The following is a 60,948-nucleotide window of genomic DNA, read 5'->3' on the forward strand; positions in this document are numbered from 1 at the left end:
AAAGAACTCCTCTAGGTTTCCATCTCGGGTCTGGCAAGCAATGAATAACCTTGAAAAGAGCTCCATGTCCTGTGATGGCTGCAATCTTGAAGATGTCAGCCATCTTGAATATTTAATGACACATTTAGATTATCCAAAAGACATTTACCAAGTACTATGTATGGTAAATAAGTCTGAAACATCATATTATATCCATCATTCATAAGCGAACAGTTGTTACTGACAGCCATTTTGAAAGATGGCTGCCATGGGCGCCATTTTGAAAATTCATGGTGGCTCCATATCCAAATCTTTTGAGAATGCCTTTGGCTATAAGTGTACCAAATTTCATGCTTTTATCACAAAATGCACGATTGTTCTGGTTACCAGCTGCACTAAAGGGCTCTAGATACTTATGGTTTAGATAGGCATAATGTAGCAAAAACAAAACGTTCTAACCATCCGTACAATATACAGGGTTAATACACAGTATGACATTGAATTTCTGTTATATAAATAAATATTTTTCCATACTTGTAAGTATGGAAAAATATTTATTTACAGACCATTGCCCTTACACTCTGCAATATACTGTATATATTATATATATATAAAATAAATAAAAATCAAGCTGATCTTTTGTTGAGATAATGTATTAGTAATGTGACTTCAAGTTTTGAGTTATACATACTAAGAATTCCAAAAAGTAATATTTGTGCCAACTTATTTTATGTTCAGACAGTTTTAACACCGTTTGATATTTTAATCGTTTTCATGGCATAACTCTTTACAATTTTTTTAGTATGTAGAACTCAAAATATGAAGGTTTCATACACAAGCCATGAATAAGTTATTTCAAGAGATAATAAGTTGGCTCAAATGTAGACAGTTCTTCCAACTTAAACCTGCAGTGTGTAGAATTGTGGGTTTTATTTCCTAGCAGATTTTGTAGAAAGTAATTATAATATCCATAAGTACATTTAATTTAGTGCATAATAGCTGGAATTATTATTATTTTCCTTAGAAAGGGTCTCATATATTTCATTTTTCATTTATTTCATTTAACTTTTATTTATCCTCGAGAGACCAATTGAGGGGTGACCCTCATTTTCAATGACGTCGAGTTCAAACAAATTCAAAGGAAAAACAACAATACATTAACAATATTCAACGCAAATACATCAAATACACAACAGGTGAAGAGAAAAACAATTGAAACATTTACACAGTGGTGAAATTAAGTGGTAGCAATTAAAATTAAATGGGTGAGAGTACAATATAGCCTAATTAAAACAGTTACAGGTAGAGTTTGGCAGATTTAAAATAGTTTGTTTAAATTGGTTAAAGGATATGAAGTTATTTAGTTTAATTTGTTGCTGTAAGTTGTTCCAGGAGTCAGGGGCACTGAAGCTAAAAGCTGTCTTTCCTAGCTCAGACCGGGCTTGTGGGACATAAAGCATAAGCATGTCAGTGGAGCGGGTCTGATAAAGCCCATCTGAGATTTGCAGCAATTCAGTTAAATAACGAGGAAGCTTCCCGGTCAAGGCTTTGTAAATTAAAATATGCCAATGTGCGTCACGTCTCTCTTTAAGGGAGGACCACCCAACCTTTTCATATAAAAGACAATGGTGTGTGTCATAAGCATCTCCTGTGATGAACCTTAAAGCAGAGTGAAAAACAGAGTCCAGGAGTTTAAGACATGAATGTGATGCATGCCGGTAAACCACATCACCGTAATCAAGGACAGACATGAAAACTGCTTCAATAATCCTTTTCCTACTAAATAAAGGGAAGGTGGTTTTGTTCCTATAAAAATAGCCAATTTTTTGTCGTAGTCGACGAACAAGATTTTTTATATGAAAATTAAAAGTGAGTTTATCATCTAACCAGATGCCAAGATATTTGTACTCTGTGACTCTTTCAATTAAAAATAATTAATTAAAAAATATGTCCATATTTCTGCATATTTTGGACCAAGGCCTAGTGCCGCCATCTTGAAAGTGTCATAGTTGGAATGTCATCAGGTGCATTGTTTAGAATTTAGAATTGTTCTTGTCCTTGAAGGCCACTGTAGCTTCTGTTATTATTCAAAAGGGTTGGGGTTACCCAGGGAGCGTTGCATTCTAGAACTTTGTAGAACTTTCTTGATGATGTCATATTACACACTGCACCTTTAAGAGTTTTACTTTTACCTATATATCTGAGTTTTAGTAACATTTTCATTTGTTATCACAGAGAAAAAAAATTAAACTGACATTATTTTTATGACACCAGAGATTAACTATTTAAGCCTTCGTTCACTTTGTCATTTGTAGAAGAACAGTATACAGAACTCTCAAAGCAAGACGAGTTTATTTATATAGCGCAATCACACACAATGGAATTTAAGGTGCTTTACAGGGACATAAAAATGCATTAAAAATCAAGACATAATAAATTGATATGGCATCAGAGATAAAAGTCACAGGCAAACTGATAACAATAGAAGAAATTGCATTTAAAAGACAAAAACAAGTGAATAAAGTTACAATGAGGAGTAGCACATGTTTCATTCAGATGGACCCATTTAAAAAAAGACGTTTCATTAATGTTAATGAATTAAAGGTGCAGTGTGTAATATGACATCATCAAGAAAGTTCTAGAATGCAACGCTCCCTGGGTAACCCCAACCCTTTCGAATAATAACAGAAGCTACAGTGGCCTTCAAGGACAAGAACAATTCTAAATTTTAAACAATGCACCTGATGACATTCCAACTATGACACTTTCAAGATGGCGGCACTAGGCCTTGGTCCAAAATATGCAGAAATATGGACATATGAGACACTTTCTAAGGAAAATAATAATAAAAAAAAAATTCAGCTATTATGCACTAAATTAAATGTACTTATGGATATTATAATTACTTTCTACAAAATCTGCTAGGAAATAAAACCCAAAATTATACACACTGCAGGTTTAATGTAATGTAGAATATCCCCAAAGACAACTGAAGGCTGGTAACCCTGTAGAAAAATGTTATGACTTACTATGAATATTATGATTTGAAATATTTATTTTTAGCAAACAGACAGTTACAGTAGCCTGACTAGATTAATACTTCACACATCTAGCCTACCTTTCGTCCTGAAAAATCCCTGATTTATGAATTTGTACAAAATAATATTGACATCATTTTCATGTTCCAAAACAGAAGCATGTCTCCCACCGCATTGGAAACTAAGTTACACACATGATTAGTTCCAAATAAATAGTGATGTTTAAACCAATTTTTTGAATTCACTGTCAATACAAATTATTAGATTTACAAATTCCGCATAAGGATTAGCACTAATGTATTTACAAGTCTGCACCTGCTGATTTTGAGCCACCCACAAATCTAGGGTCGGCCTTGCACCAGGTTTACTTCTGCATACCTCCACTCCTCGGTCTGCAAACCACAGTGTGTCGCATCCATCACACCTCTCACTGCACCCGGCACTATGACTGTTCGAAAAGCCCTACTAACGTCCTACTCATACTAAAAGCCCTACTAACGTCCTACTCATACTAAAAGCCCTACTAACGTCCTACTCATACCAAAGCCCTACTAACGTCCTACTCATACTAAAAGCCCTACTTACGTCCTACTCATACTAAAAGCCCTATTTACGTCCTACTCATACTAAAAGCCCTATTTACGTCCTACTCATACTAAACGCCCTACTAACGTCCTACTCATACTAATTTTGACGTCAATTTGAGTATGTTGTGGTTGTGTATGCAAGTTTGTGTAGACGAGAAATGCCTGGATGAGTACTCACTTCTGGGAAGATTTTCCCTGCGTTCCAAATCACATACTTTAAAAGAAGAATAAAGACGAATACTCCAAAATGCTATTGGAGTTAGTGGGGCATTTGTGTATTTTCAGCATACTACAATTGACGTGCATGTATTGGGACATCCTAAATGTGGCATACTAAATAGTAGAGAAGTATGGGGATTGGAACGCAGGGCTAGTGTATGGATCGATAGGTTACTTCTCCTACTCAACTGCCCCACAATGCATTGCGTCAAACGACACGGAGTTTTTTTTTTATTATTCTTTATTGCTTCTGTATACTTCAGTGTAAATGGTCCGATGAACCTTGCATACACAATGGATGGTGAAGTAGACAGTATGTACTAGTATATGTTGAGTATGTAGGAGTGAGGACGTTAGTATGGTTTTCCCAACACAGCCGACTTGTCTTAGGTCATTTGATCTGCTTTGATCAATAGTATTGCAACCACAGCGCCCAAACCTATAATGCAGGCAATAGCGACAGTGTCAGCAAGAGCGTCAACTGAACTTCTTTCATCTCTTTCGGTGTTGGGTGTTGCATTTCTACGCACCATGGTCTTGATCTTCTGCAGCAGCTCTGGAACTTGAGTTTCATCTGTGTCATCTTTGTTCTCAAACACATGGTATCCACCACAACAATCACTGACAAGGTCACGCAGGACCGGATTCTCTCCGATGAATTCCTCCACGGAACGTTCTTCTGTCTTCAGATCGTCTCCTCTGGTGAACAGGGCCATGGTCAGGTGTTTTGCCTCTTCGCCAAAAGCGTTCTGGATTATTCTCACTATTTGCTTTTCTTCTTCTGTGAATGTGCCGAGCTGGAGAACGACCAGGAACACAACAGGTAGACCCCGGGACACACTCCTCCTGATCTCATCTACTACAGTATCGTGCCTGTTCCCAAACAGACCAGGAGTATCTACAACCATCAGCTTCTGTCCCTCAAACTCTCCTGTCTCCAGCTGGCATCTCCTTGTAACAGGGGCGGAGGAAAGCTTTGACCGAAAGGCTTCTCTCCTCAGGATGGTGTTTCCTGTTGCACTCTTACCAACTCGACTCTTCCCGATCAGTACGATCTGGAGCCCAGTGTCTCTGGCGGCCATTGGAGCCAGTGATGCTGCAGAGAGAAACTCACTGCTGGGCCGTGTGGACTGTGTGGGTGAAGCTGATACTGGACAAGTTGTTCTAAACTGTAAAAATGAAAAAATTAGGAAAACTAAAACTCTTAAATTTTGAAGGAAACTGTCTACATCTCTCAACTTTTTGAACAACATTTTGTTGAGGTAACTTATCATCAATGAAAATGTATATTTCTTATGAACTGTTAACACAACTTTTACTGTTTGGAACTTGAAGTAACATTACTGATAAATTATTTCAACACAAGATAGTGTACCCCTGTACATTAAGATTAGAAGTGAATACTAAAAAATATATACAGTATTAGTTTGAAATGTTTAGTTGATATAAGGCCTTGTATAAAAGGCTATTCTTATTCACAAAGACGGCCTGGCAAGTAGTAAGTTGTAATAATGCTAGTCTCCTCTTTGCTCCACCAACTGTTGTTGGTATTTTAGATTATAAAAGAGAAACTACAGTCTATGGACATAACACGTAGGTCAACAGAGCGAGCACCAAGTCAGGGACCGGTTTAGTTGGATTCCTATCTCAACAGAAACCAACATAATGCACCATCTTCTTAAAATAAACCTTTTATAGGGTACCGTCTACACTAAGAAACCATGTTTTAGATCAGAGCTAAGCAGTGATTTATTGGAATTTATCAACATTTAGGTCAGTTTTGCAAAGGGCATTCTGTAAATAAAGTGAAGTGATAAGATGAAACCTGAAACAAAAATATAGAATTATTATATAACTTGTTGTGGGAGCACAAAGTAGTTGCTCCAGTAAATTAGACCAAAACAACAACATTTCAACACACTAGTTATATTGTTTTGAATTTCATTTTGCAAAGATTTATCAAAAATATATTAAAAAATACTGTGTCATCACAACAGTGACCACTTTCATCTTAAATGGTCACAATTTGAGATTCAAGTATTAAGTAAAATATTTAAAAAGCAGGATTTTGAGAAAAGTACTCTTATATTAGAGATACTTACTTTGAAAATGTTTGCCGGACAAATTCGTTCTGTAAAGGCAGCTGATCTCTGACCTTCCGTCTGTGAGGATGTTGATATTTGAAATAGTTTTATTTGCATGTCATTGTTTCATTTAGTTCCCTCCCTCCTAATCACCTGTCACCTGAGGAGAAAACTTTCTCTCATGATCTGATCTAGAATTAAAATCATGATCAAAATCCTCCTGGCAAGATTTAATAACAGAATTGAAAGTGTTTGGTTATACTAAAAAAGCTAAAATGTAGATATTTTTATAGGCTACATTACTTTTTACACCCTGGAACAGTGGTTGAAGACATATACTATTTATATCGTCCCTTTCAAAAATTCAAAAGTGAAACTAAATTAAAAGTACTTAGACAAGTTTGGCAAGTTTATTTCTATAGCACAATTCAGACACAAGGCCATATTCAAAGTGCTTTACATGGGCATGAAATACATCAAGATTAGACATTACAAATTGCTTTAAATGTAAAAAATTAAGGTTGGGCGGATCAAAATCTAAATTCTGTCCATCTGTCATTTCATACATAGGCTATGAATGTTAAGATATCTCAACAAAATATAATTAATCGGCTCAAATGTAGGCAGTTTTCCTTCAAACTTAAGAGTTTTAGTTTTAGCTCAAAACATCTAATGCAGACAGTTGCCTTGAAGCTGAGTTTTTTGTAACAACTTCATTCAGTCTTCTCACTTTGCGCCTCAGTCGATGTGACGTACAGACGGACATTCAGAATTTATTGAGAATAAAATGATTTTATTGATCGTTGACATGACACGGAGAGAATAAGGATAAAAACATTGTCACTTATTTCCATTACACCAAATTAAGCCTTTGGTCACTTTGTCCTTATTTGTATGGAAGAGAAACATCTATAAAACTCTGAACGGAGAATAATACATTTTCATTCAAATCAACCCATTATATTTGATAATATGGACATTGGTGACATGTTTCATTATACACACAGCCACCACACCAGAGCAAAGTGATATGAACAGTTCCACCAGACAATATGGAAGTAAATATTAAACTACCTAAACATTTTCACCAAAAAATTGCTATAGTACCATAGATTATTTAAAAGTTCCTCAGAAGAGGTCTGTAGTCTGCACATGTTGATTTGAAAATATGTGAGAATCAACTCAGATTTTAAAACACCTTGCGACACCATCAGTTAGCTGGGCATTTGGGGGTAAATAAGACTTATGATCGGGTGCTGCGGCATTTCTTCTGGCCTGGGTTGAAGAGGGACGTACTGCAGTATTGTAAGTCGTGTCATGTTTGCCAGGTTACTTAACCAAATCAAATACTTCCAAGCCCACCACCTTCATCGGTTTGCCATTGAGCCAGTCCGTCTCGGACGTAGCAGTTTCCACGCTGGAGCTGTTGGCCCCGCGATGGATGGATGGAGCTCCTGTTTAAAAAAAATAACATTTTAAAACCTTTAAATTATACATTATCTAACTGTTATATTTTGGGATGAAATAGTATTTATTTTTATTTGACCTTTATTTACCAGGCAGATCATTTAGAACAAATTCTTATTTACAAAGACGGCCTGGCAAGTAGTAAGTTGTAATAATGCTAGTCTCCTCTTTGCTCCACCAACTGTTGTTGGTATTTTACGTATATTTTAAAGAGATGCTACAGTCTATGGACACAACACGTAGGTCAACAGAATGGTGCTCGCTCTGTTGACCTACGTGTTATGTCCATAGACTGTAGAGTCTTGTCAAGTCAAAAGGCTCAAGTCCAAGTCAAGTCACGAGTCATTGATGTTAAAGTCCAAGTCAAGTTGTAAGTCTCTTTACATTTTGTCAAGTCGAGTCTCAAGTCATCAAATTCATGACTCGAGTCTGACTCGAGTCCAAGTCATGTGACTCGAGTCCACAACTCTGCCATTCAGAGACCGGCTTGGTAAGATTCCTCTCTCAACAGAAACCATCAAGATACTGCACTCGCTTGTTAAATAAACCTTTTATTGCTAAGCAGTGATTTATTGGAATTTATCAACATTTAGTTAATGTTTGCAAAGGGTATGCTGCAAAATTAAGTGAAGTGTGGATATAATATGAAACCCGGAAAAAAATATAGAATTATCTGGTGGGAGCAAGGAGTGGTTGCTCCTGTCAGTTAGACCAAAACAACAACATTTGAACATGCTAGCTCTATTGTTTTGAATTTAATTTAGCAAAAAGTCTAGCTGTATAATTAATACAAATAAAACATTTTGAGAGTCAGTTACCACAACAGCTAACACTTTAATTTTTAACTGGGACAACTTGAAGTTCAAGTATCAAGTAAAATATTCAAAAAGAGAAACATATTTTATTTTAAACTTACCAGGCTGAGACTGTTTGCTGGCCATATTCGTCTTGTAAAGGCAGCTGATCTGTGACCTTCCGTCTGTGAGGATGTCTATATCTGGAATAGTTTTGCTAACTTGTCATCGTTTCATTAGTTCACTCCCCAAGACAGGTTTGTCAAGTTTATTTCTATAGCACAATTCAGACACAAGGTCATTCAAAGTGCTTTACAGGGGCATTAAATACATCAAGATAAGGCAATTGAAATTGCTTTGAATGTTAAAATTAAGGCTGGTTGAATCAAAATCTAAAGTCTATCTATCTATCTATCTATCTATCTATCTATCTATCTATCTATCTATCTATCTATCTATCTATCTATCTATCTATCTATCTATCTATCTATCTATCTATCTATCTATCTATCTATCTATCTATCTATAGCTTGGATGGGTTTGGTGGATCAAAACCTAGAGTATTGGTGTAATTAATTAATTAATTTAATATGTTTTTGGTTATTTGCCTTTTCCAGATACGAGTAAATTATGACAAGATGACGTCACCTTCCAGTAAAATTGAGAAATATCAGGGCGTGGCGGCGACTTTAACGTCTCATCCGAGCGTCATCTACGTAATGACGTCAGTTTCGGGGCGGGGCTATAAAGGGTTGTTTTGCAAGTGTCGGGAGCAGAACCAGTTCCATTTTGTGAGAGCTGTCGAAGTAGAGCGGTGCACCGTCCCCGAGAAAACTCAAACCTATCCACACAAACGGTCACAGTCAGCCGACCAACCGCTCGCATCAAGTTATTATCCGAAAGGAAAGCAAATCTTGTCGTATGTCCTCTATCCAGAACCTCCAAACTTTTGGTAAGTGATTTTTTATTTGTATAAAACTGAAGCGCAAAGCAAGGTGGGGGAAGGGCGCCATCGGCTAGTGATGTGCTAATGCTAAGCTTCAAACGGATCGGCCATTTACTCGACTTTTTTAGCCGATTATATTAATAATCGCAACCCTTAAAGAACATAATTTGACATATTACTGCTTATTTATTGTTACTATTCCCACTCCTACTGAAATTTGTGTGTACTTTTGGCAATACGCCGGTTTTAGTTTAGTAGGCCGTGGCTAACGGTTGAAACGGCCGCCATTAGGCCTTTCTCTCAATCCCAACGCCTGTTCTTCACATCTGGCGGCAGTAGCGAGCAAGCGAGCCATTTAACTGCCGGTCGGTTAACCCAATTTAACATTAATTTCACTTTTAAATGGCGTTGACTCAAGCATAGGCAAACGAAAAGTTGCCATGTCATGAATATACGGCTTTTCCATGCAGGTAAACTGCTAATGCTGTATATTATTTAGCCGGTGCGCATGCGCAGTTAATCTGAAAAATGACCCTTCCAAAGAGCTGTATGACGTCACATAATGAGAAAAGGAACAATGGCAAAACAAAGCTCACTAAAATGATAATATTTATTTGTATAGCACTTTCCGTACAGGGACGTTTGTGTAACTGCTTTGCAACTTCGAAATAAACGTCAAAACGGAGAGAAAAATGAAATAGATGTTCAATACCATCAACCGTGATGTTTATTATTTGAATCTTTTGCTATATTCATTAAAACAACACTAATGTGCCCTTATGGTCAGTTGTCACCCACCCGAAACGGTCCAAAAAAAAGGCCAATCATGTTGCTGAAATGGTGGTAGCATCGATTAATTTCGCTCGTACATAGGGCTCAAAGAAAGATAAATGAGTGCCCCAAATGTAGACATGGTTAATCACAAAGCCGTGGTCCATAAACGTCACTCAACATAAGTAGTTTGGAAAGATTTTAGCTTATGAGCTATTGGCTGACAGTCCCAAAACTAGTGTTAGTGGTGTTAAGTTTTTTTTAAATTGTCAATTCTGATGAATAAAAAGATTTGCATCAGGATCAAAATGGCGCACAGTGAACGATTAAAAGAAAAAAAATATTGAGTAGGATAATAAACAACAGGAGCACCGTGCCAGTAGCTTGCGGGCTATAAGCAAACTATCGGATCAGCATACGTTTAAACCCATTATTTTTGCCTAACCTAACATTATTCCCGTTGTCTTTGCCCCGTCCAGATCCCTTTGCTGATGCAAGTAAGGGTGATGACCGCCTCCCATCCGGGACAGAGGAATACATCCACATAAGAATCCAACAGCGGAACGGCAGGAAGACCCTCACCACTGTCCAGGGAATTGCCGCCGACTATGACAAGAAGAAGCTAGTCAAAGCCTTCAAGAAGGTAAAACAACACTGGGGCCTGGCGCTCACCGCTTTCTTTCTACTAGTATATCACATCAGAATCAGAAAGGATTTTATTGCCAAGAAGGGTTTTACACCAACAAGGAATTTGTCTTGGTGAATAAGGTGCATACAGTTAGACAGTAAGACAATAAACAATGAACGAACAGTGACTGTAATATATACAATATAACACAATATATAAAGAAGTGATAAGTTGGAGGAGCACAAGACTAGATCATTTCATTGCCAGCGACTGCTCTGTAATTGTTGTGCATATGACGATAAAACCATCTTGAATCTAGTCTCTTTAGTGGTTTAACGTCTGGTGTTATAAATAAATGTAGTTTTTAATTATTGCTTTTACGTGTATTTTTTGGATGTAATGTATTTTACTGTACAGCACTTTGGTCTGCCTCAGCTGTTATAAATGTGATGTATAAATGTGACTAGTCTTAATTTGTGGATCATACCGGTCTAGCTTTACTGGTGTTATATAAGCATTTAACCATTTGTTTTGCCAAGTTTTCTGACTTTTTCTTATGTACCCGTCCGGCTGTAATTCAACTATATAAAGTGCAAGATTGTAATAATGACTTTACTGGTGTTATATAAGCGTTTAACCATTTCTTATGTGAGTTTTCTGACTGGTTGTTATCTCTCTCTTTGCCCCTAACAGAAGTTTGCGTGCAATGGGACAGTGATTGAGCACCCAGAGTATGGTGAAGTGATCCAGCTGCAGGGTGACCAGCGCAAGAATATCTGCACCTTCCTCGTCGAGGTACGTCTACTCCATAAATGATAATAAATTTGTATTCCGTTAGCCTCGTAGCATTATTGCCTAAATCCTATTTACTCTACATCTACTCTACATCTACTTTACCCTGCTCTATAACCCTTAGAATATGACTTAGGCAATTATGCTATTAGGCTAACGAAAAGTAGATGTAGAGAGTAAATATGATTTAGGCAATTATGCTATGAGGCTAACGGTTTGCAGAGTAGTTTGATTAGCTACCTATCTGTATTGTGTGCGCACTGAAATGAAGTGTTGGTACACAGCCTAGGCTCTTCAAACAGACATTCCCTTTGTTGACATTCCTGTTTACTAGGCTGTGTTTTGACGCCAGCTGTTACCACACAGCGCACACAGTATGTCTGGTAGCAGATCGTGATGAGATAATCAATGGTTTTGATAACTGGCTTTGTCCAGAATCACTGACTCCACCTTTCTTTTTGATAAGATCAACTTAAAGACATTTACAAACAAAGTAATTAGATTAAAGGTGGTTAAACATTCCTGCTTTACATTCCAACACTCAGCCAATCAATTATTTTTTATTTTTTCAATTATGTTTTTTTATTTTATTTATTATAACAGAACAGCACAGATCTTGCCAAGTTACAAAAGAGTAATAAAGTATATGGATTACATAAATACATATTTGGATGATATACGCATTGTTTACAGAAGAGTCATGTCAAAGGAAGAGATAATACATCTGTTTGTTCACCAAGTCCTTCTCATTGCTATCTTGTGTCCTGTTGAGACATTCCAACACTTCAAATCAATCCGTCCTTCTCATGTTTATCTTGTGTCTTGTTTTTCAGATTGACCTGGCCAAGGAGGAGCAGCTCAAGGTCCACGGCTTCTAGGAGCTGCTAGCAGTGTTCTCCCAGAAAGGCCATTTAACCCTTCCCCTTCCACCCCCTATAACCTCACCCTCTCTCCCCCCCAATACCTCACCCTGTTCCCCCCTATGTGCCACGGTCACCCACCCCTCCACCAGCTCCTGCTAGCTAACAACAACACGTGAATTACCTCTGCCACAATGGGACTCTTTAGTAACACCACAGGCTCGCTCTCACAAAGACACACCACTGCAGCCCCACACAACATCAGGGACGAGTGGTGATGACTGACCACACACACACACTTCCTCCTTCTTCCCCTCTTTTCTCCCATCCCCCCTTTGTTTATTTCCCTTTTTTAATTTTTAGGTCTTGTGCCGCGCGCTAAGGAGGCACCGTTTTCATGTAACGTTTTTTGTTTTGTACTTTAAGGTGTTTCAATAAAACGATGAGTCTCCATATGTTTTTAGTGGAGTGCGGTGATGTTATGGGGAGCGGGTTGGGGGGGCTGGAAAAGGTTGTAGAATGAAGAGAAATGGGTCATTTTTTTTTTAAAGAACAAATGCTACAGAAATTAGGCCGTTTCCACATGTACATTGATATTTATTTTAAAAAAAAAATCTGAAAAATTCCTCTTACAAGATGGTGTTTTTAATATCCCAAAGCAAATGAAATATGACTGAACACAATGGTGATATCATGCCAGGCCAGTAGATGGTGATAATGTCACATCAAATCATTTAAACCTCCAGTTTTAAGTGTCTTGTTGTGATGTCTACATGTGGACAAAAGGCCACATCGCACAGAAAAATATACGGTTATGAAAATACCACTGTATGTGTGGAAGTGGCCTACAGTTCTTTGTAGTTTAAACATAAGTTAGTTCCTCAAGTCTGCTTCAATATCCCACAGGCTTCGTTTACACGCCCGTCTGTCTGCTCAAGTTACAGAGCAGACTGTTCTCAGCACCCTATCATACCCTAACTTTTTTTATTATTATTATATTAAATGCTTTTTAATTTAATTACGTATTTAATTTTTTTTTCTGCCAATCCCAGTATAAGAACTAGACGGGCAGTCAGTGGCGATCAAAGCAAAGCCTGTATATGGCCGGTTCAATATACGCCAGAGTTGGAAATAAAAGTTAAACGCCGGTAATATTTTGATGTAGCTCGGTTTGATCATTTTAAGTTGCTGTAGTAAGAATTACCGGCATTTAAAATACTTCCTTCTCTGGTGTCTTTTCTGGCTTTTTCAATTTTTTTGTGTTTGTCCCGAACATTTACATATGGACTCATTTTCATCAATGGTTAATTTTACAGTACTATATATATATATATAATGCAATAATTTATAAAGCAGTTAGGATGCAGTGATGCAAAGTATTACAGTAAAAATATTAAAGATCAAAGCCATGGCCGGGTAATGCTGTGCTCCTGTGAGTGAGGGGGGTGGAGAGCACGCCTGTTTTTTGCAAAATACACATTTGGTTCAATAAAAGTTCTGCAGTTGATAAATATGTCTTGTGATTTTTACTCGTATTTAGAACTTTTATATACTATCTATGATTCAGAAGGTTGTTGTACTGAATGTCAATACACTGCTCGGTAAAGACTACATGCAAAGACCAAAATGTTTAGTTTTTATCACAGCAACTAAGATATGTTATAAAAACACACGTAAAAAAAAATCAAATTGCTTTTACAAATACACACATATATTTAGATTCGTAACAAACACAAACATAGGAATTTAAACGACTTGGCTTTTTTATGGGATGCATTTCTGGGTGTGCGAAATTCAAAAAGTATCCATCGGCTTTTCCCCTTCGCCTTTCCTGTATTTTGTCCCTCCCGGCATCCCTCCCTTCTGAATCCATGGCAACGCGGCTAGCGCATATTCAGCTCTATGCTACTCAACCAGCTAAAGCTAACACACCGAGTTGTTGTTTTTTTTGCAGCAAGAGGAGAATTCTGCTATTATTGATAAAGTTAACGATAAAACGGGAAAATGTGACCGTTTTAACAGCTATACCAGCATCTATATTGATTGCAAACTGCGCATGTGTGAAGATAGAAGAGCGTACGGCGCGGTAAGGCGTTAGCATCTGTAGCAGCTGTTGTTTACAAACCCTGCAGTGTTCTCAACTTTATGTGATTTTTTTATTAATTTTTAGATGTGCATTAGCATTTAGCACTGCTCCCACACTACACATGCAACCGTGAGATAAATAATTATAATATATTGTATTTTTGTAGCGCTTTTCTCGAGACGTAGCCTAGTCATAAACAGTTATAGGTCTGTTTTTGATGTATATTTTCTGTACAATTTTATATAGTATTTCACCGGGGCGAGGGATATTAGTCCCTACGTTGAACAACTGGTAAAGTACAATATTAAAGTCAGATGCACAAGCAACACACACAAATTAAATCAACAGGCAGTATAAAACATGTGTAGCATAAATGTGGGATAATAAAAAAAAAGAAAGTTAACAAGAATGAACAACTTTTAAAAGCTGAATAGTACCTGAATCTATCTATGTTCTATTTTCATGTCATGATTCCCAGAGATGTGAACCCGCTAAACGTGCAAGAAGTTTCCTCAGGAAGAGATAATGCAGGTAAACTGGAATAGCACCTTTGTCCTGATTAGCATTCATCATAATACTATTACGCAAAGCTGTTGCATCACTAACGATTACTAATAGGCTACATATCTCCTCGTGGTAATTAACTGCCTAGTCTCTGTAAACTTGCATGTAAAACAAAGTGGGGCCATCGTAGCTAGCAACATACCAACCAGTTTACAGAGCCTTGGCTGCCTGTGAAATAAACACCAGATTTTTTTCAGTGCACCTTATCAGGCAGTGCACTTCTTGAATTTGGTTGTATATTCTGCCCAGCCATGTCTCTCTAGTGACAGCTAGTGTATGTGTGAGTTTGTGTGTCTGCATGTGTGAGCGAGTGTGTATGTATTTGTGTATGTATTTGTGCATGTCTGTGGGGGTGGGAGGGTTGGGTTCTTTTAATTTTCTTCTCTTGATTTTATTTTCTGTTTTTATTCGTTGTAAGGCACTTTGAGCTACTCTTGTGTAACCTGTACTTTTTATTTAATTTAAATGTTTTACTTCTTTTCATTCGCTTTTAAATGTCTTCTAATGTGTTTTATGTATTTTAATCTTGCCCCTGTAAAGCACTTTGAGTGGCCTTGTGTTTGAATTGTGCTATAGAAATAAACTTGCCTTGCCTTGTGTATGAAAAGCGCGATACAACAAAAAATTGATTGATTGATTGATTGATTGATTGATTGATTGATTGATTGATTGATTGATTGGTGGATTCTATCATGTAACATTCTGTCTGTCAGCTGTCTCCAGTGTGGGGCCTGGCCATCCCTCTGCCCGCTGTGTTAATGATCACACTCGCTCTCTACATGGTCGCGCTGGGGCTCGGACTGTGGATACGATTCTGCCTCAAGGTCTGTTAAAACTCTGTGTGTGTGTGTGTGTGTGTGTGTGTGTGTGTGTGTGTGTGTGTGTGTGTGTGTGTGTGTGTGTGTGTGTGTGAGTGACAGAAGCTAAATTCAAACTTCTAAATATTTCACTTTTTTTATGTATTATCCATAATATTCAAGTTTTCAATGACATCTGTACCGTGTGTTGTAACTATTCTGAAGGCTATTACTGAAGGATTTGTTCATATGTTGTTAATTGTCTGATTTACGATTCACTTTCTTCTTAAAAACATGCAGAAAAAGCATTTAAAAGACCTGCACATACTTATTTTCTGATTTATAAAATGCACAGTAGATAAATGTCACTGATTGTATTTTTTTCTCTCTCTTATAGGACCGCTGTTCGCCGCAGTGCTGTGACTGCTGTCCTTCGGTCTCTATATGTGACCAGTGCTTCAGGCTGGGTCAGATGTGTGACTGTGACATGGGCGACATGTCCATGTGCGGCAAAAACTCATCCTGCTCCTTACCCTCCGTGAGTAGCTTCCAAATGAAGTCTTTTTTACGTCCATTTAATTAAAGGTGTAGTCAGCGATTCTGGAGAACGCTTGATGTCTGAATCAATTTGTCAAAATCAGTGAATATCTCTTCATGATCTGCTACCTGTCTGTACTGTGTGCGCGCTGAAAAGAAATACAGTGTTAAATAGGGGCGCCCTTAGCTCAGTTGGTAGGGCGTCCCCCCCCCCATGGGCCTCGGCCAGCAGCGGACCCGGGTTCGATTCCAGCCCGCGGTCGTTCTCTGCATGTCACTCCCCTCTCTGCCCCATTTCAACTATGTCTCTACACTATCAATAAAGCATAAAAATGCCAAATAAATACCTTAAAAAAAATATAGTGTTAATACACAGCCTAGGCTCTGTAAACGGGCATGATGCTTGCTACGATGGGTCCCCTTTGTTTACATACACGTTTACAGAGCCAAGGCTGTTTGATCTCACGTGAGTCTTATGATAATTTTATGTTGTTTGAGCCCACTAACTGAATGCAATATTCTGTCACTATGTGTAAAACAATAAAGTTTTTTTTTTTATTGAATTAAATGAACATAATCTTTTCAAACCCTAATATGTTGTTGTTTTCCTCCACAGTGTGTGAAGATGGACTGCGCCTGCACCTGTCAGCCTCCGGAGTGTGAGTCCTGTAACTGCCTCTGCTTCGAAATCAGGATCAAATAGAAGAAGAAGAAGAAGAAGAAGAAATAGAATGGAGATGAACTAATGACATCATCAGCTTCTCTTTTGACTCTGAGGCCTTTAAAGTGTTTTATATATTATAACGTTTACACAGAGAGAGAGAGAGACAGAGAGAGACAGACAGACACAGACACAGACAGACAGACAGACAGACAGACAGACAGACAGACAGACAGACAGACACCTCCACCAATGGCTGCCCCTTGACTAAGTTGTTTACCACGCCATTTTGAACGCGACATAGTCCTATTTTATGGTATTTTTTATTTTTTCATATGGAAAAGTTTGGTATATTTACAGCAGAGTGTTGTTTACAGAGCTTTTTGTTTTCTACTGTACATTAATCCAAACGTATGTGGTTGGTTTTGTGCCTTTTCTATTGTAAAATCGAGTTGAGAATTGTTGTTTGGGAATTGTTCTCTCATTGATAATAAATCTCATTCAGACCAAACTAACAACATGTTCGTCTGTCTCTCACTTCGAAGCATTTTCATTTGTATGATTATTATTATTTTTATTATTTTTTTTAGACAGTACAGAGTTGAAATGGGGAGACAGAGAGAGAGAGGGGGGGGGGGGGGGGTGACCTGCAGTAAAGGTCCAAGGGTCGGATTCGAACCCGCGACCACTGCAATGAAGGCCGGAGCCAATATGGTACATGCTCTATCCACTACACCAGCCCATTATTTTGATATTTTGAACTACTTTTTTAAAATGAATTATTTACATTTAAAGGATATTTGTGGGATTCCTCAGCATATCACTAGAGAGCTTGTAGTTTGAGAAACAGTGATGTAGGCTATATACACATTTTATTTTTTTAACTAACACACACACACACACACACACACAATTTACTGTTTATTTCTTTCAACTTGTATACAAAACCAAAACATGAAAAGAGAAGAATATAAACAGAGCAGTCGCACATGTTCGCACATGTTCGCACACACACAGAAAAAGATTTACACTTCATTTAAAAATCTATTATAGTATTTTGACAAAAACACAAAAAAAATTACAAATTTTTCAATACTTTCACATTTACTAGACAGGTAATGTTCAGTGGCAAACCGTGGCGTACACATAAAGCTGACACTTATCTTTTCAAACTAAATTAGTGTGTTAAAATGCAGCTTAAGCGTGTTCACATTCAGTTATTCAGACAGAATTGTACATCATGGTACAGGCTCTCTGATAATATGAGGTAGAAAAAAAGACAAGGTTTAAAAAAAATCTCTTAAAAATTATTTCTTCAATCTATTTTTTTAAGAGTGCACATATTTTTATCTGCAACGTACCCGTATAAAAAAAATGCCCAAATGCATATCCAATATAAGAATAATTCTGCTCAGAAAATTGATAAAATTAGGGGAAAAAAAAGTAACTTAAAATCATATATGACAAAGATTTCCTATGCTTCATATACAAATAATGTATTTATATATAAAATCATTTGTTCGGTGGAGCTTAAAATCGCTTCATATTAGGCTCTAGACTCTTGGGTTGTGAGGACGGAATGAGTCGTGTTCTACTGTTGCCATGGAGCAGTGATGTGGGCTGTAGGTTTACGGTTCTTCAAAGTAAAATTCACATTTTAAAAACAGCTTCACTTTCCAACACTAGACTTTACTAGGGGTGGGAATCTCTTGGCACCTCACGATTCGATTCGATTCCGATTCAGAGGTCAACGATTCGATTCAAAATCGATTTTCAATGCATCTCAATGCAAAACATTTTTTATGTACATACCCATGTGTGAATTTCAAAAATATATTTATATGCACATCTGAGTTTGCTACTTGGAGTTTGCTAATCACTTCCTACTTTTGTGGTGATCATTAAAGACAATCAACAGATGAATTGCCTTTTCTAATATTGTATTAAGAGAAAAGCTTTTCTTGTCACAAATATGACTTTCTATGACCAGTGCAATAATCAATGCAGCTTGCATTTCAAGACAATATGGAAGTATGTAAAAACTAAACCGATTCCGTTTTATTTTATTTCTAATCTCGTAAATCATGTTTCTATAGGATTTCTATTCTATTATCTATTATTTTCTATGTCATTTCAACACATTGTACAAAAAGTATGGCTTGGAATTCAGCTCTCATACAAAAACGTAACAGAGATAAAGCCGGTGCAGCTCATGGGTTTGCTGCTCTCAGCCCTTTTGAAGCCACTTTGGAAACAACTCGCACATGTGTGGTGTGCATGCGCAATGGCGCAGGAAGTATTAGTGTTTACAAAAAAAAATATAAAAAAAAATCGATTATTAACTTTTCTGAATCGATTCAGAATCGTCCGAGAGAGAATCGATATTAATCGGAAAATCGAAATCAAATCATAGTTCATGGCTATAGGCTGCTGGGTAGAGCCAGCGGATATGGAAAGCCAATGGGAGTGTTCGGTAGGTTGTGGCCAATCATAATCCGCGGATATTCCGGTCAAAATCAAACTGCATTTTGATTGGTGCACCACAGATTGCACAGTTCGAGCCCAGGGCTGTGTTCAAAACTGCCCTACTAACGTCCTCCCTCCTACATACTCAACATGTATATACTATATACTGTCTACTTAACGATTGTGTGCGCGAGGATCGTCGGACCGTTTACACTGAAGTATACAGAAGCAATAAAGATTAAAAAAAAAAAAAATCTGTGTAGTTTGAAAAGACGCAATGCATTGTGGGGCGGTTGAGTAGGAAAAGTATCCTATCGATCCATACACAAAATGTGTTAGTACTCATCCGGGCATTTCTCGCCTACACAAACTGGCATACACAACCACAACATACTCAAATTGACGTCAAAATGAGTATGAGTAGGACGTTAGTATGGCTTTTCGAAAACAGCCGCAGCAGTGACCATATTGCTGCAAAGCGAGGGGTTCTGGTTAGTCAGATTAGGGTCCGATTGACCATATAAATGCAGGAGTAGTTCAACTACCGATCGCATTATCTGGGTGTGTTAGCTCAAGTTTAATTTGTTTTGGTACAATTTCAGTCGGACTAACACAATAAAACAATTTTCTGTAACGTTCTGTACCCCGCCAACTTCACTGCTCCAGTCGTAGTGGTCACCAACAGAGGCAAAATAATCAAGTCATAAATTAGCTAGTGCACATTGTCTCTCCATTTCACCGTTTGTTTGTTTACATTCATCTGTGCCTTTCAGTTTTCACATCATGTAAAGTCACTATTTGCAGGTAGAGAATTATTTGTTTTTCCTATGAGAAGAGAAGGAGACACAGGGAGCAGACTAGGAGATGGAACAGGAGGAAGCATGGTGAGTGAGTGGCAGGGCTTCCATTGCCGGTTGTATTAGTAGCAGTCGTAGCATTAGCATTAGTGCTATTATCAGTGTTGGTGTTGATGGAGGCTGGAGATAAGAACGGTCCCACTGCAGTAGACAGGAAGTCCTGGAAGCGACTGAGTTTTTCTAGGACCATCACTGCCTCACGGCGCTTTCTACTCGCGGAATTGTTTTCAAACGATAACACGGCCGCTTCAAACCAGGAGTCGCCCAGTTTACACATCATGGGACTGCCAGAGTCGCCCTGGAGAAATAGGAAAGATTGAGATGTTTAAAGGAATACTTCACCCATACGGAACCGGAGTTCTATCATTACAAAAATCACTATTATAATATAATGAATTAGGTTTTTCTTCCCTTAGTCCTTCCTCAGTCTTCCCATGGCCCAGCTGTCCAGTTAATCCTAACCCTACATTTTACCATGTGTGATGTCACGCATGGGAAACTGTAGGGTTAGACAGTGAGACCATAAAACACTCTTTCTGCCTTTTCTCAGGCCAGGATGAACCGATTTCTAAAATGTTTGCACATTTATACTAAATAGGATCTCAGAGTTCAATACACCTTCATATTTCCAGCTGTGAAGTAGGTCTTTAAGTCCAACGTGTTTGTTTTGTATTAGTGTTAATACACAGCCTGAGCTCTGAAAACTGCCATGTTGCTAGCTATGGTTGGCCCCCTTTGTCACATACCCTTTGTTTACGTACCAGTTAACAGATCTATGCTGTATAGTAACACCAAAAGAAAATTCTGAACACACACAGTACAGACAGGTAGCAGATCATGAGGAGATATTCACTGATTTTGACAAAAGGTGACTTTGACAACAAGCGTTCTCCAGAATTGTTGACTCCGCCTTTAACGTTTTCTCATTTTTCACCATGGAACTTTATTCATCTTGAAGTGCACCCTTCTAGAATAAGCCACACACATCTTGATAACATTTTAAGACGATGGTGAACGTTTAACAGTCTCTCATATTATTCACCTGCTCCAGTGTGATGGCTCCAGTACAGATGCTGCTGTCACTGGTTGACGCGTTGCCACAGTCCACCACCGACGTCTGGAACTCCTGCAGAGCTTGTGCCGCTAAAAAAATAAAAATAAAATGGAAATTATGAAACATCTGAATCAAAACCAAAATTGAAGTGGGGCGCTCCGGTGGTGTAGTGGATAGAGTGTGTACCATATCGGCTCCGGCCTTCGTTGCAGTGGTCGCGGGTTCGAATCCGACCCGTTGACCTTTACTGCATGTCATTCAACTCTGTACTGTCTAATAAAACTTGAAAATGCCAAAAATAATCTATAAAAAATTAAATTTAAGTAAACTAGACTTAAAGGCCTACTTCACCGGTTTGAATATGAAGGTGTATTGGGTTCGAATCCGACCCGTTGACCTTTAGTGCATGTCATTCAACTCTGTACTGTCTAATAAAACTTGAAAATGCCAAAAATAATCTATAAAAAATTAAATTTAAGTAAACTAGACTTAAAGGCCTACTTCACCGGTTTGAATATGAAGGTGTATTGAATTCTGAGATCCTATGTAGTATAAATGTGTGAAAAAAATTGAAATCGGTTCATCCTAGCCTGAGAAAAGGCAGAAAGAGTGTTTTTTTTAACCCTATATTTCTCTTTCTCGTGACATCACAGAAAGAGAAATATAGGGTTAAAAAAAAACTTACTTTGTAAATATTACTGTGATGTCTTTTACTGTGACATCACAGTAATAATTACAAAGTACGTTTTTTTTAACCCTATATTTCTCTTTCTGTGATGACACGAGAAAGAGAAATATAGGGTTAAAAAAAACACTCTTTCTGCCTTTTCTCAGGCTAGGATGAACCGATTTTAATTTTTTTTGCACATTTATACTACATAGGATCTCAGAATTCAATACACCTTCATATTCAAACCGGTGAAGTAGGCCTTTAACTAGATTAAAAACATGTGGGCTGGGGTGCTCATGGTGTAGTGGTTAGAGCCACCCCCCCCCTCATAGAGGCTCAGTCCAAGAAGCAAGTTAGTAAAGAATAAAGAAGGCATCATCCACACCACTGCCTGTCAAGTGAACACTGCAGTTACTAAAGAGAGTCACTAGATGGCAGGTTCTCTCTGACTTCTCTTCTTTTGTTTCCTGATTAAACAAGTTATTATTTCATGTTATACTGCAAATAAATTATTTCAATTTGCCAATGAGGCCTTAATAATGGACATTATATCACTCATACTACTACTTGCTGTAGTTTGGTCTGGCTTTGCGAGACTATATCACTCATGACACAATGTAGACCATCTTTAGAAATAAGGATGACAGATTTTTATGATTTATCATCATGGCATAAAACCCATGACATCTTTGCTAAAAGAAAAAAAGAAAGATCGATCGAGAATCAAATCGAATAATGTATTTCTATAATGGTGTCACCCCTCATCATTTCATACTGTAGATTTATGAAGGGTTATGATTTATTTACATTAATAATCACGCATCCCAACAAGAGGTATAGCATCAATGTTTCTTGTGGACTCACCCCCTCCTCTCCCAGAGCTCCATCCAGCTGCCCAGCACGTTGCCCCCACGCTGAAGGTCCGCCCGTTGTCCAGACAGATGGGCTGGATGTAGTCGGACAGAACGGGCTCAGAGGCCAGGTGAAGCACAGCCACGTTAGACCCAGACAGAGTGCTCATAGTGATGTTTGACACAGACACAGTCACCTCAAACAGACTCGGTTCGTTCAGATTCACACGGCCCAGAATCACAGTCCAGTCAGACGCTACTGGGGAGCTGTGGAGGGATACAAAAAGTCAAATAAAATAAAATAAAATAAAATAAAATAAAATAAAATAAAATAAAATAAAATAAAATAAAATAAAATAAAATAAAATAAAATAAAATAAAATAAAATAAAATAAAATAAAATAAAATAAAATAAAATAAACCACAAATAGACATTTGCCTCAGTGGGCTTTACATTCCACACAGTAAGTCAAAGTGAGTCAAAGTCAAAAGGATTTCTATAGCACATTTAAAAACTACATCAGTTGACTAAAGTGCTGCACAGGATACAATACAAAACATATAAGATACGTGAAAAAAAACAGAAGGTAGGAGTGTCAAAGTCAATGAGATGAGTGAGTTAGTTAGGAGTGAGGAGAACAAGGATTGGATTAAAAGCTATAGTGCGTAACCTCTGTCGCCCCCATGAGGAATTCTGTGTATAAACAACAACACTGTCGGAGCACGTTCATGAGGTTGTTTTAAAAACAAATAATATAAAAATAGCATTGTGCTCACTGGGCACAAGAGTTCGTCATATCTACTTTAAAAGGAAAACAAATTCCTGTGCGCTCCAGTGGCGTAGTGGATAGAGCGCGTACCATATTGGCTCCGGCCTTCGTTGCAGTGGTCGCAGGTTCAAATCCGACCCGTGGACCTTTACTGCAGGTCATCCCCTCTCTCTCTCTCTCTCTCTCTCTCTCTCTCGCTCAACTCTGTACTATCAAATAAAGCTTGAAAATGCCCAAAAAATAATCTTTAAAATAGGAAAACAAAGTCCATGTTTGTTACCTTGAGAAGCAGTTTGCGTTGGTCAACACAGCGTCCACAGCCACCAGCGTTCCACTGCACACATGACTTCCATTCTTCTGTAGACTCGCCATCCAGGGCCAGAGGCCAGCCGCGGCCGACGCTCCCCCAGAGATACGGGAGTTCATCGGGGCTCTGCCACACACCACCGCTGGAGAGGAAAGGCAAAACAAATGTTAATGAAAAGCTTTAGATGTTATATACACACATCAATGCAACCTTTCTTGGTAACACTTAAGGTACACAGAATTTTTGTTGTTGTTGTAACTACTATAGTTTATTTTCTTTTCTTTTTTTAGTAACTTCTACATAGTTATACTAAATAAGTTTAAAAAAATATTTATTAACTAGGCTACAACATTACGTTTTTTTTTTAGTAACTACCATTACCTAATATTTCACTAAAACAGTAATTCCCAGTTTGTATATCAGTAATTTACCAATATATAGTAGTTACCAAAAAAACATGTTTTTATTATAATGGCAGGGACTCGAGTAGTGGTATAGTTGATGCAGTTTTAGTAGTTCCTAAAACATTTTTTTAAACCCATGAGGTAGGTAATGCATAACTATGTATCAGTTACTAAACAAATACTAAAGAAATAAAGAAGAAGAAGAAGAATAAGAGTTACTAAAATAAAACTAAGTGCATCATAATGTCATGGACTCACGTGGTGGTACGGTTGTTGTAGGGATGGTGGTTGAAGGAATGGTTGTTGTAGGGATAGTAACTGCTGGTCCTACGCCGGCACACGTCACACTGAGATCACTGTCAGTCCCATTGGAAGTGAAGGTCACAAAGCCTGGCTGGTCGCTGCTGATCTGGCTGTTGATCCAGGTTTGATATCGGGACACTCGGGCGTAGACTCCTGGTCTTTCGGGCAGGGCACAACCTTCTCCAAAACTCACTATGCCCTCCTGTATCCAGCGATCGCCCTGTTTGCTCACCATCGGACCACCTGAATCCCCCTTTAAGATGAGAAACAACATTGTTTTCCAAGCACAGGTAATTGGTAAAACTTGAGATTTTTGTCTATTTATCTTCCATAACATGTCTTATTTCATACTAGTATAAATCAAAGGTCCAACATGTACATTCAGGAGTTTATTTGACTAAACCTTGTCTGTTTGTGTCTGTATATTTCTCCATTATCTCAAAATTAGTTTTTTCAATACTCTGAACAAAAAATCTTAACTTCTAAAACACTTAAATCAACTAAACTTTCATTCTTAGAACTATTCTGAAAGTTATTTTACAGAGTGAATTATCTGATTTATGATACATTTTCTTCCTAACATTTTTAGTGTAAAAATGTTCACCTGACAAGAGTCTTTTCCTCCTGCACGTAGGCCGGCACAGATCATGTTTTCTGTGATCGTAAACGCAGAATTGTCACATTGACACTGTCTGTTCCCCACGACTGGCACCTTCACCTCCATTAGGTTTCCTGGGGCAGGAAGGGCCACTGGAGAGACACACAAGATATGATATTACTTTAGTGGCAGAGCAAGTCTGAAAGAAAATAAGTTGTCTCAAATGTAGGCAGCATTCCTTCAAATTTAACAAGTTTGAGTTTTAGCCTTAAAACTAAAAAAAATTGTTGCAGGCAGTTGTGTTGACATTTTCGAGTTTTCACAACTTATTCATTTTTATAGTGCACACAGATAATTTCATACACAGAGAAAAACGTCAGCCTTGGTTTTCAATTAAAGCTATAGTCCATACTTTCAAGCCAAACGAGTTGACACAAGGTTGATTAAGCCGATCAGCTCCACAAAACTCTCTGTATTTCTCAGTATTTCTCAGTAGGGCAGCGTTTACAAACTGGTGTCGCCCCTTGACACAGGAGCTCAGAAAAAAGTCCAGAACAGTCAAGGAAAAACCTGGACTTTCAGCAGAAGGTATAAAATCCATGTGCAATCACTGAAGGCTTTACCTCATGTAGATGGCGCATGTACCTGAGGTAGTCAGTGTTGTCGTTGTTATTACTCAAAAATCCTCATGGTGACAACAGAAGTTACGCACTATAGCTTTAAATAACTGAGAAAACTGTAATCTAGTCTTTTCTTTTTACTAACCTCCAGACCCGATGGTTCCCCAGCCCGTGACCCAGGAGTCCACCCCGCTGTGGAAGGAGCTGCCGGAGGCCGCCAGGCAGACGGGCAGGATGAAGTCAGTGAAGCTCACAGGAGAGGACAGCTTCAGCAGGGCAATGTCGTTATCAGAAGTAGAGGAGACGTAGCCTGGATGTCTGATGACTTGTGTTACCGTCCTAGAAACCTCGTTGGGATTTGAACCCTGTTGACTCTGACGACCCAGATACACTGTCAGACCACCTATGTTACTGCTGGAGATGAGAAGAGAAACAAAACAGTCCAGACATGAGCTGCAGTCAAAAATGTAGAGTCTATTTTAACACCATTTCTGACACCAGCACTCTCCTTAAGATCTCTGCTAGCACGTGCCAGCGGCATGTGCATTTGTTTAGGAAGTAATATGGAGGGAAGCGGCTAAGAGACTTGAGCCAGTGGATGTGAAGCGAGTGAAAGATGTAAACCTTAAACAAGGCTTCTGTTAGCCATCTCAACTCCAAAGCTTCTCAACCTCCTAATTTAAAAGAAATTCTGGTAGGCTCTCCATGTTCTCTAAAACCCTGTGGCCCCTTTAAGGAGTCCACACTCCCCTTTAAGGAGTCCACACTCCCCTTTAAGGAGTCCACACTCCCCTTTAAGGAGTCCACACTCCCGGGTGTTGGTCTGTTTATTTACACCTCTGTATTGCATTGCATGTTGTTTCTCTCACCTAAAGAAGCAGTGAGCAGCACTCATCACCCATTCCCTGTTGATGAGGGATCCTCCACAGAAGTGACTCCCTGCGCTGTGCAGATCAGCCTGCCACGGCCAGGCTCCTACAGGGGCCACCTCTCCTCCAACTATCCTGGTGTTTCGCACAGCCCGACCACACACTGAAAGAGAGAGAGACAGACAGTTTCTGTTTGTACTGTGAACTTAGGGTGTACATATAGGATACATTTCTTAATTAGTCTACAGGTTTTATTGGCTTTACTTGTCTTAAAAGGGAAGTCTTAATTTACATTATATTAAAAACATCTCAACAAAGGATAATTAGTTGGCTGAAATGTCGGCAGTTTTCCTTCAAATTTAAGTAGTTTAAGTTTGAGCCTCAAAACTCAAACATCTGGTGAAGACAGTTGAGCATTCCTTACTTTTTCATTTTTGAAAATATAAACCAAACAACAAAACTCCCAACATGTTTAAAATGTCACAAATGAAAGGAATTAAAGAGAACAGCAAAGAAACGTTGACCTACCATCGATCTGTGATTGAGACTCTGAAAGACAGAAAAAACAAACAAACAGAACATTAGATTTACTGATATGTCTTGTGTGTTTTATTGACACGTGAAATATTAAGTTGATTAAAAAAAATCCGTCTCGGAGCTTCCAGAGAAAAACAAAAGTAAAGTAACAAATGTTATAAATGTTTTGTGTGTTTGTATAAAAAAGAAAATTGAATAAAAAAATCATTTATAGGGAAAAATAAAAGCAACAAATGTTTCCAATGTGATTCCCTGGAAGTGTTTTAGAGCAGAGTCACTAAGTCCTGTCTCTGCAAAACAAATTCAAACTATAATTACTACGTTTTAAACATAGTAAAAATTTCCCCAAAGCCTACGTTTTAGTTGGAACTTCCTGCATTAACGATAAGTGAGTGGGTGTTGCATAGACTTTGCACGTATACAGCATTTCTCTTTTAACAGCTGGTGTCATGTCATCTGAGCGGATGTCTGTCTGTCTGTACTTGGTCTGCGGTCGAATAAAAAAAAAACTGGTTTTACTTCTTCATCGATTGTTGACATTGTACGACAGGTAACAAACATCACCTCATCCTCCTCAGCCCCAGACAGGTAACAAACATCACCTCATCCTCAGCCCCAGACAGGTAACACAGGTAACACATATTTGTCTTTCGGCTTCTTCTTTCAGCGTGTGTTGTGAACAGTGTGTTGAATGACATGTGGGAATGTATTGACGGGACAGCAATGATCTCTTAAATCTCCCACTCACACACACAGGCATGACAGAAACCTTGTCCTGCAGAACAACAAGTTACAAGGGGGCCGCCCATGCATCTTACACACAAAGCCCTGTTTGTTTTTTGATTAATCTATCATCTTTTACTTATTATAAGTTGATTTTATTATTAAGTTTATTTTGTGTTTTTGTTGTGAGTTTGTGCACATATTCTGACATGACATTGTTTTGTCATCATTGGTTTTTATTGATGTTATTTTACCTTTTTTGCGACTTGACATTATTCAATCGTATTGTTGCTCGGTTCATTTTTATTTGCTCAGCGATTAGGTACACACTCTGGTTCTTTTTAAACGTGTTGTATAAATACACTTGACTTAACTCGAGCATTCAGCCTGTCTAAACTATTGTAGTATACGTTATAAATGATTTTATCCACTTCAGTAGGCCTATGTAGTATGTACTAAAGTAAGTGAACACATCACCGTTCAAATTCTGTGTGTTAAACAGCAAGGGGACATTTCAAAAGATGAAATGCACTTTAGCACCAAGGCTACAGGAGTAAGTAAACATATCAATGTTCAAATTTCCATGAGTTTTTACAGCAGTCAGTGAAGGCATCACCATTTAAAAGTACTTCAGCGAGTAAAACATTAAGTGATGCTGATACGGAATTTCAATAGTACATTCAGCTGTTTGTTGGTTGCATCTTAAAAAAAGACAAAAAAAGTCTTCAAAATGTTCAGTATTAAATTATGATATTAATCTGTGTAACCTAAAGGCCTATATTAATGTAATCATGGAGCACGCACGCACACGCACACACACACACACACACACACACACACACACACACGCACCATCGGGAGATCAGAAACAAAACACCCCTAATAAGCTTCTGAAATGCTGCTATAGACTGAAGGGTGAACCTTTTACTTCTTGCTCACACACACACACACACACACACACACACACACACACACACACACACACACACACACACACACACACACACACACACACACACACACACCCTGGAGAGGATTTTCAATTTATTCAACATCTTTGCAAAAAACGTTTGGCTAAAGTTTGTTCAGAGATTTAAATTCTATAAAGAAAAAATGATCAGTTTTGAGTCCTTATTTTCCCACAACTTTCGACACAACACTTTCCGACAGTGTCATGAAGGATTTTCTGTGATATTTAAGTCAACAAAGGCTATTCTTCTTCTCTTTGTCCTCAGTAAATGTTTTAACCTATTAGTTTGTTGCTCTGAGGAGGTGTGTCTACATGTTAACCTCAAACATGCCATACAACAGGTTGAAGTGGCTTAATCTCTGTACTTATTCAAAGCATATAATTATAGTTTTACTGCGTTCATAATTGAATCAAGTACATTTCATTCCTTTAAGCGTATTGTTTTTGAACATGGCCTCTCTCTCCTTTCAACCTGATGACCTTTATTTACCGGTACCTTTTTCATGTCCTTAAAGTACATGGTTGGTCTTGTCAATTATTTACTGTAATGTGCTGCCTATCGTTATGCATTGTATTGATACTTAATGTAACTAACTTTTAAATTAACTTAAAATAATGCAAACTATCATTGTTTGTAATGTATGCAGGTGTGGTTGTCAGCACTTTTGCAGATAACAAAATGGGACAATAGAGTTCAAATTTACATTTTGTTGAAGAGCCAGTTTAGTTGATTTGGGTATCTGGTAAACGGTGTTTAAGCCCCCCGCCCCGTCCAGCTGGGAGGAGGAAGACCCAGGACTAGATGTGTTCCAATCCCCCTACTATTCAGTATGCCAGAAAAAGATTTAGGATATCCCAATACATGCCGTCAATTGTAGTATGCTGAAAATACATAAATGCCCCACTAACTCCAATAGTATTTTGGAGTATTCGTCTTTACTCTTGACATTTCTCGACATAATGAAAAAAAATCTTCTTTATCTGATTTTTTTCCTCTCCTGTCTGTGGCCCTTAAACTCTTCTGTACTTTAGTATTTAGTGTAGTAAAAACAAAAAGTATGTGATTTGGAACGCAAGGTATATCTCCACACTGGCCTGAGAAAGCCTCGGGATCCCCCAGTCAGAGCTGGTTGATGTGGCCCGGGAAATAGAAGTTTGGGGTCCCCCTTGTTGGAGCATCTGCCCCCACAACCCGACCACGGATAAGCGGTTGACATTTCTTTTACATTAACTCTTTTTCTTTAAACTATCCAAAACAACTTCCAATGACCGACTTCTAATATGATCTACTTTCAATAAACGCCCTCTGAAATGAGTTTAAAGAGTTGAAGTCTTTCTTTAAAACTTTATTTTCAGCCTGCAATTTTAATTTTATTTGCTTCTTTTATTCGCTTTTAAATGTTTTATAATGTGTTTTATGTATTCTAATCTTGCCCCTGTAAAGCACTTTGAGTGGCCTTGTGTCTGAATTGTGCTATATAAATAAACTTGCCTTGCCTAAAGTTGAATCTGTAAATTCAATATCAGCCTATAATAATAATCAGCCTCCTGCCTTTTGAGTATTACACCTTAACAACAATAAAAACATTCTACTTCCTCCTCACTCTTTCCCCTCTCATGCAGCAGTCAGTAAATCTCAATTGTGATTGATTCAGGTGTGTAGTAATGGAGGGTTCTTACCTTGACTGAAGAGAATCAGCAGAGTCAGCACACGTATCACTTTGCAGAAAGCCATGACTGTAAGACCATTTCATCTGCTCTGCTCCGGCATAAATAACCTTCTTCTGCCCTCCCTCTCTCTCTCTGTCTCTCTCTCTCTCTCTCTCTCTCTCTCTCTCTCTCTCTCTCTCTCTCTCTCTCGCTACCTGACAAACACAAATACCTGTGAAGTGACACGCCCCAAAACCTAACCTGTTTCCGACAACATACATGTCTCCAGGTTTACTGTTCTAGACTATGAAATATGAGGAAGAACATTTGTTTTTTTCCCCCCAAGACATTAAGTCATAGACTTAAAAATAATTGACAGCTTCCACACTGACAGACAGACTTAACTGTCATTCAGCTCATCTCCCCCGGCAACATTCATGTATCTCTGCACAGAAGTAAAAAAGGGTTTGTGTCTTGGTCCCTTAGATTAATCTGAAGACCCTTTGGAGTGGCCAGAGCCCTATGTTGGGACCCCCCTGGACTAATTATAACTATAAGGAAGCAGGACTTGTGTTAATGTGGCGACAGATCATTTAATCTTTAGTCATGCTCTGTGTATTTCCAGTTTTGTTGAAACCGATCGTTAAAGGATTTTTTTTTTCAAAACATCAAGTTGAAGAACCAGATTTTCAGTAGACAGGATCCACACTGACAGACAGACAGTCACAACATAGATGTCTCCAGGTTTACTGTTCTACATTATGAAATATGAGGAAGAACATTTGTTTTTTTTCCCCAAGACATTAAGTCATAGACTTAAAAATAATTGACAGCTTCCACACTGACAGGCAGACTTAACTGTCATTCAGCTCATCTCCCCCGGCAACATTCATGTATCTCTGCACAGAAGTCACGTTTATTCTAATGCTCACCTACACTTACACCTCTTTTACATTTTGTTATTTTACTACTGACAGCTTGATTTATCACAACTCACGTGCACTATTTTACAAAGGCCTTTTTATAGACTCTCTTTCAAGGTAATTTCAGCTATTAAGCTATTGCTTGAAAAAAGCAACTTGTCCATCAGCAGCATGTTTGGTTTTGTCATATTTACACAGTTTAAAAAATAAAATAAATGCATGACCATTTATTAGTTGATATTATGTCGAGAAATGTCAAGAATAAAGACGAATACTCCAAAATGCTATTGGAGTTTGTGGGGCATCTGAGTATTTTCAGCATACTACAATAGACATGCATGTATTGGGACATACTAAATCTTTTTCTGGCATACTAAATAGTAGGGAAGTATGGGGATTGGAACTCAGGGCTGTTATTTCTGCTACAGTTCTCCTGGCCTGACTCCTACCACCAGCTCCAGCCCTCGTCTGCCAGCTCTCACTCCTGGACTCACCTGTCTGTCTGTCTGTCTGTCTGTCTGTCTGTCTGTCTGTCTGTCTGTCTGTCTGTCTGTCTGTCTGTCTGTCTGTCTGTCTGTCTGTCTGTCTGTCTGTCTGTCTGTCTGTCTGTCTGTCTGTTTGCCTGTCTGTCTGTCTGTCTGTCTGTCTGTCTGTCTGTCTGTCTGTCTGTCTGTCTGTCTGTCTGTCTGTCTGTCTGTCTGTCTGTCTGTTCGCCTGCCTGCCTGCCCTTGCTTTTCCCCATTGCCCATTGCCTGATCTCTGTCCAAACCCCAGTTGATTTAAGATAAAACACCTTGAAACCAGTACTGTCTCTGCACATGTGTCCAACCAACCCAACCGTAACATAGTTCAACACTAAAAATTCCGACCGGATGTATGCAGTAGTAGGGCATCTGGGTATTTTCAAGCATGTTGTGACTGACCACACGAATTTGGATATCCTTAAAGGAATACTTCACCCATAAGGAACCGGCGTTCTATCATTAAAAAATCCCTATTTTGATATAATAAATGATGTTTTTCTTCCCTCAGTCTTCCCTTGGCCCATCTGTCCTGTTAATCCTAACCCTACATTTTACCATGTGTGATGTCACACATAGGAAAATGTAGTAGACATAGACAGTGAGACCATAAAACACTCTTGCTGCCTTTTCTCAGGCTAGGATGAACCGTTTTCTAAATTTGTTGCACATTTATACTACATAGGATCTAAGAGTTCAATACACCTTAATATTTCCACTGATGAAGTAGCTCTTTAATATTTTTCAACGATACTAAATAGCAGGGAAGTATTGGGATTGGAAGGCAGGGATAGTCTGGTAATGGCAGGGATTTACCTGTTGGTGTGGTTGTAGTCTGGTGGGTCGTTGGAGTGGTTTCAGTAGAGAGGGAGGTTGGAGGTGGGGTTTTTGTTGTTGTTGTTGTAGGGACACTGGTTAGAGGAATGGTTGTTGTCGCTGGTTCGAGCCGCCACACACACATGAGAGAGACAGTTTTCTGTTTACACAATTATATCTTCTAACGATCCGCTAACTGTCTGTACTGTGTGTGCGAGCTGAAAGTCTACTGTTAATACACTTGAGATGCATATGTGATGAAATGTTTGATATGGACTTAGCACATCCTAAATCTTTTTCTAAGCATAGTAAATAGCAGGGAAGTATGTGGATGGGAAGGCAGGGATAGTCTTGTAATGGCAGGGACTCACCTGTTGGTGTGGTTATATTCTGGTGGGTAGTTGGAGTGGTTTCAGTAGAGAGGGAAGGTGGAGATGGGGTTGTTGTGGTTGTTGTTGTAAGTACACTGGTTTTAGGAATGGTGGTTAGAGGAATAATGGTGGTTGAAGGAATGGTTGTTGTAGGAATGGTAACTGCTGGTCCGACGCCGGCACACGTCACACTGAGATCACTGTCAGTCCCAGTGGAAGTGAAGGTCACAAAGCCTGGCTGGTCGCTGCTGATCTGGCTGTTGATCCAGGTTTCATATCGGGACACTCGGGCGTAGACTCCTGGGGCCTCATTTATAAAGCTTTGCGTGGGATTCACGTGGAAGCTGGCGTACGGAAGAAATTTAGGATGTACGTGCGAACAAAAATATTCGTATTTATAAAACAGTGCGCACTCACGTCCTACGCCTGTTTCCCTTTATAAATCACAATCAATTCTAAATGTGGCGCAGCCTTTGTGGGCTTCATGTAACGCCCATATTTACCCATACATAGTCATTGACACGCCCAAATTAATATCATTTACTGAGTGCATGAAGGCGGTAGTGACAATCGCTGACTGAAAGGGAAATGGAAAAATAGACTCCACACGGTGTGGATCACTGCGGTCATGCCAAAGTACCCGTTGGAGAAGTGGCGAACAGGGAAAATATAGTTTGGTGGCAGTATGAGCGTAAAGGAGTGCAGCCTGTGGCGATCTCTGTGAACGCTGTGGCTGAAATAAAAAGAAGCGATCCGACATAAAAGTGGACGCAAAAAAGTGCATATCCTCACATAGCAGTGTTTGTGCCACGAGAGGGGGACACTGAGACCCCCCATGAGATACAGATTCGGAGAATATCTCCCGGAGCAGTGACGGGCGGCGGAGGGTTAATAATAAACTTCACAGTCCCTTTCAAAACACAGTTACGACGTGCATAAAGAAAAAACACAGATAAAACGGACTAAAAGCCATGAAAAATGAGTACAATATGTGATGTACAGTAGGCTTATGATTAATGTATGAAACTGTGCACTCCTGTCTGCCTGACTGAGGCATCGAGAACAGCGTCAGTGTAAAACTAATAGGCTGTATTCCATCTCAATATAATCAGAATGAATTCAACAACATGCAGATAGGTTATTGTTTAATAACTGCAGAGCATATTCGAACGTTATTTTTTTTGCACTTATATCTCTGTTTGTAGGCTATTTAGGATACTAATTAGTTTTGTTTTTGTTGGTATCACTCCATGGAAAATTCCGTGAAGGCATTTGTTTATTAGTTGTAAAAATTGCTGCCTCCGTTTTGCAAAGGAACTCCCAATATATGATAGACCTACATGGCTTATAATAGGCCTATCTGGATTAATTTTACACAAACACATTCGTTCTCGCACTTCATACATGTGCCGACGGAGTCGCCGTTTCTCCTTTCTCCACTTTCTGTGCGTACGCCTGGGTCAGAGCTTGTGTGGAGGACCGCACATCGTCCCGTCAAGTTTGGTTTTTATAAATCTCAATTTTTGCTTAGAAAGTAGCATGCGCACTGTTTTTTTTATGTCCATATGTAAAAAACTATAAAACCACTAAAATAAAAGTTTAAAAAAAAAGAAAGTAGCGTGCGCCCTCTTTTGGGCGTACGCCACGTTTATAAATCAGGCCCCTGGTCTATTGGGCCGGGCACAACCTTCTCCAAAACTCACAATGCTTTCCTGTATCCAGCGATCGCCCTGTTTGCTCACCATCGGACCACCTGAATCCCCCTTTAAAAGGAGAGAAACATTTGATATATTAATCAAACATTTTCGAGAAAAATTGTAAAATAAAATATAAATAAGATTGTTTTAATGTATGTAATGAACTGGCAATGTTTTTATGATGATATCTATCAAGTCAAAATGTTCACCTGACAAGAGTCTTTTCCTCCTTCACGTAGGCCGGCACAGATCATGTTTTCTGTGATCGTAAACCTATTGTCACATTCACACTGTCTGTTCCCCACAACTGGCACCTCAACCTCCATTAGGTTTCCTGGGGCAGGAAGGGGCACTGTAGAGACACACATTCAGGTTATTAAACACATCACATTTTGGCAGCCTTGTTTTCATCACTTTCAGTAAAATGTTGGTCATTTTTATCCTTCATAGTTTTAGACCAAGACAAACAAGTCCCAAATCAAGTCAGATGTCAAGTCTCAAATCCTAAACTTTTTGAGTTTCAAGTCCTACCAACTTGTTATTTTTTGTTCAGAAAGTTTTTCAGACATTTTCAAGACAGTTTTGTCAAAAGGTGAAATTTGGAGGACAATAGTAGAACATTACAAAGATACAATTAAATTATCAAATTTTATTTATTTATTTATTTTTATTATATTTTTTGGCATTTTTTATGCTTTATTGACAGTGTGTATAGACAGAGGTGAATTGGGGCAGAGAGGGGAAGACATGCAGAGAACGACCCGGGCTGGATTCTAACCCAGGTCTGCTGCGGGCCTTGGCCTGGTGGGCAACGCCCTTACCCACTGTGCCACGGACGCCCCCGATCACATTAAGTTTTGACATGATTTTTACAGTGCACAGAATTCATTCATACACAGGAAAACGCTTCAGCCCTGGTTTTCAAAACATAACAAAAAAATCATCATCATTTTGCATTAAATTAGCTAGTGCACATTGTCCCTCCATTTCACGGATTGTTTACATTCATCTGTGCTTTTCACATCATGTAAAGTCACTATTTACAGGTAGAGTTTGATGTTTGTTTTTCCTATGAGAAGAGAAGGAGACACAGGGAGCAGACTAGGAGATGGAAGAGGAGGAAGCATGGTGAGTGAGTGGCAGGGCTTCCGTTGCCGGTTGTATTAGTAGCGGTCGTAGCATTAGTGCTATTATCAGCACACGTCACACTGAGATCACTGTCAGTCCCAGTGGAAGTGAAGGTCACAAAGCCTGGCTGGTCGCTGCTGATCTGGCTGTTGATCCAGGTTTGATATCGGGACACTCGGGCGTAGACTCCTGGTCTATCGGGCAGGGCACAACCTTCTCCAAAACTCACAATGCCCTCCTGGATCCAACGATCGCCCTGTTTGCTCACCATCGGACCACCTGAATCCCCCTTTAAGGAGAGAACCACTTCATATATTTAATCAAACATTTGAATCGAGAAAATTGTAAAACAAAATATGATTGTTTTAATGTATGTAGCCTAATCTACTGGCAATGTTTTTATGATGATATTCATTGTTGAATGCACTTAATGGAAGTCGCTTTGGATAAAAGCGTCAGCTAAATGTAATGTAATGATATCTTTCAAGTCAAAATGTTCACCTGACAAGAGTCTTTTCCTCCTTCACGTAGGCCGGCACAGATCATGTTTTCTGTGATCGTAAACCTAGAATTGTCACATTGACACTGTCTGTTCCCCACAACTGGCACCTCCACCTCCATTAGGTTTCCTGGGGCAGGAAGGGGGACTGAAGAGACACACATTCAGGTTATTAAACGTCACATCAGTGTTAATTTTGGCAGCATTTGTATAAGTTTCAGTAACATTTTTAGTCATTTTTATCCGTCATAGTTTTAGACCAAGACAAACAAGTCCCAAATCAAGTCCTAAACAAGTCATAAAGTAAAATTAAAAGTTGTACCGACTGATTTTTTGTTCAGAAAGTTTCAATAAAGTTTTGTCAAAAGGTGAAATTTGGAGGACAAAAAGTATAATATTACAAATACACAATTAAATTATCACACAGAAAAACGCTTCAGCCCTGTTTTCAAAACATAACAAAAAAGAAAGATTTGATATAGAGGTGTAATCCAGTTGTTTTGTGCCCTACCTCCAGACCCGATGTTTCCCCAGCCCGTGACCCAGGAGTCCACCCCGCTGTGGAAGGAGCTGCCGGAGGCCGCCAGGCAGACGGGCAGGATGAAGTCAGTGAAGTTCACAGGAGAGGAGAGCTTCAGCAGGGCAATGTCGTTATCAGAAGTAGAGGGGTCGTAGTTTGGATGTCTGATGACTTGTGTTACCGTCCGAGAAACCTCGTTGGGATTTGAACCCTGTTGACTCTGACGACCCAGATACACTGTCTGACCTGCGTTACCGCTGGAGATGAGAAGAGAAACAAAACAGTCCAGACATGAACATGAGACAATTTCTAGATTGGTTTTGTTTGGAGCTTGATAGATATCGTCGGGACAATTTTTTATTGCCACTTAAGAGCTTATTTCCCAAAGTTTTTGTCAGGTAACCCCCAGGTGCATGGAGTGTTGTTTCTCTCACCTTGAGAAGCAGTGAGCAGCACTCATCACCCATTCCCTGTTGATGAGGGATCCTCCACAGAAGTGACTCCCGCCTCCGGCCCCGCGGTGCAGATCGGCCTGCCATGGCCAGGCTCCTACAGGGGCCACCTCTCCTCCAACTATCCTGGTGTTTCGCACAGCCCGACCACACACTGGAGAGAGACAGACAGTTTCTGTTTGTACTGTGAACTTGGGATGTTCATAGGATACTACTACATCAACTATACATATATATACAGTATATCACAAAAGTGAGTACACCCCTCACATTTCTTCAAATATTTCATTATATCTTTTCATGGGACAACACTGAAGAAATGACACTTTGATACAATATAAAGTAGTCAGTGTACAGCTTATATAACAGTGTAAATTTACTGTCCCCTCAAAATAACTCGACACACAGACATTAATGTCTAAACTGTCGGTTACAAAAGTGAGTACACCCCTGAGTTAAAATGTCCAAATTGGGCCCAAAGTGTCAATATTTTGTGTGGCCACCATTATTTTCCAGCACTGCCTTAACCCTCTTGGGCATGGAGTTCACCAGAGCTTCACAGGTTGCCACCGGAACTCTCTTCCCCTCATTCATGACGACATCACGGAGCTGGTGGATATTGGAGACCTTGCGCTCCTCCATCTCCTGTTTTAAGAAGCCCCAAAGATGCTCAATAGGGTTTAGGTCTGGGGACATGCTTGGCCAGGCCATAACCTTTACCCTCAGCTTCTTTAGCAAGGCAGTGGTCATCTTGGAGGTGTGTTTGGGGTCGTTATCATGTTGCAATACCACCCTGCGGCCCAGTGTATGAAGGGAGGGGATCATGTTCTGCTCAAGTATGTCACAGTACATGTTAGCATTTAATGAACTGTAGATCCCCAGTGCTGGCAGCAATCATGCAGCCCCAGACCATGACACTCCAACTACCATGCTTGACTATAGGCAAGATACACTTGTCTTTGTACTCCTCACCTGGTTGCCACCACACATACTTGACACCATCTGAACCAAATAAGTTTATCTTGGTCTCATCAGACCACAGGACATGGTTGCAGTGATCCATGTCCGTAGTGTGCTTGTCTTCAGCAAACTTTTTGTGGGGTTTCTTTTGCATCATCTTTAGAAGAGGCTTCCTTCTGGGACAACAGCCATGCAGACCAGTATGATGCAGAGTGTGGCGTATGGTCTGAGTACTGACAGGCTGACCCCCCACCACTTCAAGCCCTGCAGCAATGCTGGCAGCACTCATACGTCTATTTTCCAAAACCAACCTCTTGGTGTGACGCTGAAAACGTGCACTCAACCGTCTTAAACTGGGCCGCAGGGCAGTATGGCAACATGATAACGACCCCAAACACACCTCCAAGATGACCAGTGGCTTGCTAAAGAAGCTGAGGGTAAAGGTGATGGACAGCCCAGCATGTCTCCAGCCATAAACCCTATTGAGCATCTTTGGGGCTTCTTAAAACGGGAGATGGAGGAGCGCAAGGTCTCTAATATCGACCAGCTCCGTGATGTCGTCATGAATGGGGTGGAAGAGGATTCCAGTGGGAACCTGTGAAGCTCTGGTGAACTCCATGCCCAAGAGGGTTTAGGTAGTGCTGGAAAATAATGGTGGCCACACAAAATATTGACACTTTGGGCCCAATTTGGAAAACATTTCTTAGGGGTGTACTCACTTTTGTTGCCTTCAGTTTAGACATTAATGGCTGTGTGTCGAGTTATTTTGAGGCGACAGTAAATTTACACTGTTATACAAGCTGTACACTGACTACTTTACATTATATCAAAGTGTCATTTCTTCAGTGTTGTCCCATGGAAAGATATAATGAAATATTTGAAGAAATGTGAGGGGTGTACTCACTTATGTGAGATACTGTATATATATATATATATATATATATATATATATATATATATATATATATATATATATATATATATATATATATATATATATATATATATATATATATATATATATATTATAATATTAAACCGTTTGAGGGGGATTATGATCAGGAGAGTGTGTTAATTTCATCATTAGTCTAGATGTTTCATTGTTTAGTTTTTTAGATTATTTTTTGGCATTTCCAATGCTTCATTGATAGTAAAAAGAGACAGGGATGAACTGGGGCAGAGAGGGGAATGACCTGCAGAGAACGACCCGGGCTGGATTCTAACCAGGTTCTGCCCCCTGGTATATCTCCTTATGATCTGCTACCTGTCCGTACTGTGTGTGCTGCGCTGAAAAAAATCTAGTGTTAATACACAACCTAGGCTCTGTAAACTGTGCAAACTTTGAATGCATCAACAGTACAGACAGGTAGCGGATCGTGAGAAGAAATTCCCAGATTTTGACAACAAGCGTTCTCCAGAATTGCTGACTCCACCTTTAAATCTGGGATTCATGGTTTACCATCAAATACTAACACTTTTAAAATTAAGAAGTTAGAAAAATGTTCTTATGTTTTAAGGAAAACCGCCAACATTTGAACAAAAAATTATTTAGTTAAATAGCATACTGTATGAATGATAAGTCATCTCAACAATCTGGTCAAGACAGTTGCTTTGTAATTTTGAGCTTTTCGAACTTTTTAGTTTCTAAATTGAATAATGAAACTATAAACAAAACTAAAACTAAAATGTCCAAATGAAATGAATTTTAAAATATGCAGAGAAACTTTGACTTACCGGCTAGCTGTGATTGAGACTCTGAAAGATATAAAAGAAAACAATATATTTATACTTTACATTTTATTGACGAATATGAGGACCATGAGAGAGAAAAACATTGGTGGAGGAAGTTTTTTTCCCTTTGTGCACAAATGTTGAAATGTTGAGATAAGAAGTTGAGACACAATTTCATGAATAAAGTTAAAATGTCCAGAACAAACTCGTTAAAGTTGGAAAGATATTGACAGATTGGGATCAATCAGGGATCAATAACTCACTCATGACCTTATCGTTGCATCTTTGCGATCGTCATAAGGCAGACAAAGATGCATCGTTTGTGTTTAAAAAATGTTTTGTTAAATAATCTTTCCAACTTCTTGTATCATTAATTCAATATGCTAAAAGGCAAAAGACTGATTTGGCATTGATGGCTGTGGATGCAGAGAAAGCCTTTGACCGTTTAGAATGGGTATATCTTTTTTAAGTATTAGAATTATTTGGATTTCCTGATGAAATAATTACCATGATAAAGACGATTTATAAATTACCAACATCACAGGTTTATGTTAATGGACTTTATCTGAAATATTTAGGTTAGAAAGAGGCACTAGACAAGGATGCCCGTTATCCCCCTCCTTATTTGTGTTGGCCATTGAGCCCTTGGCTCAGAAAATTAGACAAACAGAAGAAGTGAGTGGTATTAGTGTAGATAAACAAAACTATAAACTGAGTCTATTTGCTGACAATTTATTATTTAACTAATATTAAAACATCTCTTCCAAAGGTAATGAAGATCATAGACAAATTTTCTAAAATATCTGGTTATTTAATGAATATTGAAAAAACTGAACTGATGCAAATTAATAAAGGAACGTGCATCCCAGAAGATTTAAAGAACCTTCAGTGGAAAAAAAAGTTAAAATACTTAGGTTGCATCATAAGCCCTGAAAAAACACAATTATACAAAGAAGCCAATATAAAATGGAAGAAATGCTTGTATCTTACAAATAAAATTACCACAAATGAAAATCTCAGGTTAATACAATATAAACTGATGACAAGAATATATTATACTAGAGATAAATTACATAAGTTTTATGCTGACTCCTCTGACCAGTGTGTGAAGTGTGGCTCTCAAGACTCCCTCATTCACGCCTTTTGGCATTGTATGAAAGTGAACAAAGGATGGAATGAAATCAAAGAATGGATATCAACCATTTGTAAAACAAAAATGCAGTTCTCAGCTCAGCTGTGTATTTTTCAGAACCCCGAGGGTGTAAGGTACCCTACGGGATGGCAAATTATGTTTTCTTCCCTTGTTTACAAGAAACTAATTTTAAAATACTGGAAAAATGCAGAGGCTCCTACATTAAAGAACTGGAAAGAACTTATGAAATATTATCTGACCATAGAAAATACATTATCCGAGGACAACAACAAAACAAAACAATTTAATGAAGTATGGAAACACATCTATGAGGCACTATGAGAAAGAAAGCTTGTAGCATTGCTAAGAAGGGAGGGGGGAACTACGGTGGAGATCACAGGACAGGGATTTTTCTTTTTGTGTTTGTGTGTGTCTTTGAATGTTACGTGTGTGTGTGTGTGTGTGTGTGTGTGTGTGTGTGTGTGTGTGTGTGATCATGCGATGAATTACTGATTCTTCTCGGCTGACATAATACATAACTTCATGTAAAAAGTATTTTATTTATTTTATATATCTGTTTATTTGAAAATCTTTAAGGATGCATTTCTCTGCATGTTTTCAGAGGGTGTCAAGAAGATCAAATAATGAACACATCTGTCCTTTTTTTTTTTTTTTTTTTTTGTATGTATTGTCTGGTGTTGTTTGTTTGTTTGCTTATTGTTGCAAAAAATAAATAAATAATAAGAATTGTACAAAAAAAATAAGTTGAAATACAATTTCATGAATAAAGTTAAAATGTCCAGAACAGGGATCAATAACTCACTCATGACCTTATCGTTGCATCTTTGCGATCGTCATAAGGCAGACAATGTGCTCTAAAGATGCATCGTTTGTGTTTTAAAAATGTTTTGTTAAATAATCTTTCCAACTTCACCGCAGTCTGGAACTAACTGTTGAGTTTGTTCACAACATTGTTTTTCAATTGAATTCTCTACATTTCAAGTGTATGAGGAAAAGAAAAAACTTCCTCCTTGCGATCTTTTTCTCACACCTGGCTGGCCCTCATAACCTTTAGCACTGTTTAATTTGTTTAAAGCAGTGGGGAGTAACAGAGGGTCCTTACCTTGAATGAAGAGAATAAGCACCGATATCACCTGGTAGAAAGCCATGACTGTAAGACTGTTTCATCCACTCTGCTCCAGTATAAATAACCTTTTTCTGCCCTCCCACTCTCTCTCAACACCATGACAACATTTTCCAAACAACAGTTATCTGATTTCAGCTAACGGAAGTGAATGACTGTCAATAAAAACAGGTTTGTGTCTTGGTCCCTTAGATTCATCTGAAGACCCTTTGGAGGGGCCAGAGCCCTATGTTGGGACCCCCCTGGACTAATTATAACTATAAGGAAGCAGGACTTTGATTTGGGTTATGGAAGGACAGTACATTTCTAAGTCTTTAATCTTGAAAAAGAGATTTTTAATCTCAATAGGTTTTTTTCCTGGTTAAATAAAGGTTAAATAAAAAAAAATAAAAAAATTGTACTGCTGCTGTTCAAACCTTGTGTTAACGTGGCGACAGATCATTTGATCGTTAGTCATGCTCTGTGTATTTCCAGTTATGTTGAAACCGATCGTTAAAGGAATGTTTTTTTTTCAAAACATCAAGTTGAAGAACCAGATTTTAAGTAGACAGGATCCACACTGACAGACAGATTTAAATATATTTTTTAAATGCATCACGTTTTATTAGTTGATGTATGTTTTTGTAAATGTTAAAATCTTATTGTAACTCAAACTGTAAAATAATGAGTAGAGTAAAAAGTCAAAAGGAATATTCAAGTACAGTGCAGTGTCACTCGTTGAGTCAGACATGACATGAGGAAATAAAACCAAATATTTTCCTATGAAGAGGAAACTGGGTTTGATTAAAACTGATAAGATTGTTGTGTACAGGTGTGTATAGAAAGCAGAGCCGGCCCGAGGCATAAGCGAACTAAGCGGCTGCAGTTTGAGTTTGTGTGTTTGATATTAACCTCATATTATGCGAATGTAATTTATCACATAGAAACATGTGGAATACAATGTTTTGGTCTAGAAAGTTAATAGCCTAATAATTGAATGAGTTCATCTGGGAGGTAATCCGAGGTTAACTGATCACGTCAAGTTCACGTCCATGCACAGTGTGTGTTGAGTTTATTTTAAATGAAATGGAAATGGGACTGCCCTCAGACCGTGAAACTATATTTCTGTTCATTAATCACAAGCTAAAAATATTTAAATCTTAATCGAAGTAGTTTTACTTTTCATAGACAAGAGGAAAGTGGATTTAGTTAAGAGAATTTTATATTATAGAGAAATACAATAAGGGCCAGATCCATTAAGGGGTTTTGAGCGCAAATAGCTCCATGATTTGCCGCTAAATAGTGTCACAATCTGCGCCATTTATATGCCCAGACAGTTTGCCAGCTGGGCGCAGTTTGCCCTTGTTTTGCGTTGACGTGACGTGAGTCAGCGTATCTCTCCGGCAAGACCGTTACAGGACAATCCTTTAGTGGATCTGGTCCCACGTTTTTTAGGGGGCTTTAAAGGTTTGTAATCAAGAAAACAGGCAGATGTATTCAAAATGATCATCTAAGAAACTCAATAAAATAAAGGGAAATAGATGAAATGTTAAAGCTATAGTGCGTAACTTTTTTATATAAATGAACGTCCGTTACATTCAAGCCGTCACCAAACGAGTTGACACAAAGTTGATTAACTAAACTAAAATAAAAGTTTAAAAAAAAAGAAAGTAGCGTGTGTCCTCTTTTGGGCGTACGCCACGTTTATAAATCAGGCCCCTGGTCTATTGGGCCGGGCACAACCTTCTCCAAAACTCACAATGCTTTCCTGTATCCAGCGATCGCCCTGTTTGCTCACCATCGGACCACCTGAATCCCCCTTTAAAAGGAGAGAAACATTTTATATATTAATCAAACATTTTCGAGAAAAATTGTAAAATAAAATATAAATAAGATTGTTTTAATGTATGTAATGAACTGGCAATGTTTTTATGATGATATCTGTAAAGTCAAAATGTTCACCTGACAAGAGTCTTTTCCTCCTTCACGTAGGCCGGCACAGATCATGTTTTCTGTGATCGTAAACCTATTGTCACATTGACACTGTCTGTTCCCCACAACTGGCACCTCAACCTCCATTAGGTTTTCTGGGGCAGGAAGGGGCTCTGAAGAGACACACATTCAGGTTATTATTATCACATTTTGGCAGCCTTTTTTTCATTACTTTCAGTCAAATTTTGGTCATTTTTATCCTTCATAGTTTTAGACCAGGGGTGTCCCAACTGCGGCCCGCGGCCCGCTTTTTATTGGCCCGCGGCCGATTTAAAAAATATAATGCAATATGGCCCTTTGCATTTCTTAGTTAACCCACTAGTTCAGGGGTGTCAAAACTGATTGATTGGCCCTTGGCACATTTAAAAAATATAATGTAATATGGCCCTTTTAATTTTTAAATAATCTAAATGCACTCATTATATTACAGAGAAATATGTCCCATAAAAGAAAAAGAGCACCAAGCCCATCCCAGGGGACCCTACATAATATTTAAATTTAAATTAATATTATTATGGAAAATCCATGTGTCCTTCTCCAATAGCTTCTAATTCATCTGACACAGTGTTTAAATTTTTTTTCATACAAAATTCTTCAGCTTTAGCCTCTTAATTTCCCTCTCAAAGTACACCAGATTCATGCATTTCACTTTAAAAACTTAAAAAAATCTCCCGGGGGGGCATACCCCCGGAACCCCCTTGGAGGGGCGGGATCTCGGCTGGCTACTATTTTCACCCTGCTGGACATTAGACGTAAAAGCAGAAAACACTGGGTGTATTAATGGCATTTATCAAGAGGGGGGATGTATCTTTTTAATGTGCAAGTAAAGTGTTGCCGTGAAGAAGGATTACAATTTACGAAGACACTATGAAACTAAACATCAGAGCAGCTACATGTCCTGATAAATGTGTTATTTTTGCAAAGTGGCCCGGCCCTTCGTAGATTTTTCTGTATGTGGCCCTCAGTGAAAAAAGTTTGGACACCCCTGTTTTAGACCAAGACAAACAAGCCCCAAATCAAGTCAGATGTCAAGTCTCAAATCCTAAACTTTTTGAGTTTCAAGTCCTACCAACTTGTTATTTTTTGTTCAGAAAGTTTTTCAGACATTTTCAAGACAGTTTTGTCAAAAGGTGAAATTTGGAGGACAATAGTAGAACATTACAAAGATACAATTAAATTATCAAATTTTATTTATTTATTTATTTTTATTTTTAAAATATTTTTTGACATTTTTCATGCTTTATTGACAGTGTGTATAGACAGAGGTGAATTGGGACAAAGAGGGGAATGAAATACAGAGAGCTGACCCGGGCTGGATTCTAACCCGGGTCTGCTGCGGGCCTTGGCCTGGTGGGCAACGCCCTTACCCACTGCGCCACGGACGCCCCCGATCACATTTTATTTTTTATTTTTTTGTCTTTATTGAACATGGTTAAAAAAATAATAATAATAATACAAACTAAAATAAAACAATTGAGCAGTAAAAAAAGGAAATAAATAAACTAAAAAACAAACAAATGGGATCTTAAACAACAAATACATAACTCAAATAATATAGTTCATGTTCAAAAGGGATAGGAAGAAGTAAAAAAAAACTTTTCTGGTCCTACCCCCTCTTATTTTTTATAATTGTTTACAAAAAAATAAAAAATTAGTTTTGACATGATTTTTACAGTGCACAGAATTCATTCATACACAGAAAAACGCTTCAGCCCTGGTTTTCAAAACATAACAAAAAAATCATCATCATTTTGCATTAAATTAGCTAGTGCACATTGTCTCTCCATTTCACGGTTTGTTTACATTCATCTGTGCTTTTCACATCATGTAAAGTCACTATTTACAGGTAGAGTTTGATGTTTGTTTTTCCTATGAGAAGAGAAGGAGACACAGGGAGCAGACGAGGAGATGGAACAGGAAGAAGCATGGTGAGTGAGTGGCAGGGCTTCCATTGCCGGTTGTATTCATAGACATAATAAAGATGTCTATGGTTGTAATAGTAGCGGTCGTAGCATTAGCATTAGTGCTATTATCGGTGTTAGTGTTGATGGAGGCTGGAGATAAGAACGGTCCCACTGCAGTAGACAGGAAGTCCTGGAAGCGACTGAGTTTTTCTAGGACCATCACTGCCTCCCGACGCTTTCTACTGGTTGAATTGTTTTCAAACGATAACACGGCCGCTTCAAACCAGGAGTCGTCCAGTTTACACATCAACGGGCTGCCAGAATCTCCCTGTAGAAATAGGAAAGATTATTATTATTATTATTATTTTTCTCTGAGCGCACCTCAGAGTCAGTTTCTGCGGCAACATACGCCGTGGGTCTAACCTGCTGGATAGGTGGCTAGACCTACCCTGAGTTTGTTTTAACTTTACGCTGCAGCTCCGACTGAAGAAAGAGTGTCACTCTCACAACGCGTCCCTGTACAGTTTAAAGCAAAATCACTCCATAGAAATCTCCATCGGGATGTTTTTATCATATACTGATGATTTTACGTTTGATAGATCATCTATCTGATCAGTAGCCTTGTTCTCAGCCCTTGTGTCGTTCATATGGCGGCCACCTTACACATCGTGAACATGCTCTACATTCCGATTAATTAACCTATTTTTATTGTATACCTTTTAACGTCTGTGCCACAGAACAGATTTCTGTCCGGTGCACGTGATCGTTACTGTTCACTTGTGTGATCCCAAAGTCACAGATGAGCCTCGTTAAAAATGGTTCCTTCAGTGCATCAAACTGATTTAATATTGGCATATAATTAATTATGAGATACATTTCTACCTCATACTGTACTTTTACACAACAACTTTACAGGGATCCAGTTTCTATTAATTCACACACAGTCATACCGGTGGTGGTAAACTACGGTAGTAGCAACAGCTGCCCTGGGGCAGACAGACGGAAGCGTGGCTGCAATTCAGCGCCAACGGCCCCTCCGACCACCACCCCAAACATACACCAGTCACACACACCAGGCAAGATGGGATTTGTATTTGTCAATAAATAAATACATTTAAAACATAAATTAATACATTGGTGGTGTCCCTGTGTTTCCTGTTTTATTTTGGTATGTCTGTCTTCCCATGTCCTGTCAAGTTTCCCTTCTGTGTGATTACTGGTCCTTCCCCTAATGTGTTCCACATGTTCCTCGTTGCCTACCCTGTCTTGTGTGTATATAGTCCTTGTGTTTCATTGTTCCTTGTCTTTGCATTATGGTGTTTGTTGAGTCTTGTCTCCTGTGTATTCCCTGTGTCTCTGCGTCTCTGCCTTTTTGCCTTTTTGCCTTGTGGCCTATTTGCCATCTGGAGTTTTTGTGTTGATGCCTGTTTTTGAGCTGAATAAATGATCTTTTACTTTACGTCTGCATTTGGGTCCTGCCTGCCTGCCTGCCTGCGTAACAGAATGCAAAGACCACAATTGGACCCAGCAGACGCATGTTTTTTACTGGAGTTGAGGGAGGTGAGATATATTCTCACCTGTCTCAAAAATGACTTTAAGTATGCTGTGGACTGTGTGGAGAGAGTGGAGGTCCTTTTGTCAGCCCACCAGGAGGTTCAGTCTAGACCTTGGCTACGAAGATTGGTGCCTGGGTCGGCAGAGGAATTCATTAGTACACCATCCCGGCCTCCAGCAGCAAGCTCCAGCCCCCGGCTTCCAGCAGCAAGCTCCAGCCCCCGGCTTCCAGCAGCACGCTCCAGTCCCCGGCCTCCTGTAACCAGCATGCTAACTACCAACCCCAGCATGCTAGCTACCAGCCAAAGCACGCTAGCTACCAACCCCAGCACACTAGCTACACGCTCCGGAAGGCGCCCAAGCAACCACAAGAACCCTGTCCAGTTCCTGAGCCCATTGCACGTTTTCGTGAGAGGATCCGCCCTACAGGCCTGCCAGGGGAGGCCTGCCTTCTTCGCCTTCCAGAGGGGGACCAGCCTCTTCGCCTGCCCGAGGGGGGCCGCCCTCCGCTCCTGCCCGAGGGGGACCGCCCTCTGCTCCTGCCCGAGGGGTCTCGCTTCCTGCTCCTGCCCAAGGGGGTCCACCTCCCGGACCTTCCTGGGGATGCCCGCCCTCTGCCTCGCCTTCCTCCGGAGAGGGTCCGCCTTCGCCGGCCTCCTGGGGGGGCCCACCCTCGTCACCATGGCAGCTGGCGTCCTGGGGGGTTCCGCCTAGACCGTTCTGCAGAGGGGGTCCGCCTTCGCCGCTGCCGGCCTCCAGAGGGGTTTCCTGGCCCTCGTCTTCGCCGATGCCGGCCGCCTGTAGGTCCTCGCTACTGCCGGCCTCCTGAAGGGTTCCGCCTTCGCTCTTCCTTTGCTTGCTCCCCAGGCCGTCCGCCTGAGGCAACCTGCCATGCCCTGAGGCATATTCTGTGGCCGCCCGCCGGACACCCTTTGCTTCAGTTCCCTGGCCAGCCGGTCACCCCAAGCTCTGCCCCAGTCCGTTTTTTTTTGGCTTGTGGCCTATTTGCCATCTGGAGTTTTTGTGTTGATGCCTGTTTTTGAGCTGAATAAATGATCTTTTACTTTACGTCTGCATTTGGGTCCTGCTTGCCTGCCTGCCTGCCACTAACTGTAACAAGGACTAGACTATTCTATTCTGTTCTTGTGATCACCATGGTGATATGATTGTTTTTGATTTGTTCTGAAAATATTTAGAATGTACAAATTGTGGTTTAATTTCCTGATTACCATGGTAACATACTTTTGCAGTGTGATGACCAGTTTAAAAAATGTTTTACATGCTTTATATGAACTGTCTGAGCCCCACTAGCCCTTTGACTGGGGGATATTGAACATTCAGAATCTGAAACAGAACAGTATTACATCACAGTAATTAAATTAGTCCTTTTTCTCTTTTTCTCTTTCTCCCTTTTTATTTTTAACTAAACTAAGTTTTAGATTTGGGCTGCAGCACCAGTTTTACGCATTGAAGAATAAGAATAAAACATTCGGCCCAGCATGGCTATGGAACCGCGTTGCTCAGCAAAACGCGGTCATATGCCCTTCTCGGGCTTGGCCCCCTTAATAAAATAGTAATATAACAACAAGGAATAAGGAAACACAATACAGGGGTTGCGGTCTACGAAGGCTGCATTTCTCGGCCGCATATGAGGAGCCTTGCAAGGAGCCTTGCAAATGGAACAACCTTTGCGCGCCGCTATGACGCAATCGGTCTTCAAATGCAGCCTTCGTAGACCGCAACCCCTGTATTGAGATTCACCCTGTGTGTTTCCTTGTTGTTATATTACTATTTTATTAAGGGGGCCAAGCCCAAGGGTATATGACCGCGTTTTTCTGGCTGCATCAGATGTATCCTTCGCGGCCCAACATATCCCAAGATTCATTGCGTTTTTTTCAGAGATGGCATAAAATAAAATAAAAAATAACAAAACAGCAACGTGTTGCTCCATCTTCTTAACTTTTATCTTACTTTCTTTTTTTCTTGTACTTTTTTTTCTTTTCGTCTGGTAGGCAACTTCTTTTTCTTTTTTCCTCCGTTGACAAGGCTGTTTCCGTTGGCAGCAATCAGGGTTGCTAGGCAGCACAGGAGCGGCGAGTCTTCACGCAAGCTAACGGCTTGTAACGCAAACCGGAAATGCTCGTAAACAGAGCGAAACGGAGACCTGCGGAGACCGTCCCGTTTAACAACGCTCGTTCGGCCCTGGTTCGGCCTTCGAATCGGCCTTCACAGGCTATAGCCTTCATAGACCGCGAGACCGCGTTCTACTAAGGAGGCGGTCTCTGTAACGGGATACAGCTACAGACTTATATACACCAGACAGGGGAGACGACGAGGAACAGGTGGAACACATTAGGGAGGGAGCAGCAATCACACAGGAGGGAAACTTGACAGGACATAGGGAGAAACAGAGATACCAAAATAAAACAGGAAACACACCAAAACAAGACAAGGAACAGACAGACCATGACAAACAGTCTCTCATATTATTCACCTGCTCCAGTGTGATGGCTCCAGTACAGATGCTGCTGTCACTGGTTGACGCGTTGCCACAGTCCACCACCGACGTCTGGAACTCCTGCAGAGCTTGTACATCTAAAATAATTTAAATTTGAAATTATGAAAAATCTCAATTAAAAACAAGACAGAAGTAAACTGGACTAATTGCCAAAGGTGGGACCAAGTCATTGTTCTCAAGTCCCTGAGGGCAAGTCTTTATTTGACTAAACGTAGTCTGTATATTTCTCCTAGACAACCATCCCTAACAACCATTATCTCGAAGAAAAAAACTAATGCAGTCCGTAAAATCAAATCAAATCAAATTGTGACACCACTACCATGAGATTGCATAGATGATCTATGAATAAAGATTTTTATTTCTTTACACCTAATCTTGCATCCCAACAAGAGTTATAGCATCAATGTTTCTTGTGGACTCACCCCCTCCTCTCCCAGAGCTCCATCCAGCTGCCCAGCACGTGGCCCCCACGCTGAAGGTCCGCCCATTGTCCAGACAGATGGGCTGGATGTAGTCGGACAGAACGGGCTTCAACGCCAGGTCAAGCACGGCCACATTAGACCCAGACTGAGTGCTCACATTGATGTTTGACACAGACACAGTCTCCTCAAACAGACTTGGTTCGTTCAGATTCACACGGCCCAGAATCACAGTCCAGTCAGACGCTACTGGGGAGCTGTGGAGGGATACAATGAGCTGGGTTAGTTTGGAGTGAGGAGAACAAGGATTGGTTTGAAAGTTATAGTGCGTAACTTCTGTCGCCCCCGGTGAGGAATTCTGACAGAAGGAAGACTGACAGAAGTATGGCTGCCATTCAGCGCCTACGGCCCCTCAGACCACCACAAACATACAGCAGTCATACACATTCACACGGGGTGAAGTGTCTTGCCCCACTGGGCACAACAGTTCCTCATATCTACTTTAAAAGGAAAACAAAGTCCATGTTTGTTACCTTGAGAAGCAGTTTGCGTTGGTCAACACAGCGTCCACAGCCACCAGCGTTCCACTGCACACATGACTTCCATTCTTCTGTAGACTCGCCATCCAGGGCCAGAGGCCAGCCGCGGCCGACGCTCCCCCAGAGATACGGGAGTTCATCGGGGCTCTGCCACACACCACCGCTGGAGAGGAAAGGCAAAACCAGTGTTAATGAAAAGCTTTAGATGTTATATACATACATCAATGCAACATTTATTTGTAACACTTAAGAATAAATTACACATAATTTTTTTTGTAACTACTATAGGTTTATTTAGGCCGTGTCTGAACTGCCATACTAGCGTCCTACATCCTACATACTCACCATCTACATACTGCATACTCTCTACTCAAAGATCGATTGTGTATGCGAGCTGCGTCGAAACGTTCTCAATTGAAGTATACTCAAGCAATGAAGAATTTCTTCTTCTTCTTATAAGATTCAGGCAGTTTAGACACTGTTAAGCTGATAACCGCCCTCTAGAGGTTAGATATTGAACTAGATTTTTACAGTCCTGTGTTCATCATCTGTGTTTTAGACCTCTTGTTTTATAATAATTATGTATTGAGGCGGAGGATCCCTCCGACGCTCTCTGTCCGGCTCATCAGCACTCAGCTGTCTGTGAGTTGAGCTGGACGAGCCGCGGTGTGTGGAACAGCGATCTGTTCTGATCTCTCTCCACTATCAGACTCACAACACTCATTTCACTTAGTGACTCTAATGTTGTTAATAATTTATCTTCATCTCTTATCTATTGTAAGAGTGTATGAATGACTGCACGTGCAGTTGTCAGATCGCGGAACCCCAAACAATGTTGTTGCCTAGCAACTTGCTCGAAAATATTTAATTTTCCTGGGCGGGTAGAATTGACCCAGTGCATTGTGGGGCGGTTGAGTAGGAAAAGTATACAATCGATTCATACCCAAAATCTTCCCGGAAGTTAGTACTCATCCGGGTATTTCTCGCATACCCAAACTCGCATACCCAACCGTCACATACTCAAATTGAAGTCAAAATGAGTATGAGTAGGACGTTAGTATGGCAGTTCAGACACGGCCTTAATTTCTTTTTTAGTAACTACTACAAATGTTTTTGTTTTTTTTAGTAACTACCATTACCTAATATTTCACTAAAGCAGTAACTCCCAGTCTGTGTATCAGTAATGTATCAATAGTGATTGAATCCCAGTGAAATAACTTTTCAATAACTAAGTTGTAGTTACTGAATAATTATATAGTAAAAAAAAATTCTCTTATAATAGCAAGGAGTCACGTGGTGGTATAGTTGATGCAGTTTTGGTAGTTCCTAAAACATTTTTTTTAAATGTTGATTCAAACATTAAACAGTGTTTAAACTCTCTGAAAACTTTCTGAACAAAAAACTGATCATCCTAAGATTAAGGACATTTTTTTCTAGCATAATAAATAGCAGAGAAGTATGGGGATTGGAAGGCAGGGATAGTGTTGTAATGGCAGGGACTCACGTGGTGGAGGTGTCATTGTTGTGGTTGTTGTTGCTGGTTCGACGCCGCCACACACACATGAGAGAGACAGAGTTTTCTGTTTACACAATTATATCTTCTAACGATCCGCTAACTGTCTGTACTGTGTGTGCGAGCTAAAAGTCTACTGTTAATACACTTGAGATGCATATGTGATGAAATGTTTGATATGGATTTAGCACATCCTAAATCTTTTTCAACCATACTAAATAGCAGGGAAGTATGTGGATGGGAAGGCAGGGATAGTCTTGTAATGGCAGGGACTCACGTGTTGGTGTGGTTGTAGTCTGGTGGGTAGTGGGTGAAGTGGTTTCAGTAGAGAGGGAAGGTGGAGGTGTCATTGTTGTGGTCGTTGTTGTAAGTACACTGGTTGGAAGAATGGTTGTTGTAGGGAATTTTGTTGTTGCTGGTTCGACGCCGGCACACGCCACACACACACAGGAGAGAGACACAGTTTTCTGTTTACACTTAGAACTTGTTCAGTATTATAATCTTTAACATTTCATAATTAGTGTACTTGACTTAAAGATATAGTCAGCGCTTCTGGAGTATGCTTGTTGTCAAAATCAATTATATCTTCTAACGATCCGCAAACTGTCTGTCTGTACTGTGTGTGCGCTGAAAGTCTAGTGTTAATACACTTATGATGCTCATGGGGATTGGAAGGCAGGGATAGTCTTGTAAAGGCAGGGACTCACCTGTTGGTGTGGTTGTAGTCTGGTGGGTAGTTGATGGAGTGGTTTCAGTAGAGAGGGAAGATGGAGATGTCATTGTTGTTGTTGTAAGGACACTGGTTGGAGGCATGGTGGTAGTAGTAGGAACGGTGGTTGAAGGAATGTTTGTTGTAGGAATAGTAACTGCTGGTCCTACGCCGGCACACGTCACACTGAGATCGCTGTCAGTCCCAGTGGAAGTGAAGGTCACAAAGCCTGGCTGGTCGCTGCTGATCTGGCTGTTGATCCAGGTTTGATATCGGGACACTCGGGCATAGACTCCTGGTCTTTCGGGCCGGGCACAACCTTCTCCAAAACTCACTATGCCCTCCTGTATCCAGCGATCGCCCTGTTTGCTCACCATCGGACCACCTGAATCCCCCTTTAAGGAAAGGAACATTTTATATATTTTAATCAAACATTTGAATCGAGAAAACTGTAAAACAAAATATGAATGTTTTAATGTACACTCAACAAAAATATAAACGCAACACTTTTGTTTTTGCTCCCATTTTTCATGAGATGGACCTAAAGATCTAAAATTCATTCCAGATACACAATTGTACCATTTCTCTCAAACATTGTTCACAAATCTGTCTAAATGTGTGATAGTGAGCACTTCTGCTTTGCTGAGATAATCCATCCCACCTCACAGGTGTGCCACATCAAGATGCTGATCTGACATCATGATTAGTGCACAGGTGTGCCTTAGACTGTCCACAATAAAAGGCCACCCTGAAATGTGCAGTTTTGTCTCAGCAAAATGCCACAGATGCCACAAGCATTGAGGGAGCGTGCAATTGGCATGCTGACAGCAGGAATGTCAACCAGATCTGTTGCTCGTGCATTGAATGTTCATTTCTCCACCATAAGCCGTCTCCAGCAACTTCGCACAGCCATTGAAGAGGAGTGGACCAACATTCCACAGGCCACAATTGACAATCTGATAAACTCTATGCGAAGAAGATGTGTTGCACTGCATGAGGCAAATGGTGGTCACACCAGATACTGACTGGTTCTGAGTCCCCAGACCCCCAATAAAGCAAAAAAATGCACATTTCAGAGTGGCCTTTTATTGTGGACAGTCTAAGGCACACCTGTGCACTAATCATGATGTCAGATCAGCATCTTGATGTGGCACACCTGTGAGGTGGGATGGATTATCTCAGCAAAGCAGAAGTGCTCACTATCACACATTTAGACAGATTTGTGAACAATATTTGAGAGAAATGGTACAATTGTGTATTTGGAATGAATTTTAGATCTTTAAGTCCATCTCGTGAAAAATGGGAGCAAAAACAAAAGTGTTGCGTTTATATTTTTGTTGAGTGTATGTAGCCTAATCTATTGGCAATGTTTTAATGATGATATTCATTGTTGAATGCACTTAATGGAAGTCGCTTTGGATAAAAGCGTCAGCTAAATGTAATGTAATGATATCTATCAAGTCAAAATGTTCACCTGACAAGAGTCTTTTCCTCCTGTACGTAGGCCGGCACAGATCATGTTTTCTGTGATCGTAACCCCATTGTCACATTGACACTGTCTGTTCCCCACGACTGGCACCTCCACCTCCATTAGGTTTCCTGGGGCAGGAAGGGGCACTGAAGAGACACACATTCAGGTTATTAAACGTCACATCAGTGTTCATTTTGGCAGCATTTGTATAAGTTTCAGTAACATTTTTAGTCATTTTTATCCGTCATAGTTTTAGACCAAGACAAACAAGTCCCAAATTAAGTCCTAAACAAGTCATAAAGTAAAATTAAAAGTTGTACCGACTAGGGGTGTGAACGTTTACAAAAATGTCTAACCGTGTACACGACGGAATTTTTTTCGTGTACACGGTTAACCGTGACGTCATTGTCTTCGCGCGCCCGCCGTCCTGTAGGCGCGCGCACACACACACACACACACACACACACACATACGCGTTCGTTCGCCTGTAAACACACAGTTAACATGAACTATGCTCGTTTACACACCTCTTATAATAGGTCCATGGCACAAACACAAACACACACACACACACACACACACGTTCGCCTGTCATGTGCGCCGTCATTATCGCGCTTCATTCATTTCCTGATTAATACAGCCTATCGCTTTCTACATGTCCACGTGTATGCAGGTTGAACAGGTGTTATAAAGTTCGGGCTACTTACGAGCTTAGTTCACGTCAACCGAGTAACTTTAGATTATCTTTCATCACTCTTCCGTGGCTGTGAGTCGAGCACCGGCACGGCGACTCCCCGTGTGTGTGTGCGCCGATACACACACTCACACAGACACACACTCGCCGAGGAACAGACCGATTCGGCAGACTAGCTTTTATCATCCCCAATTAGTTTAGGCCTACTAGTGATGTAAAATCAATAAATGCGTGTCTCCAGAACATATTTAAAAACTTTGAAAAAAAGAAAATAAATAATAAAATAAAATAAATAAATTTTAAGATTTTTTTTTTAAACGGTTTTCGTTTATTGATTTTTCCTAAACGGTTATGACTTACTAAACGGTTACACGTGTACACGTGCACACCCCTAGTACCGACTGATTTTTTGTTCAGAAAGTTTCAATAAAGTTTTGTCAAAAGGTGAAATTTGGAGGACAAAAAGTATAATATTACAAATACACAATTAAATTATCACACAGAAAAACGCTTCAGCCCTGGTTTTCAAAACATAACAAAAAAGAAAGATTTGATATAGAGGTGTAATCCAGTTGTTTTGTGCCCTACCTCCAGACCCGATGTTTCCCCAGCCCGTGACCCAGGAGTCCACCCCGCTGTGGAAGGAGCTGCCGGAGGCCGCCAGGCAGACGGGCAGGATGAAGTCAGTGAAGCTCACAGGAGAGGACAGCTTCAGCAGGGCAATGTCGTTGTCCTCAGTAGTAGGAGAAGGGGTGTAGTTTGGATGTCTGATGACTTGTGTTACCGTCCGATTAACCTCGTTGGGATTTGAACCCTGTTGACTCTGACGACCCAGATACACTGTCTGACCTGCGTTACCGCTGGAGATCACAAGAGAAACAAAACAGTCCAGACATGAGCATGAGACAATTTCAAGATTGGTTTTGTTTGGAGCTTGATAGATATCGTCGGGACTATTTTTTATTGCCACTTAAGAGCTTATTTCCCAAAGTTTTTGTCAGGTGACCCCCAGGTGCATGGAGTGTTGCTTTCCTCACCTTGGGAAGCAGTGAGCAGCACTCATCACCCATTCCCTGTTGATGAGGGATCCTCCACAGAAGTGACTCCCGCCACTGCTCCCGCTGTGTATATCGGCCTGCCACGGCCAGGCTCCTACAGGGGCCACCTCTCCTCCAACTATCCTGGTGTTTCGCACAGCCCGACCACACACTGAAAGAGAGAGACAGACAGTTTCTGTTTGTACTGTGAACTTGGGATGTTCATAGGATACTACTACATCAACTATACTTTATATATATATATATATATTATAATATTAAACCGTTTGAGGGGGATTATGATCAGGAGAGTGTGTTAATTTCATAATTAGTCTAGATGTTTCATTGTTTAGATTTTTAGATTTTTTTTGGCATTTCCAATGCTTCATTGATAGTAAAAAGAGACAGGGATGAACTGGGGCAGAGAGGGGAATGACATGCAGAGAACGACCCGGGCTGGATTCTAACCAGGTTCTGCCCCCTGGTATATCTCCTTATGATCTGCTACCTGTCCGTACTGTGTGTGCGCGCTGAAAAAAATCTAGTGTTAATACACAACCTAGGCTCTGTAAACTGTGCAAACTTTGAATGCATCAACAGTACAGACAGGTAGCGGATCGTGAGAAGAAATTCCTGGATTTTGACAACAAGCGTTCTCCAGAATTGCTGACTCCACCTTTAAATCTGGGATTCATGGTTTACCATCAAATACTAACACTTTTAAAATTAAAAAGTTAGGAAAATGTTCTTATGTTTTAAGGAAAACCGCCAACATTTGAACAAAAAAAAAAATGATTTAGTTAAATAGCATACTGTATGAATGATAAGTCATCTCAACAATCTGGTCAAGACAGTTGCTTTGTAATTTTGAGCTTTTCAAACTTTTTAGTTTTCTAAATTGAATAATGAAACTATGAACAAAACTAAAACTAAAATGTCCAAATGAAATGAATTTTAAAATATGCAGAGAAACTTTGACTTACCGGCTAGCTGTGATTGAGACTCTGAAAGATATAAAAGAAAACAATATATTTATACTTTATATTTTATTGAAGAATATGAGGACCATGAGAGAGAAAAACATTGGTGGAGGAAGTTTTTTTCCCTTTGTGCACAAATGTTGAAATGTTGAGATAAGAATTTTAAATACAATTTCACGAATACAGTTAAAATGTCGACAACAAACTCGACCATTCCAGACTGTGGTAAAGTTGGAAAGATGTTGACAGATGTTTTTAAATGTTTTATTCTTTATTTCTACAGGTAAATCCCATTGAGACTGGAGACTCTTTTTTGCAAGGGTGACTTGTTATCATTCCCACGTTTCCCTTCACACACACATTCATACACCGATAGCAGGCTGACTATCGACATTCACACCAGGCAAGGTGGATGAAGTGTCTTGCCCAAGGACACAACAACCATGACCCTTCGATCATTGGCCAACCCGCTCTACCACCTGAGCCACAATCCCCCCATAGTTCAGGGATCAATAACTCATGAGCACAACCTAATCGTTGCATCTTTGCCATCGTCATAAGGCAGACAATGTGCGATAAAGATGCATCGTTTGTGTTTTAAAAAAGTTTTGTTAAAGGCCTACTTCACCGGTTTGAATATGAAGGTGTATTGAATTCTGAGATCCTATGTACTATAAATGTGCAAAAAAAAATTAAATCGGTTCATCCTAGCCTGAGAAAAGGCAGAACGAGTGTTTTTTTAACCCTATATTTCTCCTTCTAGTGACATCACAGAAAGAGAAATATAGGGTTAAAAAAAAACGTACTTTGTAAATATTACTGTGATGTCACAGTAAAAGACATCACAGTAATATTTACAAAGTAAGTTTTTTTTTCAACTTCACCGCAGTCTGGAACTGTTGAGTTTGTTCACAACATTGTTTTTCAATTTAAGTGTATGAGGAAAAGAAAAAACTTCCTGCTTACATTTTTTTTCTCACACCTGGCTGGCCCTCATAACCTTTAGCACTGTTTAATTCACATAGAGCAGTGGGGAGTAACGGAGGGTTCTTACCTTGAATGAGAAGAATAAGCACCGATAACACTTGGTAGAAAGCCATGACTGTAAGACTGTTTCATCCGCTCTGCTCCGGTATAAATAACCTTATTCTGCCCTTCCTCCTCCCTCCTCCTCTCTCTCTCTCAACACCATGACAACATTTTACAAATAACAGTTATCTGATTTCAGCTCACGGAAGTGAATGACTGTCAATAAAAACGGGTTTGTGTCTTGGTCCCTTAGATTAATCTGAAGACCCTTTGGAGGGGCCAGAGCCCTATGTTGGGACCCCCCTGGACTAATTATAACTATAAGGAAGCAGGACTTTGATATGAGTAATGAAAGGACAGTAAATTCCTAAGTCTTCAATCTTCTACTGTTCAAACCGTGTGATAATGTGGCGACAGATCATTTAATCTTAAGATATTTTTTTGCATTTTTTATGCTTTATTGATAGTGAGAAGAGACAGAGGTGAAATGGGGCAGAGAGGGGAGTGACATGCAGAGAACGACCGCGGGCGGGAATCGAACCCGGGTCTGCTGCTGGGCCCGGCCCGGGGGGGGGGACGCCCTACCAACTGAGCTAAGGGCGCCCCCTGATCATTTAATCTTTAGTCATGCTCTGTGTATTTCCAGTTCGATCGTTAAAGATGAGGAATGTTTTTTTTCAAAACATCAAGTTGAAGAACCAGATTTTAAGTAGACAGGATGTTTCCTCATGATTCACCATGAACTATGCAGGTATTTTTCACAACACTGATCATTTCCTGGAGGTAACAGTCTGGTTGTTGACAGTCAGAGTGGGGAAGGTGGAGGGGGCCTTACGGAAGTCTATTATCAGTTCTTTTGTTTTGGTGATGTTGAGATCAAGGCAGTTCCGCCTTGGATTGTGGAGTCTTTATAATGGTATCAATATGAATAGAAATTAATGATCCCCCTCCCTACTTAAAGTGTAACTGGGCAATAGCTTTAACATGGTGGACTTTAATCATTTTATGGCACACGATCACTTTTTGGCACAATATGACCGTTTTAAATAAGTAAAATAAGTAACTGAAGGGCTGGAAAGTGACGCGCATTCACTTTTGACCTCCATCCATCTCCACAGACAGCTGCTTGGAGTAGGGACAAAAGGCCTAGCCCCTACCCTCAGGAATTAACTGGACAAACTGCATTGCTATATTTGTCAGTTTCATCAGATAATGACAGTTTGAAGACAACTGACAACACCATTAGGGTTAACGTCACTGTTTACGTAAACTCTGTCAAGTAGAACTTTAACAGTAGGCGGAAAAATACAGTTGCGTGCAGCGATTTCCAAAAAAAAAAAAACTCATGTGTAAAGGCCTTTGCACACCGGGCGCGTTTTATTCGTGCGATTAATCCGTTAATTAACAAACGTATACAGAGTCAATACAAGCCTCCACACCAGCGCCGTCATTTCGCATCGCAAATTTGCGTTTTTTTTTTTCGAACTGAGTTAGATTTTTCTAGGACGTCGCTTCTTAAAGTGAGACGCGACAAAATTCACATTTCAAAACATTCGCTTTTACGTTGCGTTTATTCGTGTCGCGCCCGGTGTGCAAAGGCCTTAAGACTCAACTTCGATAGAAAAGCTCACAATAGATCTAAGTCCCATCACACATTTTTGGCAGTCCAGTCTCCCTTTATAGAATTTACTCTATATTATATACGTTCTATATTTCTTAAAAATTCCATGATAATAGCCTACCTCTCAACTAAAATCACAGCAGAGTTTTTAAATTAGTTATTTAAATGTTCTCATTCAGGATCAGGGAACCATCAAATCAGTGTGGTGGAGAGGTTTGTGTGTCCCTAACCTGAGGGGTGTGTTGTCTGGAGCCTAGTGCTCCTGGTAGGGTCTCCCGAATCACAGTGGTCTCAGGCGATGGGCCAGACTAAGAATAGTTAAAAAAGACCTCATGGGGTGTGCTCCGGTGGCGTAGTGGATAGAGTGTGTACCATATTGGCTCCGGCCTTCGTTGCAGTAGTCGGGGGTTCAAATCTGAGCCGTGGACCTTTATTGCAGGTCATCCCCCCTCTCTCTCTCTGTCTCCCCATTTCAACTCTGTACTATCTACTGTATTTAAGTTTGAAAATTCCAAAACAAAAAAAAACAAAAAATCTTAAAAAAGAAAAAAGACCTCATGGACAATCGATGTAGACAAAGTGTGACACAGCAAGGTGGAAGCCAGTCTGCAGCCAGGCCCAGAAAGGGGAAACAGG

The 60,948-nt window shown here is 39.8% G+C and overlaps 3 protein-coding genes across 3 annotated transcripts; 2 read left to right on the top strand and 1 right to left on the bottom strand.

Moving 5' to 3' along the window:
- Window positions 1-8,955: 8,955 nt before the first annotated feature.
- eif1 (eukaryotic translation initiation factor 1) lies at window positions 8,956-12,620 on the top strand. Its single transcript, XM_080043666.1, has 4 exons — window positions 8,956-9,120; window positions 10,365-10,528; window positions 11,207-11,308; window positions 12,139-12,620. Exons 1-4 carry the CDS (start codon window positions 9,090-9,092, stop codon window positions 12,181-12,183), a joined length of 342 nt encoding a protein of 113 aa, XP_079899792.1. The 5' UTR covers window positions 8,956-9,089; the 3' UTR covers window positions 12,184-12,620.
- Window positions 12,621-14,127: 1,507 nt separating this feature from the next.
- Window positions 14,128-17,196, top strand: LOC307263158 (uncharacterized protein). The gene is made up of 5 exons (XM_080044230.1): window positions 14,128-14,251; window positions 14,730-14,782; window positions 15,529-15,639; window positions 16,010-16,150; window positions 16,766-17,196. The coding sequence occupies exons 2-5, from the start codon at window positions 14,777-14,779 to the stop codon at window positions 16,850-16,852; spliced, it is 345 nt and encodes a 114-aa protein (XP_079900356.1). The 5' UTR covers window positions 14,128-14,251; window positions 14,730-14,776; the 3' UTR covers window positions 16,853-17,196.
- Window positions 17,197-17,794: 598 nt separating this feature from the next.
- Window positions 17,795-58,762, bottom strand: LOC307262967 (uncharacterized protein; the record flags this gene model as incomplete). Its single annotated transcript, XM_080043988.1, has 31 exons — window positions 17,795-20,431; window positions 21,176-21,276; window positions 22,722-22,975; window positions 23,759-23,927; window positions 24,448-24,745; window positions 25,097-25,242; window positions 25,856-26,124; window positions 26,580-26,742; window positions 27,108-27,128; window positions 32,720-32,839; window positions 33,091-33,434; window positions 34,794-34,820; window positions 35,079-35,139; window positions 35,859-36,204; window positions 36,417-36,562; window positions 36,926-37,191; window positions 37,369-37,540; window positions 40,081-40,101; window positions 44,076-44,151; window positions 46,197-46,556; window positions 50,277-50,377; window positions 50,723-50,976; window positions 51,253-51,421; window positions 52,763-52,795; window positions 53,049-53,186; window positions 53,479-53,875; window positions 54,955-55,097; window positions 56,234-56,505; window positions 56,683-56,854; window positions 57,666-57,686; window positions 58,717-58,762. The coding sequence occupies 31 exons, from the start codon at window positions 58,760-58,762 to the stop codon at window positions 20,102-20,104; spliced, it is 5,436 nt and encodes a 1,811-aa protein (XP_079900114.1). The 3' UTR covers window positions 17,795-20,101.
- Between the last annotated feature and the right edge of the window lie 2,186 nt (window positions 58,763-60,948).

This window comes from Ammodytes marinus (genome assembly GCF_949987685.1).
Source record: "Ammodytes marinus genome assembly, chromosome: 16".
NCBI classification, from domain to species: domain Eukaryota; kingdom Metazoa; phylum Chordata; class Actinopteri; order Uranoscopiformes; family Ammodytidae; genus Ammodytes; species Ammodytes marinus.

Excerpts from the sequence above, each read along its gene's own strand:
- LOC307263158 (XM_080044230.1), top strand. Across the intron at positions 15,640-16,009 it reads GGATACGATTCTGCCTCAAG|GACCGCTGTTCGCCGCAGTG; the intron begins GTCTGTTAAAAC and ends TCTCTCTTATAG. Across the intron at positions 16,151-16,765 it reads CATCCTGCTCCTTACCCTCC|TGTGTGAAGATGGACTGCGC; the intron begins GTGAGTAGCTTC and ends TTTCCTCCACAG.
- eif1 (XM_080043666.1), top strand. The coding sequence starts at position 9,090 with ATGTCCTCTATCCAGAACCTCCAAACTTTTG. Across the intron at positions 9,121-10,364 it reads CCAGAACCTCCAAACTTTTG|ATCCCTTTGCTGATGCAAGT; the intron begins GTAAGTGATTTT and ends TGCCCCGTCCAG. Across the intron at positions 11,309-12,138 it reads TCTGCACCTTCCTCGTCGAG|ATTGACCTGGCCAAGGAGGA; the intron begins GTACGTCTACTC and ends CTTGTTTTTCAG.